The sequence below is a fragment of the Schistocerca piceifrons genome, chromosome 1 (genome assembly GCF_021461385.2).
Source record: "Schistocerca piceifrons isolate TAMUIC-IGC-003096 chromosome 1, iqSchPice1.1, whole genome shotgun sequence".
In the NCBI taxonomy this organism is placed as follows: Eukaryota; Metazoa; Arthropoda; class Insecta; order Orthoptera; family Acrididae; genus Schistocerca; species Schistocerca piceifrons.
The window spans coordinates 1,124,265,842-1,124,337,930 of record NC_060138.1 but is presented as its reverse complement, the minus strand read 5'-3'; the positions used below and the strand labels follow the sequence as shown (position 1 = coordinate 1,124,337,930).

At 38.7% G+C, this 72,089-nt stretch overlaps 1 protein-coding gene across 1 annotated transcript; it reads left to right on the top strand.

Annotated features, from left to right (window-relative positions):
- Positions 1-26,360: 26,360 nt before the first annotated feature.
- Positions 26,361-62,490, top strand: LOC124778951 (lambda-crystallin). The gene is made up of 6 exons (XM_047253677.1): positions 26,361-26,528; positions 33,380-33,567; positions 39,452-39,660; positions 45,391-45,548; positions 55,743-55,885; positions 62,209-62,490. The coding sequence occupies exons 1-6, from the start codon at positions 26,482-26,484 to the stop codon at positions 62,424-62,426; spliced, it is 963 nt and encodes a 320-aa protein (XP_047109633.1). The 5' UTR covers positions 26,361-26,481; the 3' UTR covers positions 62,427-62,490.
- Positions 62,491-72,089: the final 9,599 nt, after the last annotated feature.

The following is a 72,089-nucleotide window of genomic DNA, read 5'->3' as shown; positions in this document are numbered from 1 at the left end:
TGCTGTACCCGTTGTAATATCCATGGTGTCGTTTTGAAGAGAATTCTTGCCAGGAGATCTCGACAGATTTCTCGTACACAAGACTTTTCACTTGGCCCCGCAAGAAGAAATCAAGTGGAGTGAGATCAGATGAACGTGCTAGCCACGAAACAGGACCCGCCGTTCCTGTCCAATTTTCAGGTGTCCACAAATTCAAGTGAGATAGGTTCGAAGTGTTTACGAAACCCTCCCACTTGAAATAGCTAGGTAAAGGCGTCTCTTTTGCTGTCTAAATATTTACTTTCGTATATTATTTTCTGCTTAAGAATATTAAATTTGTTTTCTTCCCTTCTCTTCCCAATTTGTACTTTATGTATCTTACGTTTTTTGTTTCGTTTTTCTTTTTTATTAACAATTTAATTACAAAAAAAGAAAAGAACTGAAATCCTAAAAATTGTCTAGTTGAAACATCCCCTTAGAAAAATTCATAAACGACTGCGCTGGTAAACTTTTACGTTATTTGATACAGAGCCATAATATTTTTTTAGCGCAACGCAATCTGACTTTCAATAATCCCTACAAAAGAGTGGCCCTGACTAACAATAACCTATACCTTTCATGAAGCACTTACCTCACAAAAATCTTCGTTACTCACACTACTGCAATACAGCGTGCACCAATACTGCCAGCTAAATAAAAGATTCTAACTACTGAAGGCACTAACTACTGATAGGCATAGTTAGCAAATGAAAGATTTTGATGGAGAACAAACAATGTATTTACCTTAACAGTGTTCAAAAGTCATATATATCAGTTCATAATATCCAATCTCACAAATATCCTTTTTCTGACGGACACACGTCCAGATCGTCCGCTCTCAAAACTCTACCATGTCTCTCCCCACATCCACCACTGCTGGCGGCTCACCTCCACCTGCGCAACGCTACGCGCTGTTCACATCCAACTGCCCAACACTACAATATCGAATATTCCAACAATGTCAACCAGCCACAGGCTGCACACAGCACAGACAGTTATTTTCATACAGAGCGCTACGTGGCGTTACCAACATAAAAACCTAAACAGCCTACTTACATAGTTTGTAGTTGCAAAGTTATCAAGCTGTTGGATCAATCTGTAATGTTACTAAAAAAATAAATAAAAGAAATAATTGTCCACGAACCCTCAGTCCAAAATGAGATGGAGCTCCACAACATTCGTTGACGAATAACAAATGAAATATGGTAGATGCATTCCACTGCCAGAGGTATCAGAACGATTTTCACGTATACCTTTCGACTTGGTCGTTTCCGGACTGACTGATGCATTTGCCTTTCCCCATCATACCTGAAAGTTTCTAATATCAGTACAGAACCACCCTGTGTCCAGTTTCCAAATGTCTTAGTGTGTTAAACCTTTTAAGGAAATTGGAAATTTGTCGTAAGGGCTTATGGGACCAAACTGCTAGGTCATCGGTCCCTAAGCTTGCGCACTACTTAATCTAACTTAAACTAACTTACACTAAGGACAACACACACACCCACGCCCCAGGGAGGACTCGAACCTCAGACGGAGGAAGACGTGTGGATCGTGACAAGGCGCTGTAGGCCGCGCGGTTACCCCGCGCGCCAAAATGTAAGATTACTCCTTTTAATAAGTAGATTACGATGGGAATTTAAATTTTTAAATTAGGTCAATAATCATATGAAATACTGGGAATGAAATTTTTGTTGCTCATTAGTACGAGCTGAAGATGATCCTTTCGAGTCCTGCTAGTGAATAAAATTTGCTTCACCAATATTTGGTTACAGAGAGAAAAAGAGTTGGTGGCGTAGAGTTCCTCACACACAGACATAGCGCCAATGTCCTCCGTTAAATTCTGAACCATTCTATGGTCTGTCGTGGACTGAGGACATGAGACGCTGTGTACAGGATGGATTTTAAGCCTGGAGTGCGTGTTAATTTCGAAACTTCCCTGGCAGTTAAAAGCTGTATGCCGGACCGGGACTCGAGGGCGGGACCTTTGCCTTTCGTAGGCAAGTACTCTATCGACTGACAAGGATACCACACGGCAATCGCTTTTTGTAATTTTTTGTATTTATGGTGTGTGAAAAGTTCGGAGTAGGTATTAAAATCCATGGAGAAGAAATAAAAACTTTGAGGTTCACCGATGACATTGTAATTCTGTCAGAGACAGCACAGGACTTGGAAGAGCAGTTGAACGGAATGGACAGTGTCTTGAAAGGAGGGTATAAGATGAACATCAACAAAAGCAAAACGAGGATAATGGAATGTAGTCGAATTAAATCGGGTGATGCTGAGGGAATTAGATTAGGAAATGAGACACTTCAAGTAGTAAAGGAGTTTTGCTATTTGGGGAGCAAAATAACTGATGATGGTGGAAGTAGAGAGGATATAAAATGTAGGCTGTCAATGCAAGGAAAGCGTTTCTGAAGAAGAAATATTTGTTAACATCGAGTATAAATTTAAATGTAAGGAAGTCGTTTCTGAAAGTATTTGTATGGAGTGTAGCCATGTATGGAAGTGAAACGTGGACGATAAATAGTTTAGACAAGAAGAGAATAGAAGCTTTCGAAATGTGGTGCTACAGAAGAATGCTGAAGATTAGATGGGTAGATCACATAACTAATGAGGAGGTATTGAATAGGTTTGGGGAGAAGAGGAGTTTGTGGCACAACTTGACTAGAAGAAGGGATCGGTTGGTAGGACATGTTCCGAGGCATCAAGGGATCATCAATTTAGTGTTGGAGGGCAACGTGGAGGGTAAAAATCGTAGAGGGAGACCAAGAGATGAATACATTAAGCAGATTCAGAAGGATGTAGGCTGCAGTAGGTGCTGGGAGATGAAGAGGCTTGCACAGGATAGAGTAGCATGGAGAGCTGCATCAAACCAGTCGCAGGACTGAAGACCACAACACCAACAACATGGTGTGTGAAGTCCAGAACTCAAACTGTGCCGTGCGTCGAAACCTTCTGCAAAGTTTTGGTATTTTTCGACTTCGTGCCCCTCTAGTGGAATCGCTCGTTGTGTTGAAGCTCTTTGCCAGAGAGGTTTATGGTGCGAATGTGGTCCTCGAGGTGGCGTGAGACGGATAGCGAAGGGAGTCTTTCGAGTTATCAGCGGCACGAGCAAGACGGCGGGCCCCCTGTGCTGTGGACAGTCCATGTATGTGCCGGAAAACGACTTGGCCGCACCTGGAGTGATAGCGCAGCCAATTGTAGTCGAGAGCCGTGGTCTGTAAAGCTGCAATTTGCAAAGGAGCTCCTCTTTTGTATGCGAGAGCTCTTCGGTTGAGCAATACTGGTGTTGCACGAAGGAAATCGGCGGTTAAAGCAACGGTTGGAGGTCTGTACAGCCGTCACTATACTGTCGCTGCGCCCTGGTTGAACTGACACACGACTACTGGATAACTCCACGTGGAGCTCAGTAACTTTATTATTGAGTACTTGCCCATCTGTGTGTTATATTTGTTCATCTTGCAAAATTGTAATTGAGTCTGCCCTTGTGGGGCGCCGTTAATTCCAATATTTCGTGACTGGTCATTTGTTTGTTTTAACTGTGCATGCAGAAGGTTATAATTGAGCTTGCCCTGATCGGAGGCCATTATTTGTACGCATGTGTGGGACCAGTGGTAACTGATTTATGTTTCAGGTCTTATCACATCAATTTAAGGATGTGTGGAATGTATTGCCAGGATCTGTCCCAAGACTGACGTGTGAAATGAAATAAGATTACAAGATCACGGCTCTGCAAACCCGATGAGCAACGGATGCAGATTTGTTCTTGAGTTAAGTAATTACCTTCTGTAACATGTTCGGTACTCCTGTACAGTAATTGAGCAAATTTTAAATTGTAATGCGAGAGACTGGTGTGTACAAAACTTGTCTTAAACGGGTTCCGCTGTAATTTATTGTGTATTTCAATTACTTTAGTTCAGTTGGATTTACCTGAATATCGTTTTTAGTTTTGATTTGCTGTCAGTTTATTATTACGAATTTGTTTAAAGATTACTGCATGCATTTTGAAATAGCCTTAGGCATTTTTAAACTTTTTATCACAAACAGTTACCGAGTTTGGGTTGCAACTTTTAATTGATGTTATAATTGCTTTGGGCTCAAAGAGAATGTTTTCTAATAACTGTTGCGTAAGAATTGTTGTTAATAAATTTGTTTTAAAGGATGTCTGACTTCATGTTAGCCCAGCACTTTGACACTCCTTCACATCTCCTTCCATACCACAAATGTCAATCGTGAAAAGCACTTCAATGCAGCTCTCAAAATTTCTTGAGAAAATCAACTTTGAAGTTTTCCGAACGTCTTTACAACCCTAGAGGAAGGTTGATTTTGTTCGAGAGGCATCGAGGATCTGTGCAAGAGAACCCGTACGATAGTTTGTTGGGGGGAGAGTGGGGTACGAACTGGTTTTATGGAGCTCTTTTAATATTTTGGAAGACGAATAGTGACGTCCAAGAAGCCATAAAAAAAGTTCCAGGTCCAACTTTCAAATCATTTGTTTGACAGAAACACACATGATTACATTTTTCCCCTTTCTCTGAGAGCTAGGAGGGGGGAGGGGGGCGAGGGCGGTGCCCCCCTCCCCCTTTCCACGGGAATGTCGTGCCCTTGTGTTTGTGGTAGAATGCTCTCGAGTTGGTAAGGCTCATTTCAGTCATTATTTTTCCGTTTTTTTTTTAGTTCAAATACCTACATCATTTATATATAAAAGCTAACGACTATAAGCTAATTAAAAGATACGTAATTGTCATTTTTATGAAAAATACACGTCCACTTGTTTGTAATTGCGTATGACACATAAAAATTCAGTTTTCATTGCAAATACACCGAAGCACCAAAGAAACTGGTATAGGCATGCGTACTCAAGTACAGAGATATGTAAACAGGCAGAATACGGCGCTGCGGTCGGCAACGCCTATATAAGACAAGAAGTGTCTGACGCAGTTGTTAGATTGGTTACTGCTGCTACAACGGCAGGTTATCATGATTTATGGGAGTTTGAACGTGGTGTCACAGTAGGCGCACGAGCGGTGTGACACAGCATTTCCGAGGTAGAGATGAAGTGCGGAGTTTCCCGTACGAACATTAACCTGTACCGTGAATATCAGGAATCCAGTAAAACATCAATTCTCCGACATCGCTGCGGGCCGCAAAACGATCCTGCAAGAACGGGAGCAGCGACGACTGAAGTGAATCGTTCAGCGTGATAGAAGTGCAACCCTTCCGCAAGTTATTGCAGATTCCAATGCTGGGCCATCAACAAGTGTCAGCGTGTGGATCATTCAACGGAATATCATCGATGTGGGCTTTCGGATCCGAAGACCCACTCGTGTACCCTTCATGACTGCACGATACAAAGTTTTATGCCTAGCCTGGGCCCGTCAACACCGACATTGGACTGTTGATGACTGGAAACATGTTGCCTGATCGGACGAGTCTCGTTTCAGATTGTATCGAGCGGATGGACGTGTACGGGTATGGAGACAACCTCATCAATCCACGTACCCTGCATATCAGCAGGGGATTGTTCAAGCTGGTGGAGGCTTTGTAATGGTGTGTGTGGGGGGAGAGGGGGGGGGCAGTTGGAGTGATATGGGACCCCTGATACACCTAGATACGGCTCTGACAGGTGACACGTACGAAAGCATCCTGTCTGATCACCTGCATCCATTCATGTCCATTGTGCATTCCGACGAATTTGGGCAATTCCAACAGGACAATGCGACATTCTACACATCCAGAATTGGTACAGAGGGGCTCCCGGAACACTCTTCCGAGTTTAAACGATTCCGCTCGCCACTACACTCCCCAGACATGAAAGTTATTGAGCATAACTGGGATGTGTTTGCATGTGTTGTTCAGAAGAGATCTCCACCCCCTTGTAATCCTACGGATTTATGGATAGCCCTGCAGGATTCATGGTGTAAATTTCCTCCAGCACTACTTCAGACATCAGTCGAGTCCATGCCACGTCGTGTTGCGGCATTTCTGTGTGCTCATGGGGGCCCTACACGATATTAGGCAGGTGTACCAGTTTCTTTGGCTCTTCAGTGTATAACTTCTTAATTACCGATCTTCTAGAAAAGATTGTTAATGAAGATTTTTTAATTTTAATAAATCATCACAATTTAAATGTTTCCATTCTTATGTATATTATTCTTCAGGGAAAAGCTCATGGAATATGCACCTTTGTTTAAAATTTCATCACCACCTAGAATCTAACCCAACACTTCTTCATGGGAGGTGAACATTCTACCACAGAACCACACTGTCTACCAAAGAAGTTGACCATTCTTTAGATTAGAATATAAAACTTCAGAATCGATTTTCTCGAGAAATTTTGAGAGTTGCATCTAACTGCTTTTGCCAGCTGACAATTGAGTTCTGAACTTAACATACCATAAATATGAAAATATGCAAAAGTCCGACTGGTGAGTGATCTTCTTGTGAGACATACAAAAATGTCTCATACCCACCCATAGCTCGGCAAAGGTCCCAGGTTCAAGTTCCTGTCCAGCACACAGTTTTAATTCGTCAGAAAGTTTCACTGTGACACTGTTGTGATGGTGATACATCCGTAACATGTGGACATTTAGTTCTGCTGCCCCTTCGGTACTGATCAAGAGGAGATAACTATGTGCCTGCGCCAGGCTTCACCCTCCCCTTTCTCCCTCGACATCATCAGCAACAAAAACACAACACTAAAACTTCACATGCACTCATCAGTTACCTCGACTTAATAGAAGTACTGAGTACACAACTTTCACAGTTGGAGAAGGGAGGGTGCCAATGTGTGTGAAGAGAGAATCTATATTCTTGAATTTTAAGAGGAAACAACGCTGTGATGCACAACTAATGTAAGCAGCTGAGATTCTTTCAAATAGGTAGAAAATCATTTCTGGGGTTCAAAAGGCTCAGTCTTAAGACCAGTATTGTTTCTCATACATTAAACGACCTTTTGTCTAATATACAACAAACAGAATTAGTTCTTTTTGCAGATGATCCTAACATCGTAATCAACCATACATACATACAGCAACAGAAGAAGTGACCAATAATGTTCTTCAAAGAATTATTGAGTGTTTTTTTCGAATAGCACTACTCTCAGTTTCATAAATACACGACATATTCAGTTATGAACCTCTAGAGCTGCTACACCAATAGTAAGTGTAACACATGGTGAGGAAATAATAGCTAGTGTTGAAACTCAACATTTTAAGTGTCTATATTGATGAGAATTGAAAGTGGAAAAAAATAAATTTTGGAACTGCTAAGAAAACTTAGCTCAACCACATTTCCACTTCGAATCATTGCAAATCTTGGAGAGAGACGAAATATTTGCATATTTTCATTGAAAAATGTCATATTGAATAATGTCCTAGGCTAATTCATCTTTAAGGAAGAAAGTCTTCATTGCTCAAAAATCTGCTGTAAGAATAATATGTGGTGAAACTTCCTGGCAGATAAAAACTGTGTGCCGGACCAAGACTCGAACTCGGGACCTCTGCCTTTCGCAGGCAAGTGCTCTACTATCTGAGTTATCCAAGTACAACTCACGCCCCGTCCTCACAGCTTTACTTTTGCCAGTATCTCGTCTCCTACCTTCCAAACTCCGCTGCAGAGTGAAAATCTCATTCTGGAAACATACCCCAGGCTGTGGCTAAGCCATGTCTCCGCAATACACTTTCTTTCAGGAGTGCTAGTTCTGCATGGTTCGCAGGAGAGCTTCTGTAAAGTTTGGAAGGTAGGAGACGAGATACTGGCTGAGGTAAAGCTGTGAGGACGGGGCGTGTGTCGTGCTTGGGTAGCTCAGATGGTAGAGTACTTGCCTGCGAAAGGCAAAGTTCTCGAGTTCGAGTCTCGGTCCAGCACACAGTTTTAATCTGCCAGGAAGTTTCATATCAGTGCACACTCCGCTGCAGAATGAAAATCTCATTCTGACTGACAGATGATGTAGTAGATATAGCAGCTTTACTGCAGCCTCAGAGTTATTTGTCAGTATTTGACTTGCTTTTGGCAGAAGGCATCTTCAGTGACTGCTTACAATAAATGTTTAATGATTGTGTTTGTATTTATAGCTTATTGATAGAGAATAGCCAATCAAAATCGGTATAGCCATTAAACAATTCAATAAGCATTGACTTAGCTGAACTTTTTATTTATTGGAGTTATCAGGTACGTAAACCATGTGTAGACTGAGACATAAGCTGCAGGACAGCACGTATCTGGGTACAATAGTTGGCTTCGTATAAAATTCAGCTTTGTATTAGAACTGTTGATATTTTTAAAATATCTAGAACCCGATACATCGATATTTGAAAGGTATTATTTACGGTTCCCGAAAAATCGAAAAAAGTATCGATATATCGTCGGAAAGAATAACGACTTTCCTGCCCATAAAATAGCGGCCTCACATTGTAAATTTACTGCAGGTTTTAGAGCTGTATATTTAAGTGTTGATTTATTATTAGATATTCTATATCTCAACAAACCAGCAGACTGCCTATCCCCCTTAGAGCATGAATTGAGAGGAAAACGATGCATGTTCGCATTTGGCTATAGCAACTTTGCTAACAATGCTAACAGCTTGTAAGTGGCACGATAAAAGGCGTCCGAGGGATCCGTCGCATATCGGATTCGTCCAGAACACTTCATGTTGAGTTAAATGTTCTTCTTTCTTTTCTGCCAACGCCACCGATCTAGCAGTTGTAGTCTCAAAATTGCGTGGTGAAGCTAAACGTTGAAGTTTCCATTGGTAGCGCCAAGCGCATATTACGTCAGCATTTCCCCTCATACGTCTCCACCCACTTCACAGACCTGTCTCTTCTTTAGAAAAACATCAGAACCTCTGGCACTTCTCATAAATGTGGAGTAGGAACTGAATATTTCGTGGGATTAGATTTCACTTTCATCTCTTTAAAGTCAGTACTGCCACTAGACTGTTTTTATTTGAGTGTTACCATTAGACTGTTTTTTGTTTGCAGTGCATATATTATTACTGTGGCCCCACATTATGAAAAAATTATTAGAAACTTTTATCTGAACCTCAAGCCAGAAAATGTGCTACATGAAAATGATAATATTGAGGACCATGAAGTTTTCGGATAGATTATAATTGAGAGAGTTGTGCATTTAGTATCTGTTCTTTATGTTCCGATTCTAGAGTCATTTTAATTAAAACTGCAGAACAGTCCCAAAGACACTATTGCCACTAGCCTGTAAATGAAAATTCTGTGGATTAACATGAATAATAACAACCCTAAAATTCAATTAAAATTTCATAATATAAAATGGTCACATGATTTTTTTTGTAGAAGATACAGGATGTTGATACCTGGTTAAAAAAGAAGTCAAACCTGGTAGTTTTCATAAAAATTTGATTTTCACAAGCATCTGTTTTGGTCAAAACTTTGTTTCTGTGCTTTGTGCCCTAATGGTTCTCAATGACTCATCTATTCGTTGATGAAGTTTGTACTAAATAATCACAGCATTTCAAAAGGAACTGTGATGTACATAATTACAATATTGGAAGAAAAAATGGCTTTCATTAGTGCACATTAAGGTTGTCATTGGCGCAAACAGTGGTGTACAATGCTGCTGTCAAAATTTTCGATAACTTACCTAATGGTATAAAATTTCTGACAGACAGAAAAATTAAGTTTGAAAACAAACTCAATAGTTTTCTCCTCGACATCTTATATTCAACACACACAAAATTTTACTTTTGTAATCTACAATAAAAACTTTATGACTGAAGACACAAAATGCTAGTTTTTCACGCATCTCAGTCTTTGTGACTTAGTATCTCCTGAACTAAATGTCGTACAACGATGTAATTTAGCTGGTATATTCAGTGAGATTTTATTCCAATTGACTCTGTCGAAGGCTTCTGCCAGTCTATAAAACAAGCGCAAACTTCTTCGTTGACTGCCAAAACTCTCTCTGACAATATCCTCATCATGCCAATGGCGTCTCTGGTCCCTTTTCCTTTCCTGGAACCAAACTGGTCTTCTCCCATCACTTTTTCAATTTTGTTTTCCAACCGCCTATTTAGTATTCTTGCAATGATCTTTGCCACATTCGATGTAGACTAATTGTTCTAGTAGGAGGACGTCTCATCAACACCATCAAGTATGCAGACGACCTGGTAGTGCTCGCCAAAAATCAGAGAAAGTTGCAACACATGATGAACAATTTGATGGAAATAGGAAGAAAATACGGCATGGAAATCAACGTCGAAAAATCAAAAGTGATGCGCATATCAAAACGTGAGAAACACTTGAAGATAACTGTTGACAATCGGGAACTGGAAAATGTGAGTCAGTTCAAGTACCTGGGAAGTTTTAACACAAAGGATGCCACTGCACCAACGAAATCCGTGCAAGAATCACCATGGCCAAAGCTGCTTTCAACAAGAAGAGGACTCTGTTGACCAGCAAGTTGAGTTTGGCATTGAGGAAAAAACTGATAAAGTGCTACATTTGAAGCATTGCACTGTATGGAGCAGAGACATGGACCATAATGAAGAAGGAGAAAAAATACTTAGAGAGATTTGAAATGTGGTTCTTGAGGAGAATGGAAAAGATCAAGTGAACAGACCACATAAAAATTGACGATGTACTGCAAAGAGTAGGAGAGAAGAGAAGTATTCTGCGTACAATTCTTCAGAGAAAGGCCAACTGGATTGGACATGTGCTTAGACACGAGGGACTCATACATGATGTCATCGAAGGGAAACTCAGAGGAAATGCAGAATGAGGAAGAAGAATTCAAAAAATGGTTCAAATGGCTCTGAGCACTATGGGACTTAACATCTGTGGTCATCAGTCCCCTAGAACTTAGAACTACTTAAACCTAACTAACCTAATAACATCACACACGTCTATGCCCGAGGCAGGATTCGAACCTGCGACCGTAGCAGTCACGCGGTTCCGGACTGAGCGCCTAGAACCGAAGAAGAATTCAACATCTGGACAACATGAAAGATGGAAGGAGATACAACTGACTGAAGGAAGAAGCTGAAGACAGGGAACAGTGGAATCAGAAATTCTCCATACGACGACATGGACCTGCCACTAGGCAGAATACTACATAATAATAATAATAATAATATACATTTACATATGTAAACCACCGCCACTACGATACAGGTACGTAAGCACCGACGTGTAGGGAAGGGGTTAGTGTGGCCTTCGAACGAAAACTTTGTGATCGTCCCTTATATATAATGTCTGCAAAAAAGTTGCGAATAGAGTTAGTAGGAAAGACGTAGTGAATTAAAACATCATGCCTAATGCAGACGTTTTACTGCGCGATAAGTGAAAATATAGTAAGCGACAAACTTTTTGTCACATTGTGTATAAAGTTTCTTGGAAGTCGCTAAGTGTTCTCATTTTCACATAGCGCATGAATATAGCATGGATAATTTGCGCATCGTGAGTTACACTGCCTGAAGACATATACACATAGGCTGATATTAATACTTGACTTAATGTGTTACACCTTTAATGTAAGATCAGACCTCTTAATAAATAGATGATGACACTATTTTAAGTTTTTAAATTCCAGCAGTAATTATATGAAATAGCGAAAATCAAATTTTTGTTAACCTTGGAAACCATTAGATAGGTTACCAGCAACAGAAGCTGCGTAACCGGTTTATTTGTTTAGTAATATAGATAATGAACAGCTGCGAATTTTGTTTTTCAGCTCATAGTCAACTAGACTTCACTGACTGCTCGAGAAATTTCCCAATCACTGTCGAATCCTGACGTTATAGAAGTACTGCTATTTATCCCACAGGATCTTCATCTCAGTGACAGATGATGTAGCACATATAGCAGCTTTACTGCAGCCTCAGAGTTATTTGTCAATAATTGACATGCTTTTGACAGAAGGCATCTTCAGTGACTGCTTACATTAAATGTTTAATGATTGTGTTTTTATTTATAGCTTATTGTTAGGGAATAGTCAGTCAAAATCGGTATAGCCATTAAACAATTCATGAAGCATTGACTCAGCTGAACTTTTTATTTATTGGAGTTATCAGGTACGTAAACCATGTGTAGACTGAGACATAAGCTGCAGGGCAGCACGTATCTGGGTACAATAGTTGGCTTCGTATAAAATTCAGCTTTGTATTAGAACTGTTGATATTTTTTAAAATATCGAGAACCCGATACACCGATATTTGGAAGATATTGTTTCCGGTTCCCGAAAAATCGAAAAAAGGTTCGATATATCGTCGGAAAGAATAACGACTTTCCTGCCCATAAAATAGCGGCCTCACATTGTAAATATACTGCAGGTTTTAGAGCTGTATATTTAAGTATTGATTAATTATTAGATATTCTATACCTCAATAAACTAGCAGACTGCCTATCCCCCTTAGAGCTTGAATTGAGAGGAAAACGATGCATGTTCGCATTTGGCTATAGCAACTTTGCTAACAATGCTAACAGCTTGTAAGTGGCACAATAAAAGGTGTCCGAGGGATCCGTCGCATATCGGATTCGTCCAGAACACTTCATGTTGAGTTAAATGTTCCTTTTTCTTTTCTGCCAACGCCACCGATCTAGCAGTTGTAGTCTCAAAATTGCGTGGTGAAGCTAAACGTTGAAGTTTCCATTGGTAGCGCCAAGCGCATATTACGTCAGCATTTCCCCTCATACGTCTCCACCCACTTCACAGACCAGTCTCGTCTTTAGAAAAACATCAGAACCTCTGGCACTTCTCATAAATGTGGAGTAGGAACTGAGTATTTCGTGGGATTAGATTTCACTTAGTACAAGATAGTACTACGCTGCACAGCAGAATTAAACGACCACTTTGTTGAAACCTCGTAGTTGCTCTCATTACGATGCATAACTTTGGAGCTCGGAATTGCTTCCAAACTTCCTCTGTAATGGTCCACAAAGCGTGGCCTCCTGCGACATCACCCTTGGGCTCGCGACGCTTCAGACAACAGAGTGTCGGTACATGTGGAAAAAGGCCACAGCTCTGAAGTTCATATGAACTGTGAGGTGTGTTAATGATGTCACACTGGCACCAAATTTCACCACAGTTCTGCCACCATGGACGTGTCACATGATGGGAAACTCGCCAGTCCCCCTCTTACCCACATTCCACTCCTTCTTTCGACACCTCTGCTGTGGAGGTCATAACTGCGACACCCAGCATTGAAACCTATCGTTATTGTTGTAGGTGACCGAGGAAAACATTTCAGACACATCGACAATCAGAATCGACTCGAAAAGGCCTGAAGAGGTGGCATAAACGGCGTAAATGAAACCGCCCCTTCCCTTGCAGCGTTGATTCCCTCACATTTAGCTGTAAAAAACGTCAGTTCGCAGTGCGATGAGCAGCAGAACAATTTTTTTGTAACGTTCGACATTGTTGCCACCCTGTGGGCGTTTCAAACTTACTCTAAGGACATCATGGGGCTGCAACTCAACTGAACGTGATGATTCCCATTTGGAATATAGTGCGATGGCATTTTTTGCTCTTGTATACAGAACAGAACAACTAGAGACCGTTCAAAACCATTCGACGAAATTTGAACGTAATTTGAGTTTATGTTTATCTTTTTTCAGCCATCCTGTCTCGCGCTTTCCTGTGGCATGATCATAAGGGGGTGTAACATTAACACGTGCGCGAATAAAACGACAAAGTGTCCCTCTAAAACCCCGACAGTTTGGCAACTGCTCTCGGTGCCACTAACGCACTTTCTTTGAGCAAGATAAAAATATGTCCGTCAGAAACTTCGACACCAATTCGACCACACAGCTGCTTTAGCAACTGGGGGTTAGGCAACCCCTGTGACAACCGTTAAGTGAGGTTTGCCTCCCTTCAGGCGCTACAGCAGCTGCAAGGCAGAATGTGTGTAGCCTTTGTGGGCAGGCCAACATGTTGCCAAGGTTGTTTTGAATATACTGCAGAACTTTCGCTGGAAAGCCCTTACACATCCTCCATACAGTCCCTGTCTCTCCCCATGCTATTTCCATAATTTTTGAAGTCCTGAAAAATCACACACTAACGTCGATTTGCTTCGGATGAAGCCTGGGTACAATCATGGTTATGTTGCCAACTGCAAGCATTTTTCTATGAAGGCACTGACCGTCTTGTCTGACATTAGAATGTATGTATTACCAGTTATGGCGATTACTTCTGAAATAATAAACAGTTTAACTAACCTTTTCTATGTGTCTCGTTTTTATTTGGCTGCCCCATCTATTTAAACTACAGATACCATGACAGTTTGATTTTTGGGAAATCACACGAAAATGTAGGAGGGCTTTACAAATACTAATCCAAAACCAATTTAGAAATTTATCAGGAAACAAAAACATAGAACAAAGTCGGTGAGTAAAATGGGATAAAAAGTGTGTAAAGCTTGGAGAATAGGTAGTAGTATTAGATTAGGTTTACGTGTGGAGGGTTGCTGAATGTGTTTGAACATTTAATGCCAAGTGAGAAGTGTTGACCATGTGTTTATTATGGTAGTTTTGTGGGTTTCTGCTGGGATCAGCTTTCTCCTTTTTCCATACCGGTAGTATGGTACTGTATTTGGTGGTTGTGACCTTCATTAACTTTCGTACAGAGCAAATGCGGAGTGAAGCTATTGCAAGTTTATCCCAACATAAAAAGTGACAGACAAGAGGTGGAAGAAATAGAGGTAGCTTAAATCTTCTGTTTGCTCATTTGAACATCAGCGCATTTTAATATAGTGTTCGAGCATTATCGGAAGAAAATAAATTTCCACTTTCTCGCAGAAGATAATCTCATACAACATGAATACTACCTTCTTATCTCATTTAACTTATTTACTTTATAATGATTTAGATAATTTTCTCAATGTATGTCATCTGTATATTACCATGGCCTTCACAAAATGCCATACATTGTTATCCATTACGTATTTTTGTACTAGTTGTCTATGCAGTTCACTGAGGATCTCAGCTGCACCTAATAGCTTATCACACCATGTTCATTTATCTCGCCTCTTTTGCCTCACCAAGCACTGCTATAAAACTTTTTCCATTGGAAGACTACAGCAGTTGTCAATTTCACTGTTGTGCACAGCTTAAGGACGAAAGTATTTTCGCACAATGTGTCACCGTCAAATAACATAGCTTGATGAAACATCTACTATACATAGAATAAAGTGCTACAGTATAGTATGGAATGTGACTGAAAGAAATACTCAATGAGACGAACAGGAACGACACTTTTGTTCAAAGACAACAATGACACTGAAGTCATTGAGATTTATAATGGTCCCCTGGATGTAACAAAAGGCGCGACATTGTACTTATTAGGATTTGTGACCACCATTGACGGTAATGCATGCTCTGCTACATGTTCTGCTGCTGGACATTGAAATGCTTTCGACGATTGACATTTGTGGTGTTGGTAGGAGCTGTGAAGGAGTGGCGGGGTGCGGGGCTAACATGAATTCAGACATCTTTTAAAACAAATTTATTAACAGCAATTCCTATTGGAAAACATTGTCTTTGAGCCCAAAGAAACTATAACATCAATTAAAAGTTGCAACTCAAGCTTGATAACTGTTTGTCTTACAAAGTTTAAAAGGCCTGAGGCTACTTCAAAATGCATGCAGTAATCTTTAAACAAATTCGTAATAAAAAACTTACATCAATTCAAACCTAAAAACAGTATTCAGGTAAATACAATTGAACCAAAGCAATTGAAATACACAAAAAATTACAGCAGAACCAGTTTAAGATAAATTTTGTACACGCTAGTTTCCCGTGCTACAATTTAAAATTTGGCCAGTTACTGTACAGGAGTACCGAACAAATTAGAAAAGGTAATTACTTAACTCAAGAACAAATCTGCATCCGTTGATACCTCATTGGGTTTGCAGAGACGTAATCTTGTAGTCTTATTTTATTTCACACGTCAGTCTTGCGCACACATCCTGGCAATACATTACACACATCATTAAATTGACGTGATAAGGCCTGAAACATGAATCAGTTACCACTGGTCCCACACATGCGTACAGATAATGGCCTCCCACCAGGGCAAACTCAATGAGAACCTTCTACATGAACAGTTAAAACAAACAAATGACGAAATATTGGAACTAACGGCTGGTTACCGGTTGGTAACGAGTTCTTGCGGTAGGGTTTCCATTCCTCCACCAGTGCTATTGACAACTACTGGATGGTTGTTGGTGCATGCAGATGTGCCTCAATACGTCTCCATAATGCATCACACATATGCTCAGTGGGGTTTAAGAAGGGGAAGACCAGTTCATTTGCTGAATATCCTCCGATTCTAGGAGCTTCTCCACCTGCGCTGTCCTATATGTTCAGTCATTGTCATCCATAAAAATGAAGTCAGAGCTGAATAGCAACCCTGAAAATATGGAAACGTTGAAGGAGTGCATTGTCATAATAACGTTGAAGGAGTGCATTGTCATAATAACGTTGAAGGGTGAGTGCACCATGTTCAAAGGTTTAGAGATCACTAAGTCCATGCAACATTATGTCCATCCATACAATAATACCCAGACCATCAAAACAATCAAGTTCGACAATGTGCCTAGGTTCATTACGTATTCCCACCTCTCACCATATAACCTCACTCCTCACTTGTCCAATCTCCATGCCTTGGCACCAGTGAGAACGATGGCACTGACGTATCAACAGAACACAACATACTAACACACAACGTACTGGCAGAAGTAAAGCTGTGAGTACCGGGCGTGAGTCGTGCTTCGGTAGCTCAGATGGTAGAGCACTTGCCTGCGAAAGGCAAAGGTCCCGAGTTCGAGTCTCCGTCGGGCACACAGTTTTAATCTGCCAGGAAGTTTCATATCAGCGCACACTCCGCTGCAGAGTGAAAATCTCATTCTGGACACAACATACTGGTCGTCAGGCAAAGACTTCATCTCATGCAGTAGCCTTTACATTGTGCGCCCTGCAGTCCTGTGAAATGTGTGCACAATTGCACCCACTGCTTGACGTGGGTCCCTTCTTGCTTGTTGCATAATGTGGTGGTCACCCGCTGCTGTAGTTGACAGTGGTCGACCACGTACTCTCCATTGGGCGACAGTGCCTGTGCTTCAGATTGCTCCCCATGCACGTGAAACAGTGCTGTGGGCAATACTAAACTTCTGGGCCACACTCGTCGCATTTCGTTCTTCTTCCAGTTACCTGATAATTCTTCCACATGTGAACTATCCCAAATGTTGTCTCTGGGCCATGTTATAATGAAGAACACCATTACAGATTGAAATTCCCCCCCCCCCCCCCATTCTTTTGTCGTCCCTCAACTGCCTCGTGGCGCTACAGTCACCCTGACCTCACGCCATGTGTAGTTGGAAGAAAATAAGATGTTTCCACATTCTCAAAGAAGATAATCTTGTACGCCATGAATACACTTTCTTATCTCATTTAACTAATTTACTTTCTCGTGATTTAGATAGTTTTCTCAACTGCACTTTCTGTGCACAACTAGGAGAACTCTGGCAACATGCTCCCACATTTTTACAATTTACACCAAGTAGTTAATATGTTATGTTACTTTATATAGCTCATCGTTAAGTTTTACAGAACAGTGTATTTTCCATTTATGTCAAAGTCGTGGAAAATTGTGAATGACTGTGACGCCTAATCGAGAGTAACTGAATTTGGGGAAAACGAACATTTCATTGTACTATGTCACAAGTGATAAATTTTGCCTATGTTACAAAGATGTTTCTCAAGGGTACATCCTTAGATCTATACGAGCAGCACAATACATAGAAAAAATTTCCTGGTAGATTCAAACTGTATGCCAGTTCATGACTTGAACCTGGGACCTGTGCCTTTCATGGACGAGTACCCCACCAACTGACGTGCCCAAGCACGACTTAGAGCCTGTCCTCGCAGCTTTACTTCCCCAGTACCTCGCCTCCTACCTCCCAAACTTCACAGAAGTTCCCCTGCAATACTTATGGGACTGCGTGATGACAGGTTCTAAGTCATGCTTGGTTAGCTCAGGTGGTAGAGCACTTGCCCGCGAAAAACAACGGCCCTGAGTTCGAGTCCCGATTTGACACACAGTATTAATGTGTCACGAGGTTTCATATTAGAGTACACTCAACTGCAGAGTAAAAATTTACGCTGGACCTCAATATACAGGGTGACAATTATTGAACTACATAAAAAAACGTAAATTAGTTACAAACTACGGCATGCACACACTTTATTCAACATGTAAACGTCACAACAGATATTCGTATTTAGCTTATGACGTGTTCGATATGGCTGCCGTCATTGGCGATGATGTCGCGCAGACGAACAGCGAAATTCTGCACAACCCGCTGAAGTGTCGGAACATCGATGATGTCGACGACCACCTGAATGGCTATTTTCAGGTCTGGAATGATTTTGGGGTTATTGCTGTACACCTTGTCGTTAATATAACCCCACAAAAAGGAGTCGCATGTGTTCAGATCCGGAGAATATGGCGGCCAATCGATGTCCATGCCAGTGGCCTCTGGGTACCCTAGAACCAGAATGCGGTCCCCAAAGTGCTCCTCCAGGACATCAAACACTCTCTTGCTTCGGTGGGGTCGAGCTCTGTCTTGCATGAACCACATAGTATTGAAATCAGGGTCACTTTGGATAATGGGGATGAAATCATCTTCCAAAACCTTCACATACCGTTCTGTAGTCACTGTGCGATCAAGGAATACCACACGATTATTCCATGACTGGATTTTTCACACCACTCAGTCACCCATTCAGGGTGAAGGGACTTCTTGATCGCGAAATGCGGATTCTCAGTCCCCTAAACGCGTCAATTTTGTTTATTGACGAACCCATAGAAATGAAAATTGGCTTCGTCACTAAACCAAACCTTATTAGCATCAACGTCCTGTTCGCCATTTCTGTGGACAATAATGTTGGTGAAACACAACCACTGTTCCATGGCCCTGGGGCTTAATGGCTGATGATTTGAATTTTGTATGGGAAGAGATGCAGGTCTTCAACAACAATTTGTCGCAGTGTCCCCTGGTTGATTCCCACCTGTTGTGCAGCTCATCTGATCGACTTCCTGGGGCTGGTGTGAAACACAGAGTGTGTCTTCTCTATGTTTTTAGGCGTTTTCACCCTCTTTGGATGACCAACATTGCCAACACTGTCATCACGAACCCTACATATTCTCTCAAACATGCGAATCAAATTCTTGGTTGTTAGTACACTTGGACTGGTTGTCTTCTACTTGAACTCGATCGCAAGCTTCCTTTGAGCCACAGTTGGGCTGTTATTGCTCACGTAGTAGGACTTCACAAACACTATACCCCCAGGTACGCTATACCATGACATTTTCACGTGCAAATGGCCGACAACAACATGGCATGTCCCCGCAGCCAACTGCGCAGTTTGAACATCCTAATGGAAACCGTTCAAAAGTTTTATTTCATATAGTTCAATAACTGTCACTCTGTAAGCACAATGAAGGTCAACATTATAAAGATGATACTGTCCTGTTGTGACTGGACATTATTTTTTAGTCAAACAATTAAGGCAAAGTGATCATTGAAGCCGCCAGTGCCCCATCATTTTCACTACAGTGCACTAACTTGATCAGTCGATGGCAAATGGCTACTGAAGATATTTGAAGACTTTTTATCAGCACCAGAGTTAGTCTTACACCTGCCAGAGATAGATACTTACATACAGAGACAGAGTTTAAACTAGAACGTTGAATATCTTGTAAATGGATACGTATGTTAAAGACTTCTTGGTTAAACATCCAGTTGCTTTTTATGTGATTGAGACAACAATATTATTTGTAACTACAGTTCTAATTCATTACAGATAAGATGACAGCAGAACTGAGATCATTAATTATGTTTCATCTGACAATGTACAACATAAGATGTAGTTTCTTTATCAAATAGATCTTCACTGGTAACGTAACTAAGTGTGATTTTTTAGGTGAAGTAGTGAATTAGTTAACAATAACAGATGAAAAATAGGAGTCAGGCAAAGACCTCTTGCTAGACAAAGTACAAAAAAGTATGAGTACGAATCACTTCTTATGTTAAAGAAACCTGCTGAGTGAGCCTGTAAAAGATGTGCCTCAAAATTACCTACTTTTTCTTTGCACGGTTAATTTTGGTCATAGCATACTCAACCACATAGAGTATAAGGGCCTAACACTATAATCAAATGCAGCATACATCGACAATTTGAAGAAATGCCCTTGAAACTGAATGATACCGATGTGTATTACTGGCCAGGAACGATCTACAGGAAGAAGATGTCTAATGTTTATTCAAGTCAGTGAGATGTATAGATCTCTTTAGTTACATAATGCTTCACAGTCCCCAAGCACTGACAGAAATCTGGGAAATCAAGAAAGTAGATAGATGTGTTTCTCATAACTTCACCAAACGAAACATAATTCATCACAAATGTAACAGTACTGTCCAAGACAGGAGCCCAATGCCATTTTCAGGGTATGAGCTGCAACCAGCAACGCAGCATTTCGCCATACTGACAGTTTCCTCAACAGCGGCCTAGTGTCTTGGACAATGACAGGCCTTCAGGAAGTTTTGATGGCAGTGAACTATGCAGTAGTACATGCCTTTCGCATTTACAGACCTGCTGTATATATATACCCATGGGCCAACTGAGCAGACCATCAGCATGGCCCGGCTGTAGATTGGTGCCTGCCATGTTGTCACTCTCTGTCATGGGATCGTTGAAACTCTCCTGAAGCAGCTATCATCAATGCAATAGGGTAATGAACTAAGACTGCTACTTGGTGGCCTTCACCGTCTGGCCAACAGCCCATCGCCATTGTCACCATTTGACCACCTGCAGGATCCGAGGTGTGACTGGTGAGCCTTCCTGAGACATTGCCAGCTGGTGTGACCATGCAGTTCTAGACGCTTCAGTCTGGAACTGCGTGACCGCTACAGTCGCGACCTGACATCTACTTCACGGTCCATCATGGCTCACCTGTAAATAAAAGAAAATACTTTTGTACACCAACTTATAGCTAAATGTTCCAAGTATGGTCGCAGGTTCGAATCCTGCGTCGGGCATGGATCTGTGTGATGTCCTTAGCTTAGTTAGGTTTAAGTAGTTCTGAGTTCTAGGGGACTGATGACCACAGATGTTAAGTCTGATAGTGCTCAGAGCCATTTGAACCATTTTGAACCTGAGACTTTGGAACTTGTTGATGCAAATCTCCAGACTCCAGTAACCAATTCAGGATCTGATGCTGGGCAACATCGCGTTTGCACCTCATAAGTTGAACTGCACAAGAATTCTGAGTCAGGAGATGAATGCAGATGTATTTCCATCCTATACAAATTACAAGTATTGTGCAAAAATCCGTTAAAGGCTAACATTTGATCCATTACAGATCCACTTTCAGATACATGCTCCCCAGAATCTCAGACATCCATTACATTAGAGGGAGACCTTCTTTGTGATATTATACAGGGTGTATCAAAAAGGATGGCGCAAACTTACACAGCTGAAAGTACACGTTAACAGAAGCATAAATGTCAAATAAACGTGGGCTCTGAAACGCATACCTTAAGACCTATGAGATATTCTTGATTTTCAATATTGTGAAACAAATCTCTTCTACTGCAAACTCTTTGCTTTCCATATTTTGAGAAGTGGTAGTATGGATCAAAACAAGAAAAAATGTCCAGTAAACATGTGCTCTAAAATGCATACCTTTAAAGTTATGAGAACTTGTTCATTAGAAGAGTTGTATTCCGAAGCACCAAAGATGAAAAGGTGCTCATAGATGTTAAGGTATGCATTTTAGAGCCCATGTTTACTTGACATGTGTGCTTCTATTATCGTGTAATTTCAGCTGTGTAAGTTTGAGCCATCCTTTTTGATACACCCTGTATACACTAAAGATCCAAGATGACGATGTTCCAGTTATGTAATTATGGCATCACTCCCGGTCACATATTGGACATTTGCTTGTAGGACGCAATCCATGGTAAACAGGTAGCCCAATTGCATATCTGGCGACAGTGCATGCTGACCATTGTTAGTGCCACTGGGCCGCAGCCTTAGCCTTCGTAACTCAATGCCTCTACCCCCTAAATCACTGTGAACATCTGCAACATTTGACCGTATACTTCATCTTCTACCTCCTGGTGGCTTTAGCCACCGATATTTCACTATCATAAATTTAATTATAACAAATCATATCAATACTGACGCGTTTTTGAGACATCCTCGATGTGCTGGTGTTCTGAAACAGCTTTTATTCATAGAGCATAAGTTATAATACAAAACCCACCAAATATGAACTTCAACAACGCAATCCAATTTGGTATCGCCAAAATTCTTCAGCCAGTGTACATCTCTGAAAGGAGTAGATTCATAGTACTTCTTGTAACACATACGTAAATGAAAACATGCGATTTTGCGACATCAGTGAAATATCGGTTTCTGATCGTCTTTTGTTCTGCACAAACGGACTCCAGGAATCAGCTGTTTGGGTTTCTGATATATAGTCAATTCACACTAGATGTGAATGAAATGGAACAGACTGTCAGGTGATGTCTCTGTCACTGAGTGTTCAAGCTAGACAGAATATTAAGACCATGTCAGTTCCCTTAGTCTAGTACTGAACAATGAAAGTGAGGTTAAAATATATAATATCTTCTACCATTTTTATTCATTTCGAATTTATCATTAGTGAATAATTTAAGCAAAGCTACAGCTTTTGCAGTTTATAAAAATTCAATGTAGTTCATTTTAAAAAATTAAGACATATGTTACTTAAAATTTCTAAATATGCCACGTCTATAAGACAATGAATATTTGGCTTTTGCGATTATCTGATTGTATTTACACTGATCAGCCAGATCATTATGACCATCTACCTAATAAGCAGTATGTCCAACTTTGGCATGGATAACAGTGGCAATGCGTCATGGCATGGAGGCAATGAGTCCTTGGTAGGTTGCTGGAGGGAGTTGGCACCACAGCTGCCTACATGTCACCTAATTCCCATAAATTCTGGGGAGGGAGCGATGAGATCTGATGCCACATTGAATCACATCCCAGATGTATTTGATTTGGTTCAGATCTGGTGAGTTGGAGGGCCAGCACATTGATTGGAACCCACCACTATGTTCCTCTAATTACTCCATTACACTCCTAGCCTTGTGACATGGCGCATTATCTTGTTGAAAAATGCCACTGCCTTCGAGAAACATTACCATCATCAAGGGGTGTATATGGTCTACAACAATTATATGATACTTCTTGAACATCATGAGCTCCACTGGACAAGTGGATGCCCACGTCAATGTTCCACAGGGCATAATGGAGCCGCCACCAGCTTGTCTCCATCCTGCAGTACAGGTCTCCTGGAAGACAACATATTCACACCCTCCCACAGGCATGATGAAGAAGGTATTGGGATTCATTAGACCATGCAATGCTCTGCCACTGCGCCAACATCCAATGCGGCCAGTCAGGTGCCCATTTTCCGTTTGTACAATAACTAAGTCCCATGAAAAATTACATAAATGATCTGTAGGCTACTATCTCAAATATATGGCCTTTTTGGTAACTCATGTAAACTGGAATATGCAGTTGCGGATGTCCTGGTGTTAACATTAGCAGGTGCATGGGTTGTCACCTGCAGAAGCCCATCATTAGGCGTGTACCGCACACTGTGTATTCAGATACACTTGTTCTGTCACAGTTAGCCATCTGTCCTGTTTTGCCAGTCTGCCCAACCTATGACATCTGTAATGAGAGGTGGCTGCTGAGCCCCGCAGTGTCTGGACATGGTTTCGCCACATGTTGAAGACACTCACCACAGCATCACTCCAACGCCTGACAATTTATGCAGTTTCGAAAATGCATGTGCTGAGCCTCAGGGCCTTCACAATCTCCACTCAGTCCAGTTTGCACACTTTTCCCATCCTACAACAGACAGCACGCTCACTAATACTACATGTACCGTGCATATGTCAGACTAGCAGTCATTCCTCGCCAGGTGACACTGCTATCGCTTGGACGAGTTTATATCGATAGTAGGTCCGTGGTCATAATGTTCTGGCTGATCAGTGTATGAAGGAGTGGACCTATTATTGATACACTACAATTTTCCATTTACTGAATAAATAAGTTCCATGAAAAATTACATACTTGAACTGCTGCCTATTATCTGAAATACATGGCCTTTTTGGTAACTCATATAAAGCGAAATCTTACCTCAAGATTGATTCACAGAAATATGCACAACTACTATTATGTTGCACTCAAATTTAGGAAGATAGGAAGTTTTAGCGAATGCACCACTGTCTAAGGCAAATATTTGGAAAATGTGAATCACATCATTTGTAGCTGAAAATTCGGTAAAACCTTACTGAAAAGGAAGTGGGACTGCAAATTTTGGTAGTCTCAAGAAGTTGTTGTAAATCTTGGTTCGCTATAAAGATAACAATTGTGACACTAGAAGTCACCGTACAAAATCAGACTTAAGTACTAGCAAAGATAAAGTTAGTTAATAGTCAAAGAAAACTTCATAAGGGATATTCTTGATTAGTTTTATAGCTGCTGAGAAGTGAAGCAACATTTGAAAACGTTGGTATTTACTTGATAGCGAAAATCAATACATGCAGACACCTGAAACAATGAGATCACTCAGGTTTTCTCGACTCGATTAATTATTAGTGTACTTCCAGGAACTCTACAAAATTTTTGTTTCTATTTTATGCATAAAATGTATTTTTCTCCACCAACAGAGTTGACTTTTTCGCTTAAAAACGCTTTTTCAATAAAAATAGCCTCAGCAATTTACATTATTTTTGTACAGGATGTAGGCATCAGACCCATTCAGTTACTGTAAAATCATATTGCGCCTTCAGATATCTGGCCCCTCTTGTGGAAGAACACTCAATGTAAAAAATATCCATGTCGTCATGGAACATATGCAATGTTTCACGAAAACAAAGCAAAATAGTAAAATAAAGACTAAATAGACGCTCCGACCATGAGTGAATGTGGCAAAAAAAATAGATGACGTTTTTCGTTAGCAGAAGACGACCGTTCCCCTAACGACGTCAAGTCAAAGTTTTCTTCCTGAGACACCTTGACCCTGACGTCGTGTTGTGCTGTGATCAGTTCCGCTTACAGCTTGTGTGAAAACCGCTATTTGAATGCTATGCTGAATGTTTGGCAAACCTTCCCGGGCTGTTATTTTCAGTCAAGTGTTAATGGACCATAAATCAGTACAATGGCATTTTTACTCAAATAAATATTGGAGGTAGCCGATTTCATGTTCGCTCTAATATTTCTACTTCTCCTTTACGGCACTGCACAGAATGTTACTCCTTTAACCTGTGAACATAAGCGCGTTTCGAAAATGGCTGTGCGTCTAAAAGGGAGTGAAAATCGATTGTGGAAGAAAACATCCAGGGGCCAGAACTGCGTTTTTCAAAATCGATATTGAAGTGTTTACATGGCATCCAGAAGAGGTATTGGAAAATCTATGTACGAAACCCAATTTTGGAAGCCTCATGTAAATGTATTGCTGGAGAAAACATTATTACGTTGAGTGTTTTGGTGTTAATCGATGATCTGGAAAGATTAAGAACGTAGCCAAGTTAAAACAATATTTAAACATTATATAAAATCTCACTTTTCAGGCCTCGTCAAATCGAAGTTGAAACTCGAGCTTTCGAAGATTACTACCATTTTTTTCAGAAGGTTTTAAGGTTTTTCACGAAGAAGCCGCCGCGGAAAAACTTCGATATCGTAACATTTAGTGTTTACGGACAGGGCAAATGGTTGTCACTCGAGTGACACCAGGTTTTAGGTGCTTACACATGCAACCAATTTAAATTTGTAGTTTTTGTAACTAATAACAGTAATACATGCTAACTACAAATATTGTCCTGTTTTTTGGAAGTGCTTTCATAGATATTTTCAGAAACTATCACCTTTCCGCAAAGTTTACACGCAATAAAGCAACTACCCGCTGAAGATGGCGCAATGGGTGTAGGAAAAAGAAATGAATGCGTGAAGGCGGGATTGCTATAACAACTTTCCTTTGCGACTCCAAAAATCTAAAGAGGTTAGGTATAATGTGCTAGAAAATGATTGCTACGACTATTCTGAAACTCTGTTTTTCCTCTACAGTAATTAAATTCAAGCACTGTAACACGCTGAGGTGTAATGTCAGCCTATACCTAGGCGAAGACTATACGTGTATCGTACAGACATAGAATTAGAGAGGCGATAGTGACACAAGATGTGACGCTATGGAAGATTCGAACGCATCGTACGAGATGCCGATTCAAGGCAGTCGCCTGTTATTTTGTCGTCTGCTCGCTACGGAGATGGGGAGGGGCGGCTCTGCAGATAAAGGTCAGGCACAATCCAGCGAGAGCTCACTGTGTCGCAGAACTTCTGGAGTGCGTGAGTAGGTCTGTCAAACGAAATGGCATCACCAAAAGTCAAGAATGAGAAAATTGGGATCGTGGGAAGGTAGGTACAATATTTGTACGTAGAATTATACATTATCAACGCCTTCAAAGACGTTGCAGAAAACACAATTCTAATATCTAAGAAGTGTCAAGTCCGCACTGTGGCATAACGTGTAGTCACACACAGTGTGTTAAAAATTACTTTCAGCTCTGAGTTTTAACCTCACCGAAGTTCCCACCAAAGAAAATTGAATGTATATATTAACATAACCCCATGGACATCGGCATTTCTTAATTTACATCTTTCAAAGTAATTTACATTTCAGTTTTTTTTATTTTATGTATATAGCTGTAAATGAAATTAAGCGTATCTGTTTAAGATTTGATAGTGTTTACTGTTTCTGGGCAGTTGTCATTGTGTGCACAAAGCCCTGCTATCAGACGTTTCTTATTTCCTCAAAATTTCTCAACACTGTCACTGAAATATCGTCAGTAATTTTCCCATATTTCGTACTGTGCCATTGCCCATTTGCATTTACTGTGTGTTTATGCTATGTGGAACAAATGATACTTGTGTAGCAAAAGGAAACACTTGAGTTAGTTGCAAATCATATTGTTGTTTTAAAATCCCCCCTCACACTCCTCCCACTTTCCTATGATACGAAACTGAAAGTTCCTTTATGCTTGAGAATACATGCTATCAAGTAAGGTCTTCTTTTAGTCAAGTTGAAATTTTTCTTCCAAGTGTGGTACAGTGCCTTCTCATTAGTTACGCAGTCCATCATCAAATCTGCAGCATTGCATTGTAGCACCACATTTCAAAGGCACCCATACGATAGGCCTAGTTTGTAGGCAGAAAGTGGAGGGTTTATGGAGCATTTTCAATATTTTTGGAGACAAATGGCGACTTGTAAGATAGCCAAAAGTTCCAGTTCCAACCCGGTGAAAACCTGCATAATTCTGACTTTTGAAACTTTTCCTGAAAGAAATGCACCAGACTACACTATTTTTTTTTTTTTTTTTTCTGTGTGCTAATTTGGGGGGGGGGGGGGGGGAGGTGTGTGTGAAGAGCTTCTACTTACTTTTCTGAACTGCTTATCATCTACATGTCCCCTCCATACAAGTCTACATTCCAGACAAGTACCTTCAGAAAAAGGCTTGCATTTTATAGTCTCTCTACTTCAACCATCAGTAGGCCTATTTGCTACTGCAGTAGCAAAGCTCATCTACTGCTGTTAGTATCTTGTTTCCACATCACATTGTCAGTGTCACCTGATTTAGTTCAACTATACTCCATTTCCCTCGTTTTGCTTATGTTGATATTCATCTTACATTCTTCTCTCAAGACACTGCCCATTCTGTTCAGTTGCTTTTCCAAGTCCTTTTTTTGTCTCCGACCGAATTAGAATGTCATCAGCAAACTTCTCAGTTCTACTTCCTGAACTTTAATTCACATTCCAAATTTCTGTTTTTGTTTCTTTCACAGCTTGTTCAATGTACAAATTGAATAACATCAGGGATAGACTACAGACAAGGCTTGTGTCTGTATGTGTGGATGGATATGTGCGTGTGTGCGAGTGTATACCTGTCCTTTTTTCCCCCTAAGGTAAGTCTTTCCGCTCCCGGGATTGGAATGACTCCTTACCCTCTCCTTTAAAACCCACTTCCTTTCGTCTTCCCCTCTCCTTCCCTCTTTCCTGATGAGGCAACAGTTTGTTGCGAAAGCTTAAATTTTGTGTGTATGTTTGTGTTTGTTTGTGTTTGTTTGTGTGTCTATCGACCTGCCAGCGCTTTTGTTCGGTAAGTCACCTCATCTTTGTTTTTATATATGATAGTACAATAATATTCACATCTTTCAGCATCTGATTTCTTTGGAACTGGAATTATTACACTCTTTGTTGTTGTGTGTATAACAAAACTTGAATAACAATATCTGTTTCATGGACCTGCACTTTAATAAATGGTTGATGTTGCTCTTACGTTTGTAGTGTACTAGTGAAATTCTTTGACTCTTCTTTTACCCTCCATTTACGTAACCCTTATTTGACACAGTTCTGCGGAGTGATGTGCTTGATACACTGGAGTGGATTGCACCCCAGCAACAACAATTGTTATAACAAATAATCTATTGAATAGGCCCTATATGTTGTTGTTGTTGTGGTCTTAAGTCCAGAGACTGGTTTGATGCAGCTCTCCATGCTACTCTATCCTGTGAAAGCCTCTCCACCTCCCAGTAACTAGTGCAACTTGCATCCTTCTGAACCTGCTTAATTTATTCATCTCTTGGTCTCCCTCTACGATTTTTACCCTCTGTGCTTCCCTCCAAAACTAAATTCATGATGCCTTGATGCCTCAAAACATGTCCTACCAACTGATACCTTCTTCTAGTCAAGTTGTGCCACAAATTCCTCTTCTCCCCAATTCTGTTCAGTACTTCCTCATTAGTTATGCCCCATCTAATATTCAGCATTCTTCTGTAGCACCACATTTCAGAAGCTTCTATTCTATCCTTGTCTACACTGTTTATCATCCATGTTTCACTTCCATACATGGCTACACTCCATACAAGAGTTTCTGACACTTAAATCTATACTCGACGTTAACATATTTTTCTTCTTCAGAAATGCTGTTTTTGCCATAGCCACTGTACATTTTATATCCTCTCTACTTCTACCGTCGTCATCAGTTATTTTACTCCCCAAATAGCAAAAATCATTTACTACTTTAAGTGTCTCATTTCCTAATCTAAACCCTCAGCATCCCCTGATTTAATTCAACTACATTCCATTATCCTTAGTTAGCTTTTGTTGATGTTCATCTTACATCCTCCTTTCAAGACATTGTTCATTCCATTCAACTGTTCATACAAGTCCTTTGCTGTCTCTAACAGAATTGCAGTATCCTCGGCAAACGTCAAAGGTTTTATTTATTCTCCATGGATTTTAATTCCTACTTCAAGTTTTCTTTTGTTTACATTACTGCTTGCTTAATATGCAGATTGAATAACATTGGGGATAGGCTACAACTCTGTCTCACTCCCTTCCCAACCATTGCTTCCCTTTAATGCTCCTTGACTCTTATAACTGCCATCTGGTTTCTGTAGAAATTGTAAATAGCCTTTTGCTCCCTGTATTTTACACATGCCACCTTCAGAATTTGAAAGAGTGTGTTCCAGTCAACATTGTCAAAAGCTTTTTCTAAGTTTAGTAATGTAGATTTGCCTTTCCTTAACCTGTCTTCAGAGATAAGTTATAGGGTTAGTATTACCTTGTGTGTTCAACATTTCTAGGGAATCCAAACTGATCTTCCCCGAGGCTGGCTTCTACCAGTTTTTCCATTGAATAAATATAGTTCAAAAATTTTTTGTAACTTCTCAAAATCTCACCCTTTGAAGTTATGTAGGTCATGTAACCAAAAAATAACATTAAAAAATGCAGGCATTGGAGAAACTGAAAAACGTTACTGTTTCTATCTTTTTTAAAATTATATCTTTGTTTTCAAATAAGTAGCCAGAAATTTAACTCTTGTTTCCTCAATATATAGTACTACAAGAAAGATAGTAATGACTCTTCCTGAACTATCTAAAAAAGATATTCATTCTGGAAAATTGGAGGGAGGAACATTATGAAAAAGTGAAAATTCTGTTATCAAAATAAGCAAGTATTTTCAGTATCATTATCTGAACCCTCTTTTTCTCCTGTAATGCATGCAGAACCTTGTTCTTCACTTGGAAAATTCTCATCATCAATTCATTTAACAAATTCATCACGATTTTTGTCCACTTCAAGAAACTCCCCCTGTGTGTTGAGTTAGCAGATTATATGTCCTGCTATTATTTGAATAAAATGTTATCTAGATTACAAAAAATAGACATTATAAAACATAGCATACACACTTTATTTTTTATTCTGATGTTAAAATATACTTCAAAAAGAATGCTAGAGGGAAAAATTGTATCGCATACCATTATGGGTAAATTTGGAGAGGATATGGAGGCCAACAGGAACGGGAAACAACTCTTGGATTTCTGTACCAGTATGGGCTTAGTAATCACAAACTCCTTTTTTAAACATAAGAACATTCACCGGTATACTTGGGAAGGCAGGGGAACCAGATCTGTCATTGACTATATAATAACAGATCAGGAATTCAGGAAGGCTGTGAGGGACACATGTGTATTCAGGGGATTCTTTGATGACACTGATCATTATTTAATCTGCAGTGAAATAGGGATTGTGAGGCCGAAAGTGCAGGAGGTCAGGCCCATATGTAGGAGGATAAGAGTGGAGAAACTTCAGGATAAGGAAATCAGGCACAAGTACATAACAATGATCTCAGAAAGGTACCAGTTAGTTGAATGTAGTCAATTACAGTCATTGGAATAGGAATGGACAAGGTACAGGGACACGGTACTAGAAGTGGCTAAAGAATGTCTTGGAACAGTAGTGTGTAAAGGTAGGATGAAGCAAACAGCTTGGTGGAATGACACAGTCAAGGCAGCCTGTAAAAGGAAAAAGAAGGCGTATCAAAAATGGCTACATAATAGAACTCAGGTAGACAGAGAAAGTTATGTTGAAGAAAGAAACAAAGCCAAACAGATAATTGCAGCATCCAAGAAGAAATCTTGGGAAGACTTTGGAAACAGGTTGGAGACTTTGGGTCAAGCTGCTGGAAAACCATTCTGGAGTGTAATTAGCAGTCTTCGAAAGGGAGGTAAGAAGGAAATGGCAAGTATTTTGGACAGGTCAGGAAAACTGCTGGTGAATCCTGTGGTTTGCTTGGCCAGATGGAGGGAATCTTTTGAAGAGTTGCTCAATATAGGTGACAATACGATCAGTAAAGTTTCAGATTTCGAGGTACAATGGGATAGGAATGATGATGGAAATAGGATCACATTTGAGGAAGTGGAGAAAATGGTCAATAGATTGCAGTGCAATAAAGCAGCTGGGGTGGATGAAATTAAGTCGGAACTCATCAAGTACAGTGGAATGTCGGGTCTTAAATGGTTACACAGGATAATTGAAGTGGCCTGGGAGTCGGGACAGGTTCCATCAGACTGGACAAAAGCAGTAATCACACCAATCTTTAAACATGGAAACAGAAAAGATTGTAACAACTACAGAGGTATCTCTTTAATCAGCGTTGTGGGTAAAATCTTTTCAGGTATTGTTGAAAGGAAAGTGCAAGTATTAGTTGAGGACCAATTGGATGAAAATCAGTGTGGGTTTAGGCCTCTTGGAGGTTGTCAGGACCAGATCTTTATCCTACGGCAAATAATGGAGAAGTTCTATGAGTGGAACAGGGAACTGTATCTATGCTTTATAGATCTAGAAAAGGCATATGACCGGGTTCCTAGGAGGAAGTTATTGTCTGTTCTACGAGATTATGGAGTAGGAGGCAAACTTTTGCAAGCAATTAAAGGTCTTTACATGGATAGTCAGGCAGCAGTTAGAGTTGATGGTAAATTGAGTTCATGGTTCAGAGTAGTTTCAGGGGTAAGACAAGGCTGCAACCTATCTCCACTGTTGTTCATATTATTTATGGATCATATGTTGAAAACAAGGGGTGGGTGAGATTAAGATATGTGAACACAAAATAAGTAGTCTTGCATATGCCGATGACTTAGTTGTGAAGGCAGATTCGATTGAAAGTTTGCAAAGTAATATTTCAGAGCTAGATCAGAAATGTAAGGACTATGGTATGAAGATTAGCGTCTCCAAAATGAAAGTAATGTCAGTGGGAAAGAGATATAAATGGATTGAGTGCAAAATAGGAGGAACAAAGCTAGAACATGTGGATGGTTTCAAGTACTTAGGATGCATATTCTCACAGGATGGCAACATAGTGAAAGAACTGGAAGCGAGGTGTAGCAAAGCTAATGCAGTGAGCGCTCAGCTACGATCTACTCTCTTCTGCATGAAGGAAGTCAGTACCGAGACTAAGTTATCTGTGCGCCGTTCAATCTTTCGACCAACTTTGTTGTATGGGAGCGAAAGCTGGGTGGATTCAGGTTACCTTATCAACAAGGTTGAGGTTACGGATATGAAAGTAGCTATGATGATTGCAGGTACTAGTGGATGGGAACAATGGCAGGAGGGTGTCCACAATGAGGAAATCAAAGAAAAACTGGGAATGAACTCTATAGATGCAGCAGTCAGGGCGAACAGGCTTAGATGATGGGGTCATGTTACACGCATGGGAGAAGCAAGGTTACCCAAGAGGCTCATGGGTTCAGCAGTAGATGGTAGGAGGAGTCGGGGCAGACCAAGGAGAAGGTACCTGGATTCGGTTAAGAATGATTTTAAGTAATAGGCTTAACATCAGAAGAGGCACCAATGTTAGCACTGAATAGAGGATCATGGAGGAATTTTATAAAGGGACTATGCTCCAGACTGAACACTGAAAGGCATAATCAGTCTTAAATGATGATGATGATGATGATTAATGAGAGCAAAAGAGTCACAGAGATGCTCAGCTGCCTCCAGCAGCAGGCTCTGCAAGAGAGGTGTTCTGCATTATGGAATACTCTGCTGTTAAAATTCCAAGAGCATACATTCCTAAAAGAGTCAACCAGTGTATTGCTTCCTTTTGTGTGTACCTCATGAAGATAAAATTGGAGAGATTTGAGCCTACACAGAGGCTTACAAGCAATCTTTCCTCCTAGAACCAGTTGGAACTGGAACAGGAAAAGCGCGAAGTGACACAAAATACTCTCCAGCACACACCATAAGGTGGTTTGTGAAGTTTATATGTTGAAAATATTTTGTCCAACTCTCAATTTATGACTACGTTTAAGTGCTGTATTTGTTGCTCCTTATGAAATGCCTGACATGTAATGTTGACTGATAAACAAAACCAGTTTTGTTAATTTGCCAGTTTAATCACCTTGTGGTTTTTCTTCCTTCCCCTCAGTGGTTTGATTGGCCGTAGCTGGGCAATGCTGTTCGCTGCTGCTGGGTATGAGGTTCATCTTTATGACATCTTGCCAGAGCAGGTCAGCTCAGCCCTGGACGATATTAAAAAACAACTGAAAACATTGGAAAAGGAAAAACTTCTACGTGGAAAACTGTCTGCAGACCAACAGATGTCTCTTATAAAGGGTGAGTTACTTTTCTTGAAACCCTTTAAGGATACAGGGTACTTTCTCGGCTCAATATTATGTAAAAGTGAGCACCTGTTTCTTTCAGGCACTGTTTATAATGTATATGTGTTAAAAATTTTGTGTTGGTATCAGGTAATGCAGCACACTTTCTAAATAAATTAGAAGTATTTTTAATATTTCTGAACCTGCTTAGGGTTATTAAAAAAAGTTACAAAGAAATAGATGCAATTTTTTTCCAAACTATTTAATTCAATTTTATACATTTGAAGGAGACCAAATTTTTACCAGATATGCATGACATGATGGCTGAGGAACTAGACCTATTTAATTCCACCTATTATGTGTATTACAAGCATATAAAATATCACATCTTACATTTCAATTTTTATAAATTTTTTCTTAATAAAAATGTTACTTTTTCTACAATTTAGTTGATTCTGCAATAAAGCTTAGGTCTACTACAAAAGTATGGACTGTTGCAAGTTACAGAAAAAATAGAGCAATGCTTTATAAACTTTAGGAAATATTTGTACCTGGATTCTGAAAAATACAACTTGGAAATGAATGCGTGAAGGCGGGATTGCTATAACAACTTTCCTTTGCGACTCCAGAAATCTAAAGAGGTTGGATATAATGTGCTAGAAAATGATTGCTACGACTATACTGAAACTCTGTTTTTCCTCTACAATCATTAAATTCAAATACAACTTGTGGGAAATTGGGAATGAAGATATGAGCCCAATTAAACTGTGTCTCAGAACATTCCTGAAGCATAGTCTTCACCCTGCAGCAATTCATCATCTTCAGGCTTCCTCTTGGCATTCCTTTTAGCACTTCTTGCTTCTTTGGCAACTCAAAGAGCGAATCTTTCAGCTTCATGCACCCGTTGTCTGTCACGTGCAAGCAATTGATCTTCCATATTAGAGCCACATTTTATGCCTAAATTTCTCAGGACTTCCAACCTTCCTATCAAACCATGATTGAAACATATCACTGCACCCAGTACACCAACTTTTAATGTATTTAGTCCTGCATAAAAATTCTTGGGTGTTCTTTCCCATATGCAGAGGTAAAACACAGGGAGCGAAAGGCTATTTACAATTTGTGCAGAAACCAGATGGCAGTTATAAGAGTCGAGGGACATGAAAGGTAAGCAGTGGTTGGGAAGGGAGTAAGACAAGGTTATAGCCTCTCCCCGATGTTGTTCAATCTGTATATTGAGCAAGCAGTAAAGGAAACAAAAGAAAAATTCGGAGTAGGTATTAAAATTCATGGAGAAGAAATAAAAACTTTGAGGTTCGCCGATGACATTGTAATTCTGTCAGAGACAGCAAAGGACTTGGAAGAGCAGTTGAATGGAATGGACAGTGTCTTGAAAGGAGGATATGAGATGAACATCAACAAAAGCAAAACAAGGATAATGGAATGTAGTCGAATTAAGTCGGGTGATGCTGAGGGAATTAGATTGGGAAATGAGACACTTAAAGTAGTAAAGGAGTTTTGCTATTTGGAAAGCAAAATAACTGATGATGGTCGAAGTAGAGAGGATATAAAATTTAGACTGGCAATGGCAAGGAAAGCGTTTCTGAAGAAGAGAAATTTATTAACATTGAGTATAGATTTAAGTGTCAGGAAGTCATTTCTGAAAGTATTTGTATGGAGTGTAGCCATGTATGGAAGTGAAACATGGACGATAAATAGTTTGGACAAGAAGAGAATAGAAGCTTTTGAAATGTGGTGCTACAGAAGAATGCTGAAGATTAGATGGGTAGATCACATAACTAATGAGGAGGTATTGAATAGGATTGGGGAGAAGAGAAGTTTGTGGCACAACTTGACCAGAAGAAGGGATCGGTTGGTAGGACATGTTCTGAGGCATCAAGGGATCACCAATTTAGTATTAGAGGGCAGCGTGGAGTGTAAAAATCGTGGAGGGAGACCAAGAGATGAATGCACTAAGCAGATTCAGAAGGATGTAGGTTGCAGTAGGTACTGGGAGATGAAAAAGCTTGCGCAGGATAGAGTTGCATGGAGAGCTGCATCAAACCAGTCTCAGGACTGAAGACCACAACAACAACAACATGCAGTGGTTGAAACTTTCATTTGTATTCTGAGTGCCCCCAAGAAGACATTTGCTAAGCAAAACAGGGTCACTCAGGTCCCTAAAAAATGGTTTTATTTCATCCATAACAGTCTCAGGAAGAGAATGCTTTTGATGGTGTATTTGACCACTTTCATTTGCCTGTTGGTAACCACACCAAGGATCTGCTCCTTTAGGGTAAAGTCCGTAAACAGGGTGGTCATCTGTGGACAACTTACGAAAGTAGGTGGCCCATACAGCTTTTCTAATTGCTGTAACATCATTCAGTAGTGTGGTTCATCTAATGTCCAGTCCATAATAACTCTGAAGGAGGTCTATTTCAGTTTCTGTCAATCTGCCTCGATCAGACAGAGATTTTCCATCAGATAGCAAGTTTCATTTCTCTTTGTAGCTTCCTCAATCTAGCACCCATCCTCTTTTGCACATGTCCACAACACTCCAGTTTTGTTACTAAGGTATGACCATAAACATTGAACTCATTAATTTCATTGAAAGCTTTAGAGCCCCAATCACCTAGGTACTTTATATATCTAATGTTATAAACAGGCACCGACATCTGAAATATTTTTAGAGCTCCATCACACTCCATACCTCCACTGTAACCATCATAATTCTTAGAAAACTGATGTTCAATATGTCCTTCATTGTTACCATGGCAGGTGTGGCAGTACTTAGATAAGCACTCAACATCAACAACTTTACCATTCTCCAGAGAAGTAGCACTTACAACACCAATCAAGGAACGATGTCGATGCCGTTGCCATATCCCGTCAAGTGCAACAGCAATATCCCTGGTTTCACTAATATTTACAGTTTCTTCTACTGCATGTTTCATAGATGCTTTAGACACAACCGTCAAGGCACCTAAAAGTATTTTTATGTACTTGCTGAACGTACTGGGAGGAGGAGGAGGTAGGTCGATCAAACCACAAAACATTTGAGCAGCCTTTTTTCCTTTCCTTTTTGCATGCATTGCATATAATAACTTCAAATTAACATCATATGAATTATGCACAATGTTTGAAGCCCTTTTCGAGGTCGATTTATTGCAGAATCTACACAGAACAACTAATTTTGATGCTAAACCCTTCCTGCTACTTTGTTGTTCAGTTATTTCTAGAAAGCCATACACCATCACATTGTTTGCATTTTGCCACTTCCTTTATCAAAGAAGATAAGATGCCCACATCAACAATAAATCCACTACAAACAGCATAATTGTTAACACAAAAATTTGAATCTCCTAGAGTTTCTTCCCAGAAAAACTGATACATAGGCTACTTTCAACAGTGTGGCATGCTTTGTTTGTGAACTGGTTACCACGGAATTTCCTTTTATTGAATTTCTTGATGCGTGGCATAGTTTGTATTTATTGCACACTAAAGGATATGTACTTCCACAAATATATATATCACTTGGTTACAAACATTCAGTAACAAGTGAACAAACTGCTTCAGTGAAACAAAAGTAAGTACTAGCAAAGATAATCATTTACAGACACTAGGAACCTGCACAATTACCAACATATACAATATATCATATGTGTTATCACTGGAAACAGGAAGTTCACAGTTCTTTCCGAAATAATACTAGTTTGTGAAACGAGGGTGTGGCAGCATACATGACTGTACCTTTAAAATTTGGTATATATAGGTCATCGTTCATTTGAAACCCTATAATGTATATATCAATGTAATCAGAAAAGCCAATAGAATTTAATAAAGTCATAAAAATTTGGATTTTTTTTTTCCCACCATTTATAAGTACCCTGTATCCTTAATTATCACATTTGTTATTGTTAATATTTGATCTGCCACGTAAGTTTGTTAATTAGAAGAGCTCTATCACGTACATTTCTCGTATGTAGCATTACAGTAAACAAGAATGTTCCGAGTTTTTTTTTGCTTTCTTTTTGCCAATATGATTTGGAGAAAAAATTCCCTAATGTAGAGAGTGAATGTCTATCTGCTGGCTCTGTCACTGATGGCCTTCTTCATCACCACCACTTATTAGAAAGAACTGTGGCTTCTTTTCTGCAGTGTGCAGACATCCACTTTGGTAATGCTTTAGAGCCTCAGAGACACAGGAGGGAGCAGTTTAATTTTGACAGCATAGAAGAATAGGAAATGAGCAAAAGTGACTTGTGTGGTGCTCCCTAGGAAGAGAAGGAAAAATAATAGGAGAACATGACCTAAGGGAGGAACGAATTAGAAGATGAATTTTGCATGTGGCACAGATTAATAATTGCAATCTCTTGGTTAAAGAGCCAAGAAAGAAGGCTGGTTGTATACATCAAAGATACCTGGAGACACTGGAATGTTTCAGATAGCTTATATAATGGCAAGACAGATCTTTAGAAACCATATTTTAAACTACGAAACACTTCCAGCAGCAAATGTGTATAGTGCTCCCAATTTACTGATTATGATTAAATATTAAGGAGATGGGCTCTAAATAACTTGAGTGAACCAAAGCTTGTTAGATTGACTGAATCAGGCGAAAGGAATGTAGTAGAAGTGGGCAAGCGAGAGATGGAGTAGTGAAGGTTGCAGAGGAACAATTAGGCAAAAAAAAAAAAAAAGGCAAGGTCCAGTACACATCCTTGAATAACACTAGAGGTAGTCAGTTTAACTGGCCAAATATAAACGAAATCAAGCCGACAATAGGGAGCACAGATGTCAAAAAAATCAGATTGACAGGAGGTGAAAAATGGTGAGGTGGGGGTTGCTAGAGAAGTGTCAAGAATATGAAAATAATGTAGATGCTGAATCGCAGGTAGCCACAACAAAAAGACTGTCACAAATAGTTTTTGGCCAGTAAGGCCTTTGTCAAAGATAGATGATTTTATATATATATATGGTTATAATAGAGGGAAACATTCCACGTAGGAAAAATATATCTAAAAACAAAGATGATGTGACTTACCAAATGAAAGTGCTGGCAGGTCGACAGACACACAAACATACACACAAAATTCAAGCTTTCGCAACAAACTGTTGCCTCATCAGGAAATACAGACGGACCTGCTTGTGTCTGTATATGTGTGGATGGATGTGTGCGTGTGTGCGTGTGGGCGTGTGCGCGCGAGTGTATACCTGTCCTTTTTTCCCCCTAAGGTAAATCTTTCCGCTCCCGGGATTGGAATGACTCCTTACCCTCACCCTTAAAACCCACATCCTTTCGTCTTTCCCTCTCCTTCCCTCTTTCCTGATGAGGCAACAGTTTGTTGCGAAAGCTTGAATTTTGTGTGTATGTTTGTGTTTGTTTGTGTGTCTATCGACCTGCCAGCGCTTTCGTTTGGTAAATCACATCATCTTTGTTTTTAGATATATGGATGATATATACGCGCGCGCGCGCGCACACACACACACACACACACACACACACACACACACACACACACACACAAAAAAATGCAACTCACACACGCGACTGAATGTGCGTGCATGCGTGTCTGTGTGCATGTTGTCGTCTATGTTTGACAAAGGCCTTACTGGCCGAAAACTTTGTTTGTGACGGTCCTTTTGTTGGGCCTATCTGTGACTCAGCGTCTCCGCTGTATGGTGAGTAGCAGCTTTCCTTCTCATAATATTGTTACATTTCATCCTGGATTTTCCATTGTTTAATACATATATAAGGGAAATATAAGTTCCATGTAAAGGAAAATTAAAGAAACCTTATAAGAAAAGACTTATTATTTTCGGACCGGTACAGTAATTTTAGTTGGTGTATTTAACTGTTTCTTTGTATAATACTACTGGGCTTTTTTTTATTTTTGTAGGCACATCAAACTTGTCAGAAGCCGTCAAGGGAGCAAAATTGGTACAGGAAAATGTACCAGAAAGACTGGATTTGAAATGTAAGGTGTATCAGGAGTTAGACAAAGTGGTGGATTCTAATACAATCCTCTCAAGTTCTACAAGTACATTCCTGCCTTCACTGTTCAGTAAGGACCTAAAACACAGGAGTCAAATTATTGTCTCACATCCAGTAAGTACAAAAATATTTGTATTTTTTTATATAGTTTTATGGTAGAAATACAAGAGGTGGTCAAGCACAGATAAGGAGAGAGTAACTAATCTTAATGCAGACATGTAAAGTGATACAGGCACTCTGCTGTTCCTAATCTATGAAAACAACTTAGGTGACAATCTGAACAGCCCTTTTATGGATGACACTGTTGTTTACCATGTAGTAAAGGCATTGGAAGATCTAAACAAATTGCAAAATGTTGCCGATGGTGTATCTTCATGGTGCAAAAAGTGGCAATTTACCCTAAACAATAAAAGGTGGCAGGTCCTCCAGATGAGTACTAAAAAAACGTGTGAAATTTCAGTTACACAATAAATCATATAAATTTAAAGGTTGCCAATTCAGTTCAGTACTTAGTGGTTGCAACTATGAATAACTTAAATTGGAAGCATCACATAGAAAATGTGGAGACTGTGCTTTACTGCAGAACACTTGAACCATACAACAGATGTAATAAAGCAAATGTTTACACTATGCTTGCCTGGGGATCCTTACTGGATGAGATTAACAGAGGACATCAGAAAAGTTCAAAGATGGGCAGTTTGTTTTGTATTACTGTGAAATAGGGGAAAGTGTCTCTTGGATTAGAGGGGCAAGTCGGGGTGGCAATCATTAGAACAAAGGTATTTATTGTTGCTGTGAGCTCTCTTTACAAAATTTCAATCACCAACTTTCTGCACTGAGTGTGGAAATATTTTATTGATTCCCAGCTACATAGGAAGAAATGACTCTTGTAATAAAATAAGAGAAATCAGCTCTCGCATGGAAAGATTTAGATATTCATTTCTCCCAGGTGCTATTTGAGAGAGGAATGGTTGAGAAGTAGTCCAAAAGTTGTTCTCTGAACCATCTGCCCAAGAATTTGAGTGTGAATTTCTGAATAGTCTTGTAGATGTATATAGAAATTGGAAATTTGTGGTAAGGTCTTACGGGACCAAACTGCTGAGGTCATCGTTCCCTAAGCCTACACACTACTTAATCTAACTTAAATTAAACTTATGCTATGGACAAAAAACGTGCAAAACACACACACACACTCACACTCACACTCACACTCACACTCACACTCTCTCTCTCTCTCTCTCTCTCTCTCTCTCCAGGGAGGACTCGAACCTCCAACGGGAGCAGCCACACGGACCGTGACAAGGCGCCTCAGACTGTGTGGTTAGATGTATATAGAAAATAAGTAGAAATTTGTTCCTCAAAGTGATGTTCCAAGTCTACAAATGTATCGTGCTTATTTTCCTATCAGAACATGTTCAAACATGCATTGCTGCTGAGAGTTGCTGTCGGTGGATGTGACAGTGTTGGCTAGAAGAATAGTAACCAGTTCTGGGGAACAATTGTCCTTGTGGACTGCCACTCGTTTAGTGATTTGAGGAAATGTCTCCACTGCTTAGAGAAGGCTGTTCAGTGCTCTACCATGTGAAGGTACTTCAGAGTTTCTGTATAAAACAGAAAATTTGAGGACACTTCCGTTCAGAGTTGACTTCCTTAACCAACTGTTGGAGAGAATGTAGTCGAAATACATAAAGATTTCTGTGAATCACACTACTACATAACATCAGTCCCACAGCCTTTGTGTGTCTGCGTATTACATCATTCTTAAATATCATATTAAAGACAGAATGGTTTTTATTTCCTGTGTTGTATCACAAGTTTTGTCTGAGAAGCTAACAGTACATAGCTTGTTACAGTGCAAGAAATAGTGCAACAGATTTTGGTTATTGTTTGGATACTGTTATGTGTGATGAAATCTGAGATGTGGTTACAAAATGTGGGAAATTTAAAACAAGAAGTGAGGATGTAAGTTGAGGACATTAGTGTTGCCAAGGGGTTTGGAAGGAAAACTATAAGAACATGCTGTACAATAGGAAAGAAATTATTAAATTTGCTAGGAACAGAGTTAAAGAAAAACTCAGAAGTGCGAGTACTAGAAAGTTCAATGAAGACAGTGGACTGTAAGAGATGAGTCTTAAAAAATGTTAGCAGGGTCTTACGAACTTTTATATTGTATTCCCATGGTTATGGTATTCAGGCATTGGACCAATAAGGAGGAAGCAACAGTCCACATATGTTTCACACAACAATACTTAAAATTCTGAGAGTGATTTTCTGAGTGTATGAAAGTGAAATGAACTTACTGGGTAGCAACATTTCTTATTAATTAGTAGTAAGAAAGCAGAGTTATAAATTTCATAGTTGTAAAATAAGAATTATTGAACATGAAATTAAAAACTGAGCGGGTTTTACAAATGTATAGCACACGAAAAACTACAGTGTGTTCCATGATTAATGTTTAATTAGTTTAAAATCTTATAGTGTCCCTTGTTCATGAAAATTGTCGTAAGATGAGGTGTGCAGTATGTTGGCAACAGTTTCTTTACAAACAGAGGCATTGCTAAGTGTTTTGCCATGCTAGGACAGAACTGAAAAATAACACCCCTTCTTTTTTTACTATGATTGGTCTCCCCGATATCCATCCCCATTTCCACCACCAGCAACATCCAACGGCACAACAATGCAAAACTGTTGTTGTACTTTTAACCATTAAACTAAAGTGACCAGACATCTTAATTTCCTGGGGACAGTCCTCAGTTTTTATGCTCAGTTCATAGTTTCTTTAAAACAGTTTCAGCAATTATGTCCAACTGATAAAAAGTCATGAGTCTCTTCTTTTAATTATTTGCGCACATGTCAAAATTTAAGGAAATGACAGCTAATATGTTTAAGAAAAGACAATGTAGTTCATTTCTCATGCTGCAAGTCTCTGAGACAGACTTAACTGACACCAACTCATTTTTATGTATGATTATGATGAACTGCATTTACCTTTTACTCGTTTTAGATATGTTGAAAGAGAAGTACAAAACCTAGTTTGTGAATATGTGATCAATTATCCACAGAAAATAGTAGAACTAAAAACATCAACAGAACCAATGAATAGAACTGATACTTGACAAATGATCTGCAGAGACAAAAACAAAAAGGACTGAGGGAGTTGTGGTATCAGGTTGCAACTTGATTGCAAGCCAGCGCATGGACCTTGCTGCAATGCTCGACAGAGATGAATTGAGATTATCTTTGTTTCCATTTTGTACTCGGTAGCAGTTGCTTTAGTTTTGGGCTAGGTAGAGGCAATGTGTTTACTTTTGTCAAAGTTAGTAAAGACTTGTTATGTAATTGTTGTGAATGCTTTTGAAAACAGTTTGATGTTTTAGCTTTTCCTCTTTTTCATTTCTTCTCATGGTTTGCTCAATTTTTTCGCTGGCTGATTTGAAATTAATTTTTCCTTACCATGGGCCACCCTTAAAATTTTACCGCCCTATTTGTACCTGATGATAGCAACAGCCCTGTTTATGAAATTGTTGCATATGACCACCATTTATAGAGACTATCACAGGTGGCAGTTAATGGAAATTTTAAAATTGTGACATCTTGTTAAGACACAAAAAGTAATTTAGAAAAAGACACCATAAAAACCAACTACACTAGCGTTCCGAAATGACTAGAGATAGGACATTCATATTCAGAGGCTATATACATTAGTATGTTCTGCAGAAATGAGTAGCATTTGAAGCATGTTGCCCCATGGGTTCAGGGTCAACATGGATATCACAGTGGAATGTCAAGTACTGGGAAAGTGTGCCTGCGGCTCTCGTTGTCACTATAAACCAAACATAATGGATCAATGTGACTTAAGCAGACATACAGGATGCCTCGCAGACTTGCTTGGATGCTACTGTCAAATCAGAGAATTCAAAAGAGGGTGCATTATTGGCATGAGAGAATGTGGTGCATCCATCCAGGAAATTGCTGCTCATGTGGGCCGAAGTGTTTTGGCAGTGCAACGGGTGTCTACAGAATGATTCACAGAAGGCTGTAGAACATGACAACATGGGTCAGACCGCACTGCCCACCTAGAAGATCGACATCTCATCCGAATGGAATTGCAAGACAGATCTGCATCCTCAGCTCTAGCACAACAGCAGAACAGTATAACACATCGTACACTATCAGGGGTGCCAGTTCTTTTCCTTTTATTACGGCATTTGTTACGTTCGTGTCATCCACTTCTCGTACCTTTGGCGAATGTGCAGAAACGTGCTAGATGGCAGTAGTGTATGGAACAATGTCACTGGGGACAGGAGTGGCATCGGATAGTGTTTTCGGACAAATCCAGGATCTTTTTGTTTGAAAATTATGGCTGCACTTTGGTTCACCATACACAGTGTGAGTAGCATCACACTGACTGCATTCGCACAACTCGTGGCATTATGGTGTGGGCTGCTATTGGCTACAACCACAAATCGCAGTTGGTGTGTGACCAGTGTGACCTAAGTGAATGACATACTGCGACCCGTAACCATATCCTTTCTACACAACATCCCAGACGCCGTTTTTCAGCAACACAATGCATGACTACGTGTTGCTGTATGAACACGTGCCTTCTTGGTGTCACAGGATGTCACCCTTTGGCCCTAGCCCGCTAGATCACCAGACCCAGACATGTCACCAATCGAAAATGTGTGGGCTATAGTGAAACAACGGGTGCAGTTCTGTGACCCGATGCCAACCAGCACAAGTGAAATTTGAAATCAGCTGAATGCAGCATGGATGGCCATACTGCAGGACACCATTAGCACCCTATAAGCATCGATGGCATTGTGCACGGAACAAGTTATCATGGCCCATAGCGGATCCTGTGCCTACTAGGCAACAGGGCACCTGGTGAACCAAGATGACTGATATATAATAATTTCTGCAGAACATAATAACGCACAAGACCTGTGAAGATAAACATCCTATCTCTAGTTGTTAAAACTCCTATGTTTTTTCTCAAGATGAATGTATATTTGATTATGGAAATTCAATTAGCAAACAAAATATTACATAGTTAGCTTTATACAGATTAAAAAGAGCCATCATATTTATTGAAGGCAACTATTAATTGTCACAAGAATGTGTTTTATTAATGTTTTCTTTTAACTTTTCATGCAGTGCAAGAAACACAGATAATATTTGCACTTCCAGAAAAAACTATAATGTGATGTAGAAGTGTGATATTTGTTTAGTAGAATTTATTACTTTTTGGAAGCATGCAGAAATTGGTAGATCTTCACTAATTTCTCGGATCCTTTCTCTCTTAAATTATTTCATAATTATGATCAACCAAGTCCATAGATGGAGAAGATCCCCCAATGGATGCAGTACAGACAGGTCAAGGAATGAGGCACTAGTAAAGTAGTTGTAGTGTCTTGAATAAATTAAACATAGGAATTTAAATTGAACTATTTGTCAGTACAAGCAAAATCCTAAAAAACAATAAAAATCCATAAAAAACCATTTTACTCACTTGTTTATTTTTTTTAATACCAGGGCTTTTCTCAACTGTGGTATTTATGCCATAAGTGTTCCTGTTGGTTAGCGTTTCTGAACTGCATTCATGGAGTGTTCAACAAAATATGATGGACTCGTATTAAGATTTCTGATTTTTTATTTATATTTTACCTTAGTGTTAAACCCAGATTTCTGTTGTCAACTGCTTGCCTGTTTTCATACCTTAGTGTTAATGATGATAAAACATTTTTGCAGTTCAAAAAATTTTCCCTTGAACATTGTTCTCAATCTTTTCTCTGTCTCACAGCTATATGGTATTTCATTTTTTAAATTTTGTTCTTCTTACAGGTGAACCCCCCATATTATGTTCCTTTGGTTGAAATAGTACCAGCTCCCTGGACTGATCCAGCAATTATTCCTCGTACAAGGGCTATCATGGAAGAAATTGGCCAAGCTCCAGTTTGCCTTACAAAGGAAATTCCAGGCTTTGCACTGAATAGAATCCAGTAAGTACCCTCCTGCGCGCGCCCACACACACACACACACACACACACACACACACACACACACACACACACACACACACAGAGAGAGAGAGAGAGAGAGAGAGAGAGAGAGAGAGAGAGAGAGAGAGAGAGAGAGAGAGCAATTATCAAGACACGTGAAGATTTGGATTAAAGAACCCTACGTACTGTAAACATCTTGTTTCATGTTTAAAGTTTGTTTCCTACCTTTTCCTTCTAATATAAAATTGTTACCGTTGTTGTAAAACCAATTACTTAAAACAAACCTCTCTTACTTCTGTTCTTCTAAGGCTTTTGTCATCAGTTGTACTTGTAAGAAAATTTTAAATTCTTTGATGGATACCTTGTTTTTGTAATGTGACACAACTGTGGAATGTAACTGCTAGGAATGTCTTTAGAAGTAGACAGCCCTTGAGACAAATGTTTTCATATGTCACTTTGTTATGAAGGCATGTGTGTGGTAAATATGAAACAATTAACAGGAAATAAGTCGTAGACAAATAGTAGCTTGCCATTATTCAGGTATTTGGTTTACATTAAGGATCAGTTATCTTTCCCAAAGCCTAAATTAAACCTGTGAACCCTAGACGGTTGGTTGGTTGATTTGGGGAAGGGGACCAAACAGAGAAGTCGTTGGTCTCATCGGATTAGGGAAGGATGGGGAAGGAAGTCAGCTGTACCCTTTCAAAGGAACCATTCTGGCATTTGCCTGAAGCAGTTTAGGAAATCATAGCAAAAACCTAAATCAGGATGGCCAGAAATAGGTTTGAAACAGTCATTCTCCTGAAGGTGAATCCAGTGTGCTAGCCACTGCACAACCTTGCTCAGTGTGAACCGTGAAGCTAGAGCTTTCCCTCTTAAATACAGGGTGATTCACGAAGGTATGCAAATTTTGTAATATGTTATTCTACTAGTAAAACTAAAGAAAAAAGTTCATATAAACATAGGTCTTAGTTACGGAGTTATGGCTAATAAGATTTTTTGCCTGAAATTTAGAAACTTCGCCAATATGAAGCCATTGCATAACTGTAAGAGGTTAAAGTAAAGCACAATTTCCATTTATTTTGTTATTGATCTGGTGAATCTAATAAAACATGTCCCAGACTTTTATCTGCCATAGTTTCCCAGAACATCCAGAGAAGCAAAGAAGTAATTTTATAAAATTTTTATATTATTAAATACTTTGCCCAATTTGTTTTTTAAATTCCATACCAATGCACAAAGTTTTCAACAGAAATGGTAGATGATTGAATTTTGGAAAAATGATGGTAACAACATTATCTGAAACTGTATGAATGTGTCAGATAATCCGCTTTTATTAATACCATTACACATGTTAATTCATGTTAAACCAGAAAAAACAAAGTTCAGTGTTACAGAAGTTTTGTAGTGTACATACAATTTCACAATATATTTACAATAAATGTTCGAAAATGTCTTCACAGAGTTCAATGAATTTAGCTGCACATGTAGGAACAGATGTTTTTGCTTGTTTCGGTTAGGTAGATAACCTGTCTCCCAGAATATTCAGAATCCTCAGAGTTGGATAATGTACACGATATTTGTTAACTGCAGCCATAGCATTACCATCACATTTGGCACAAATAAACACCATATCGACGTATTCCTCTGTTGTAAATTTGAAAGGCATCTCTATTTCATAAATAATCTACATACCACAACAGTTACTATCTGGTTTCACTTAAATTCACTGTTGTTATTATGTTCTTTCACTGAACAATACAGAAAACTAACTCGTTTCAAGGTTAGAAAACGAGTGACAGAACTCGCTAACAATTGCCAACAATTACATAAATGTTTCTACATTCTTAATGGAAAGTAAACAAATTTTCTTGTATAATAATCTTTGCTTCTTGGGATGTTCTGGAAAGCTACTGAGATACATGTCTGGGACATCTTATATTAGATTCACCAGACCAATAACAACAAAATAAATGGAAATCGTGCTTTATTTTAACCTCGTACAGATTTGTGATGGCTTCATATTAGCAAAGTTACTAAATTCCAGGTAAAATCTTTTGTTAGCCGTATCTCCATAACTAAACGTTTGTGGACCTTATTTTATATGAACTTTTTTCTTTAGTTTTACTTGTGGAATAACATATTAAAATACTTGCATATCTTTGTGAGTCACCTTGTATGTAAGAGGTCAGTCAAAAAAGATTGAAATGCAGGCAGTTGATTGGTATATTAATAAAATACACATCTCGACTGTTTCTGTCTGCCACAGGAATCCAAAATGGTTTTCTTAATCTAGATCAGTTATCTGCAAACCACTTGGCAGTGTACTTTCCATTGTACCAGCTATTAGGGCATCTTCCCATTTCACTGTATGGAGTGACCATTTAAAGCTGATTCTAGAAACTTTCTAATTACACTTTCCTGGGATAATTAGCATCTATCTTCAAGCGACTGCCAGTTCAGGTCTTTTAGCAACTCTGAGACACACTTCCATCGATGAAACAAATCTGTGACCATTTGTGCTGCACTTCTCTGCATATTTTCAGGGTGCCCTGGTAGTTCTGTTTGGTACTGGTCCCACGCACTTGAGTAATATTCTAGGGTAGTATTGGTCATGTGAGCATTTTCTAAGCTATCTCATTTGTAGACCGATTGGATATCCATAATACTCTAGCAATAAGGTGCAGCCTGCAACCTGCTTTTCTATGATTGAGCTTATATGAATGTTACATTTTGTATCCCTACAAATTGTTACATACAGGTATCTTCATGACTCGACTGATTACAACTCTCTCTCTCTCTCTCTCTCTCTCTCTCTCTCTCTCTCTCTCATTGATATTGCAGTCGTTTTTTTTTTTTAAGTATACAACTTCACATTTCTTAACATTTAATGTACATTGCCAGTCTTTACACCATTTTGAAACCTTATCAAGATCTGATTGAATATTTGTGCAGTTTTTTTCAGCCTGTATACTTTATTATAAGCAGAGCTGCATTATCTGTGTAAGGTCTGGGGTTAATATAAACATTGTCTGCAAGGTCAATGTACAACACAAGCAGCCATGGTCCCAGCACACTTCCCTGGTACACCCAAAGTTACTTCATCTTTAGATGACTCTCCATCCAAGATAACACACTGTGTCCTGTCTACTATGAAATTGCCAGTTGATTCCCAAATTTTGCTTGATACCTCATACAATCATACTTTTGATAATAAGTGTAAGTGTGTTACTGATAAGTGATAGGCCTCAGACACAGCCAAATGATTTGGCTCATATTTGGCAGGTCACTTGTTTACAACCTAAAATGAAAGACTCCTGGATATTTTTACTCGACACCCCTCTGGCTTTGAGAAACCAATCCTAAACTTCATGAAATGAAATGCTATCAAATCAGAACTGATTGTATCAATAGATAATTGAAAATTGAGCATTTTAATCGTCATATGTGGAGTCCACAGATGCTTATTTTCCTAGGAATTGAGAGAAGAAACTGTTAAGACTGCCACTTATATATGTATGACTTAAACCACTCGTATGCTGTTCCATTTATACCATAGAATTGTAATTTCTGGAACATAATGTTATGGTTCAAACAATCAAATGCTTTGGATAAGTCATAGAAAATTCGTATAGGTGACATTTTACTTTTTAATGTGGGCAGTGAAATTTTATATTGCTGTCTCAGTGGAAAAGCAATTTTGAAATCCGAACTGTGATTTACTAAGTATCCCATTACTGCTGAGATGTCTAACCACACTTGAGTACATTACTTTTTTGACAATTTTTGAAAATGCTGTAAGCAAGGATACTGGTCGATAATTATTGACATCTGTGGTTTCCTGTTCTTTGTAGAGAGCCTTGACAACAGCATGTTTTAACCTGTCCCGGAAAATACCTTGAGTTAATGATGGATTACATATGTGACTCAGAATATCAGCTGTAACTGCTCCACATTGTTTTAATATCTTGTTAGAGATGTCATCTCCTCCAACAAACCATTTATTTTTCAAAGATTTAATGATTTTCCTCATTTCACAAGAGGTTCTAAGGTGAAAATTAATCTGACTAGGATTTCTCAAAACTGACTTTTGCATGTACTGCTTGGCTTTTTCTTTTGAACTATTCTTACCAATTTTTTCACCTACACTAATAATTTAATAGTAATACTACCAACCCTAGTGTTACTATTCCTGTCTCCCTTCTTACAACATTCTGTATTGATTTGATTTTGTTGCCGAGTTGTTAATTTCAACTCTGATGTATGTATTTCTTGATTTTCTGACAACTTCTCCCTGTATGTTACAATAATTTTTAAAGTGTAAAATTACTTCCGAGTCTTTACTAATTACTGCTGTCTCGTAGTTTTCTTTTTCTTTCTGAAGAAACTTGTAATACCTGTAGAAACCAAGGTTTCTTTGAAATGTGTTTGGTGTTACTTTTAGTAATTCTTTTGGGCAACAATGTTCACAAGGGATATAAATTTATCAAGAAATATTTTGCATTTATCATTATATACATCTCCACAAGTAACATTTTTTAAACTTTCTCTGAAGTATTCTGTAGATACCGGGTTGAGCAACCTTACACTTTCACTTAATGATTTCTGAACAGTACACCCTGCTAGGTTTAGTAAGTTAATAAATTGTGCATCATGATCTGATTATCCATTTATCACAGGGAAAGCTTACATCCTCTTGCCATGCAAATACATAATCTATTAGTGCTACTGTCTTGAGCTATAAGTTATGTCATTAATAACATTTCTAATTCACTTTTCCTATCAGAATTGCTTAGAAGATTTGCATTGAAATCACCACAGATTAACAACTTCTTCTTTTTGTCTGACAGACAGCATAATAAGGAAAGTGAAAGTAAAGAAATGTAAAACGCAAATTTGCACCTGTCGGCTACATCATGTAAAGTAGTCAGTGTTGTACTTCCACAACCCACTTTTCAGCCAGTGTAGCAACGCAGTACATCGACAAACGAAGAAATAAAGAAAGCAGGGAATGTCGCTATAAGTGTCACTTTACAAATTTTGACATTAGGAAAAGCAGTTGTAACTTTTGTATTTTTATTTATTTATTTATCCTGTGGATCACATATTGTACAAAGTACACATGATATAGGACAAGTCATTTTTCTTAACAAATATGTAGTTTGGAGAAGAAAAAAATAGGCAATGGACTGCCATTTAAAAAAATGTACACAAAATTGTTCATTGATGAATATAGTAACTTCACATACAGAGAATACAAACAATTTACATGGGGAACTAAGAAACATGTAGGCAATGTAGTGCTACTTTAAATTTACACAAATAATCACTGAGATTACAGAATAGTGAAAATGTCAACTGGAAACACAACAGAAGGACAATGCCATTTAAAAACTACATTAAACATGAAATTAACATTGAGATTTCACAGACAATTAAGTTTTAATACTAATAGAATGTGTACTTGTACATTCAAAAAGCGAGTTAAAAAATTTTGGGAAGTGAAACTGAAACATAGTTGTGTATAGTAGAAATTAGGTTATTATTTTGCCTACAGAATGTTTTACTCTAATCACAGTATTTTACAAAGGAACTTTATAATTTTTCATTTCCAGGAATTCTTGTACTGAATGGAGCAGTTTTTATTTGTTCTGGAATTTTATTGTGTAATACGACACCCAGATGAGTTATATATTTTTGGTATGATGATGTCCTTGAAAAAGTTTGATGGATATTAGATTGCCCTCTGGTATAATGAGCGTGTATATCATTGTTTTGGATTAATTTGCCTGTTCTTGAGAGGTATTCCCTGGTGAATAGGATTGTTTCTTGAATGAATAGGGATGGGATGCTTAGAACATTAAGTTTTATAAATTGACATTTACAGGATTCCAGCTTTTTGAGGCCACAGATTATCCTCAGTGCTCTTTTTTTGCAGTTTAAATATATTTGTGCTGTGAGTTGAATTTCCCCAAAAGATGATTCCTTAGCGTAGCAATGAGTGGAACTACGCATGGTATGCTTGCATTAGTGTGGATTTACTTGTAGTAGATTTTAGTATTCTTAGTCCATAGCACAATGATGAGAGTTTCTTTGATAAGTTGTTTATATGTGTGTCCCATTTTAAATTTTGTTGGACCCATAGACCCGAAAATTTTGTTGCATTTACATTTTCAGTTTTATCATTATTTAACTTTACTTGGATAGTGTTTTGATTGGATGTAGGAATTAGATGGAAGTTGATACATACAGTTTTCCCACTATTAACAATTAGGCCATTTTTGTTAAACCACTCAGAAAGTTTTTTCATAGAGTTATCAGATATTGTCTGAAGGGATTCAGGGCTAGATCCAGTCGACACTATGCTTGTATCATCAGCAAACAGGATAGTTTTTTGTGGGCTCATACGTTCAACAAGATCATCTATGTAAATGACGAAAAGTAATGGCCCTAGAACAGAACCCTGGGGAACACCATATCTTATTGTTCTTTCCTCCGAGAGGAAAACTGTGTTATTTATTTTATTCTGTACATTAATATCGTATTGAAGTGATACCTTCTGTCTGCGGTTTTGTAGGTAAGAGCATAACCAGTTGTGAGCCACACCTCTTATTCCTCTTCTTTCCAATTTAGCAAGCAGTATTTTATGATCTAGGACGTCAAAGGCTTTAGAGAGATCTAAGAAGATACCTGCAGCTATATTATGTTGGTCAATTGATTTCAGTATGTGGTCCAACAGTTCAAAAATTGCTGTCTGGGTGGATAAAGATTTACTAAAACCATGTTGTTGAATGCTGATTGGTGCGTGGTTTTTTTATGAAATTAGTAAGCCTGTCATAAAAAAGTTTTTCCAGGATTTTTGAAAAGATGCTTAATATGGATAATGGTCTATAATTGGATACTAAATCAGGGGAACCTTCCTTTAGTAATGGTGAGACTTTAGCTATTTTGAGAGCATCTGGAAAAATGCCAGTTTTTAATGATTGGTTGTAGATGGTTGATAATGGCTTTACTATATGGGGAGCACACACCTTTAATGTGAGGTCAGGTACTTCATCATAGCCACTAGAGATTTTATTGGGTAACAATTTTATTATGTTCCTAATTTCATCAGGGTTTGTTTCATAAACAAACATTAGTGCTGTTTGACGTATTGGTGGAATTGAAGAACGATACCTTGCAGTTTGCCTGAATGAGATCTTCTGCTAGTGAGGTGAAATATTAATTGAACTTGTTTACAACTGTTATGGATCTGTGACCTTAGTCATTAAGTGTTAGAGAAATGTTTCCCTTTTTAGGTGTTGAACTACAAGTTTCTTTTTTAATAACTTTACACATAGCTTTCATTTTGTTTGAAGAGTTTCTTATGAAATTGTCATTCCATAAAAGTTTTGCCTGTCTAATCACTCTAAGATAAGTTTTCTTGTAGGCTTTACAATAGTCAGAAAATTCTTCAGTGACTATGTATTTTTTGGAGCAATATTGGAGAAATCTGTTTCTCACTAGAAATTTTGATTCCTTTTGTTACCCACGACTTTCTATTTTGATTGCTTGAAGTTTTTGTTTCAAAAGGAAATGCTGTATTAAAGTAATAAAGGAAGGTCTTATGGAAGCTTAAGAACATATTATCAACAGTTGTTCGCATGTAAACACTGTCCCAATTTTTCTTAGCTAATAGGAAGTTAAAAATCCTAATATTGCCATCTGAAAAGTTTCTTCTTTGAAATACTTTTTTGGGGCTGATTGTACTATTTTCCATGTCAACGCTCAGTAGCTGAGCATCATGGTCACTGTATGCGATGCTCAGTACTTCTCCAGTGAATTTGTAACCAGTATCAGTTATGAAGATTTGATCAATTATTGAATCAGTATGCTCTGTTGATCTTGTTGGAGAGTGTATTGTGGGGATCATATTAAAGGATTTGGTCATGTTTAACAAATCAAGTTTAGCATTACTGTTTTTTGATAAATCAATGTTAAAATCGCCACAAAGTATTATTCTCATATTTAATGAGCTGACACTATTCAGCAGAACTTCTAATTTGGTCATAAAATTTGGAATATTACTACTTGGTGCTCTGTATACATTTATAATTATATAGTTTAGTTCAGGCAGCTTAACCATAGAAAGCTCAAATTCCTTATCTTCAGATAATGCAATCTGTTCATTTAGGCCTACCTCACTGAATTTTATCTGGTCCTTTACAAATATAGCAGTACCGCCATGTGTGGAGAAATTCCTACAATTAAAGCTTGTTAATGAGTACCTTGGAATAGAGGTTGACTGAATTTCTTCTTTAGACAGCCAGTGTTCGGTAATACATATTACATCTGGATTTATTTGAGACTGAAGTAACACTTCCAGCATTTGAATCTTATTTCTGAATGACTGGACATTATGGTGTAATACAAGAAATGATGGACTTTGTGACTTTTCAGTTAAGGGTTTAATTAATTTCTTTTCTAAAGGTATTTCTGACACAGCACTTGCCCTAAAAAATTGGCCGAGATTTTATTTTTGTGTGTGGCTTCTTGCACGCAATTTTCAGTAGCAGAGATGGTTTTGAGCGGTTGACACAGTTCTGCTTCCATCAAAGCTTCTGTTTTTGGCCTAAACCATTTTGTAATTTGTGGTTGTTTGGCGATCTTGATACTTGGGGCCGATTTCTTCAGGATATGATTTCGGAGTTTTTCTACTATTTGGTCTTTTCCTAACATATTTAAATGTAGTCCATGAGCTGTATGAAATCTTCTTCCTAAATTGTATGTATCAAATATCTCTACGTTATGAAATGTAGAACATATTTCTGATATCAGTTTGTTTGCAATGTAAATTTCTTGGTTGACACGGGACCAGGAAGGCAAATCGTAACGATGAGGAATGTTAACAACAAGTACATTTGTATGTAATAGGTTGTTTAAGCATTCCTTCATTTCTTTTGCAAACCCTTTTGTTTCATTCCTATATATATCGTTTGAACCACCTAGAAGCACGACAAAATCACAATTACTTAAGTGAGCTACATCAGTAGAGTTTGTTAGTTTATTTACCTCACAAAACTGCACTCCTGGCTTCACAAAACCTGTTACCATTAAATTACATTTATCTTTAAATAGTGCTGAAATTCCACGTCCATGACTGTCACCAAGCACACAAATTTTTTTGTTTATCACAGTTTTGGGGCTAGAAGGTTTTGAAACGTGTTTTTGCTGTGTAGATATATTCTGTTTTTGCACATTCGGTAACCTTTTTTGATAACTATGAACCTGTGTTAACTTTGCGGTCTTGGGAGCAAATTTATTGTAAGCAGCAGAAGTTTGTTTTTCACAATTACCATCATTTTGTAGTAGGATATCGAATTTGTTTTTTTGAGCGATTACTGAAGAAGAAACACTATTTACGATATCTGCACACTTTATTTTACACGGACTCTGTTGTGTAGGTTCCACATTTTGCTTAATAACAAGCTTTTCTTTCAGATGGTGCACGATTTGATCTTTTGTAGATAGGCCTACCGTTTTTTGGAGCACGGCAGGAGAATTTATTACTAAAGACGACGAAATGATTGCGCTATGGTTTGCGTTACCGGTACACCCAGAATGTGTTGGAAAACTTGAAATGGCGACGGAATCATCGGTTAATGTGCACACTTTATTTCTGTCAAATTCACTTACGCCCTGCTCGGCGGTTTTTAGTTTTCCATGATCATTTTCAAGACATTTGAGTCTATCAGCTAACACTCTGTTTTCTGCTGAGGATCTGCGCACAATTTCTTGCAACGAATTAATAGTTTCAACTAGTTTTGCTTTGTCAGGATGGACTTCACATGTTACACACTTACATTTTGATTTGGATGATTTTTCACTGCAGGTTTTTTGCGTGGCACTAGACTTGAAACTTTGCGGAGCACTTTTGTTGATCATCTTCTTGCTATTGATGCCGGATAACATTTGAAAATTCGAAATAACTGGAGGCACAAATTCTCTAAACTTCTCAATCGCCGCCATCTTGTTCCATGTCCTGAGAAATAATTGCTCGACGTGAAAAGTTAGATAACACTGAATTCTGTACTGAATAAAATTCAAAACTTGCAGTTTAATGTCGAATCTATCTGTTATGTGGATGTCTTCTTCTTCTCCTTTTTTCCATAAAACTGTATGATACATGTTTAAAATTGTATTACTTTTCTGCAGGTACTGCATATTGAATGAAGTGCTCCGCTTGGTTGCTGATGGAGTTTTAAATGTTAGTGACATTGATAAGGTGATGTCAGAGGGTCTAGGAATGCGTTATGCTTTCTTGGGTCCTCTTGAAACTGCTCATTTAAATGCCGAAGGTATGTATTCAGTTTGTCATTATACGCTTACAACATGCCAGTTAGCAATACACCAGTACACCGCTGATTATTTAAAGATTTGAACTGTTTTGTATAAAATGGCTTCAAATGTCTAATTTCTTTGCAAATGACTTAATATGTTAAGTATTTGCCTTTAAGCATGTAACTGAGAAAAGGTTTAGGAAAGATTTGAAATTATGCTTAATATCTGTTGGAAGCTGCTGAATTATCTCATTAGGAAAGACTGGATGAATACAGTGTGGGTAATTTCCACTCCATTTTAAGGAAGAGCTAGTTTTTCACACATCTAAATGTATGACGTATCTCCTGAAATATGTGGCATCCAATGATATAATTATGCAGGTACCGTTTGCGAAGTGTGTTATGAAGAGAGTTAGTAGTAAAGAAATAACAAAAGGTTATTAAAGAAGTAGAAAATTAAAAGGTCATGCCTGATGCTAAAGTCTGACTGCATGAACAGTGAAAATATAATAAGTATTAAACTTTTTCCTTTAATAATTTTGTTGAAGGTGTCAGTGAGGGAAGTTGTGAAAGGTTGGAAATTATGTCTAAAGCTTACCTGAAGTCGCTAAGTTCTCTCATTCTCAAATACTGAATATATAAAATCCATGTATTTGGATGCCATAAGCTACATTGCCTCAAGACAAACACACAGTTTCTACCTGTAATACTTGTCTTATTTTGCTAAGCTTTTAATATAAGGTTATTCCTCTTAATGTGTAGATTATAACAGCATTTAAAATTTTTAAAGTCAGTCAATTATGGGAAATATGGAAAATTGAAGTTTTGTTGCCCCTACACTGCGACTGGTACCAGATTCTGGGATAACGTTTTAGTAATACAGGTGCTGAGAAAGGCAAGTTTGCTCGTTTGACTGTTAGTAGCCAAATTCTTTTCAGGTGATTCTTTTGTATGCCATCGTACAAATGTTGTTTGTGTCTGAAGTGTCGCTGATAATCTCCTCTCCAGTTATTATTTATTGTCATATTCATTTGAATGAAGATAAGACTCTTGCATCCTTAACAGTTAAGAATGATGTATTTTATCTTTATTTGGATGCTAAGCAATTTATTTGTAGATGAAATTTGCTTTTCATAACTGACTGAACTCAAGTTGATCAGTGATTTTTAAATATTACTGCTTGTTATCATTAGGACTGAAAATAATGAAGATATCATGTAGTTGTCAACAACAACAATAAAAATAATAGTAATAATAATAATAATAACAGTTTGCAAAATAAAGTAAACTGTCCAGGGAACAGCTAGTTCTCAAAATTTTTATAACAGTACCTAAAAGGACATTTATCATGTATAAAACTAAGTATCTGAGCAATAAATGTTTTGAACTTTACCTTTTTTTGTATTGCCTTCTATTCAAAAATGTCTAATGTTTTAATTGATGTAAATGGATATTTGTTTGATCAGATATTTTTGTCATTCAAGACTAAATAATAATTTTTATCTGTATTGTTTGAATAAATTCTGCCCAGCTATGTTTCTTAATATATTCTGAGAGTTATAAGTGAGTAGCAACTATCCTTTACATAGGATTGCTAAGGTAATAACTACATTGGAGATTCTATTTTTGGGCAGTGTTTTGACGAGTGATTCAGCCATCTTTAAGTGCTGTAAGTGAAGGTCTTACATACTGGTATGCTTACTGTTTGCACTCAATAGGCACTGTGAAGAATTGTTGCCAAAGTGTAACTACTTCAAAATAGTTTACTACCTGGCACTCTCTCTGTCCGTTGAGCATTTTGTTTTGCAGTGTTCATTACAGCATATGTTCTGTGTGTGATTTCATCCTTGCCGCTACAGTCTGGAACCGCCTGACCGCTACGGTCGCAGGTTCGAATCCTGCCTCGGGCATGGATGTGTGTGATGTCCTTAGGTTAGTTAGGTTTAAGTAGTTCTACGTTCTAGGGGACTGATGACCACAGTAGTTAGGTCCCGTAGTGCTCAGAGCCATTTCATTTCCATTTCATCCTTGCAAGATCAAATGGTTAGTGAAATAACAGAATGTTGGATCCCAAGCCTTGCCGAAATTGAAATTTCCATTCCTGTTTATTGGGTTTTCCTAACCCCTGTATAAACATTCAACTGAATTATTCAGTCCCAGAAGCTTGGGGACTGCCCCACAATACTAGTCTTGTCTTGTCCCTTCATAATGATATTCCACAAAAGTTAATTTGCTTATCTGCTTCAATAAGGTGTGTGTGGTTGAAGTGCCTGGTAGGTCATTAACTGTCCCCACGTGCAACATACCAAGTTTGCAAGGTTTTGAGTATGTACTAATTTTTTTGGAGACATTAAGTGCCTTTAACAGTACATGGTGACGAGAATGAAATGCAGGGTGTTTCAGAAATAATTTACATATTGCAAAGTATTGTTGTTGTTGTTGTTGTTGTTGTTGTTGTGGTCTTCAGTCCTGAAACTGGTTTGATGCAGCTCTCCATGCTAATCTATCCTGTGCAAGCTCCTTCATCTCCCAGTACCTAATGCAACCTACATCCTTCTGAATCTGCTTAGTGTATTCATTTCTTGGTCTCCCTCTACAATTTTTACCCTCCACTCTGCCCTCCAATACTAAATTGGTGATTCCTTAATGCCTCAGGACATGTCCTACCAACCGATCCCTTCTGCTAGTCAAGTTGTGCCACAAACTTCTCTTCTCCCCAATCCTATTCAATACCTCCTCATTAGTTACGTGATCTACCCACCTAATCTTCAACATTTTTCTGTAGCACCACATTTCGAAAGCTTCTATTCTCTTCTTGTCCAAACTATTTATTGTCCATGTTTAACTTCCATACATGGCTACACTCCCTACAAATACTTTCAGAAACGAATTCCTGACACTTAAATCTATACTCGATGTTAACAAATTTCTCTTCTTCAGAAACGATTTCCTTGCCATTGCCAGTCTACATTTTACATCCTCTCTACTTTGACCATCATCAGTTATTTTGCTCCCCAGATAGCAAAACTCCTTTACTACTTTAAGTGTCTCATTTCCTAATCTAATTCCCTCAGCATCACCCGACTTAATTCAACTACATTCCATTATCCTTGTTTTACTTTTGTTGATGTTCATCTTATATCCTCCTTTCAAGACACTTTCCATTCCATTCAACTGCTCTTCCAAGTCCTTTGCTCCCTCTGACGGAATTACAATGTCTTCGGCAAACCTCAAAGTTTTTATTTCTTCTCCATGGATTTTAATACCTGCTCCAAATTTTTCTTTTGTTTCCTGTACTGTTTGCTCAATATACAGATTGAATAACATCGGGGAGAGGGTACAACCCTGTCTCACTCCCTTCCCAACCACTGCTTCCCTTTCATGCTCCTTGACTCTTATAACTGCCATCTGGTTTCTGTACAAATTGTAAATAGCCTTTCGATCCCTGGATTTTACCCCTGCCACCTTTAGAATTTGAAAGAGAGTATTCCAGTCAACATTGTAAAAAGCTTTCTCTGAGTCTACAAATGCTAGAAACGTAGGTTTGCCTTTCCTTAATCTTTCTTCTAAGATAAGTTATAGGGTCAGTATTGCCTCACGTGTTCAAACATTTCTACAGAATCCAAACTGATCTTCCCTGAGGTCAGCTTCTACCAGTTTTTCCATTCGTCTGTAAATAATTCGCGTTAGTATTTTGCAGCTGTGACTTATTAAACTGATAGTTCCGTAATTTTCGCATCTGTCAACACCTGCTTTCTTTGGGATTGGAATTATTATATTCTTCTTGAAGTCTGAGGGTATTTCGCCTGCCTCATACAACTTGCTCACCAGATGGTGGAGTTTTGTCAGGACTGGCTCTCCCAAGGCCGTCAGTAGTTCTAATGGAATGTTGTCTACTCCCAGGGCCTTGTTTCGACTCAGGTCTTTCAGTGCTCTGTCAAACTCTTCACGCAGTATCGTATCTCCCATTTCATCTTCATCTACATCCTCTTCCATTTCCATAATATTGTCCTCAAGTACATTGCCCTTGTATAGACCCTCTATATACTCCTTCCACCTTTCTGCTTTCCCTTCTTTGCTTAGAACTGGGTTTCCATCTGAGCTCTTGATATTCATACAAGTGGCTCTCTTTTCTCCAAAGGTCTCTTTAATTTTCCTGTAGGCTGTATCTATCTTACCCCTAGTGAGATAAGCCTCTACATCCTTACATTTGTCCTCTAGCTATGCCTGCTTAGCCATTTTGCACTTCCTGTTGATCTCATTTTTGAGACGTTTGTATTCCTTTTTGCCTGCTTCAGTCACTGCGTTTTTATATGTTCTCCTTTCATCAGTTAAATTGAATATTTCTTCTGTTACCCAAGGATTTCTACTAGCCCTCGTCTTTTTACCTACTTGATCCTCTGCTGCCTTCACTACTTCATCCCTCAGAGCTACCCATTCGTCTTCTACTGTATTTCTTTCCCCCATTCCTGTCAATTGTTCCCTTATGCTGTCCCTGAAACTCTGTACAACCTCTGGTTTAGTCAGTTTATCCAGGTCCCATCTCCTTAAATTCCCACCTTTTCGCAATTTCTTCAGTTTTAATCAACAGTTCATAACCAATTGACTGTGGTCAGAGTCCACATCTGCCTCTGGAAATGTCTTACAATTTAAAACCTGGTTCCTAAATCTCTGTCTTACCATTATGTAATCTATCTGATACCTTTTAGCATCTCCAGGATTCTTCCAGGTATACAATCTTCTTTCATGATTCTTAAACCAAGTGTTAGCTATGATTAAGTTATGCTCTGTGCAAAATTCTACCAGACGGCTTCCTCTTTCATTTCTTAGCCCCAATCCATATTCACCTACTATGTTTTCTTCTCTCCCTTTTCCTACTGTCGAATTCCAGTCACCCATGAGTATTAAATTTTCGTCTCCCTTCACTACCTGAATAATTTCTTTTATCTCGTCATACATTTCATCAATTTCTTCATCATCTGCAGAGCTAGTTGGCATATAAACTTGTACTACTGTAGTAGGCATGGGCTTCGTGTCTATCTTAGCCACTATAATACGTTCACTATGCTGTTTGTAGTAGCTTACCTGCACTCCTATTTTTTTTATTCATTATTAAGCCTACTCCTGCATTACCCCTATTTGATTTTGTATTTATAACCCTGTATTCACCTGACCAGAAGTCTTGTTCCTCCTGCCACTGAAGTTCATTAATTCCCACTATATCTAACTTTAACCTATCCATTTCTCTTTTTAAATTTTCTAACCTACCTGCCCGATGAAGGGATCTGATATTCCATGCTCCGATCCGTAGAATGCCATTTTTCTTTCTCCTGATAACGACGTCCTCTTGAGTAGTCCCCGCCCGGAGATGCGAATGGGGGACTATTTTACCTCACCCAAGAGGACGCCATCATCATTTAACCATACAGTAAAGCTGCATGCCCTCGGGAAAAACTACGGCTGTAGTTTCCCCTTGCTTTCAGCCGTTCGCAGTACCACAACAGCAAGGCCGTTTTGGTTAGTGTTACAAGGCCAGATCAGTCAATCATCCAGACTGTTGCTCCTGCAACTACTGAAAAGGCTGCTGCCCCTCTTCAGGAACCACACGTTTGTCTGGCCTCTCAACAGATGGAGTGTAATTCCGTGATTACAGTGCAAAGATGTTTCAGATTGAGGTATCAAATTGACCCTCCAAATGCATGAAACATTTGCAGATGGTCTCAGTAGTTTGTATCTAAAGAAATGTCACACACACAAATTCAGACCGCTTTCCAACATAGCCCAACAAAATAAACTTATCATGCCAATCGGGGGTTACAGATATGTACAACAAGAATGTAGCCTGTTTTGAGACATTGATTGGTTATGAAGCTGTTACAAGCTATAGCTGTTACAGGCTCTAAGTCATGACGAGAAATGCAAATTTGTGGCACTTTCTGACTAGCTACAGAGTGCTGTTGGCAGTGACAGCACTTTCACACAGTGCATCGTGTTAAGTGATGAAGTGACTTTCCATGTAAAACACAGTGTTAGAATTTGTGTCCTACAGACCCCACATCCACCCAGTTCAGCCGAAGTCAATTATGTTTTGTGTGATATCCCACTGGTCTGTTTAACAATATCTTGCTTTGTTACGAAACTTTTTTTTTTTTTCTTTTAAGGCTGAATTACATTTTTCAGTAAGATGGGGAAACCATAGGCAACCTTACGGCTACATTCTTTATTTGAATCGGATGCAATGTCATTTATTCTAAGTATAATGTATATATACTTTGAAAGCAAGGAGCATAAATTCTTAAGCTAAATGAACAACAAAGTTTAAAATCTTGTTCCTGTTTCAGGTATGGAAAATTACTGTGATAGGTATGGTCAGACAATATATGATGTGTCCATGACAATGGGACCCACACCAAAATTTGAAGGTCCAGTGGTGAAAGAACTTCATAAACAACTGTGTGAGATGACTCCTCTAGAGAAACTTCCAGAACGAAGGGCATGGCGTGACTTGTGCCTCACACATCTCTCTACTCTGAAGAAGAAAATGTCTAATACTGAATGAAACAACAATGTGCAATAATATGTAAATAATTAACTATATGAACTATATTTTGCCAGTTCCAAAACATTTTTCCTTCTGTTCATTGTATGCCTCTGCCACCCCACCACACACACACACACACACACACACACACACACACACACACACGCACGCACACAGAGAGAGAGAGAGAGAGAGAGAGAGAGAGAGAGAGAGAGAGAGAACGAACCATTACAACACTAATGGTTGGTACATATGTCTTTCTCCAGTAGGAAAATGAGTAAAGACCAATGCAGAAATTGGGCAGGTCGTACACCTGCCCATTGGGAGTCTCTCTCTGAGTGTGTGTGTGTGTGTGTGTGTGTGTGTGTGTGTGTGTGTGTGTGTGTGTGTGTGTGTTTTATACAAGTGGAGCAGTCAGGAAGTGATTGCCTTGGAGCTGGCTCAGGGCCTATATCTCCTCCTTCCCCCCCCCCCCCCCCTTCCCCCCTCCCTTTGGCCCAGTACTCTGTATGCAGTCTCCGCCGAGGTGGTGGCAAGCATGCCTCATCTCCTCCCCTCCTCCTCCACTCCCCTCCTCCTCCTCCTCCTCCTCCTCCTCCTCCCACTGACACATTGCTCTGTCAGAGGTTCACACCCCTTCTGGTGGCATATCCACTGTTGCTGCTCCACCTGTCCCTGAAGCGAGTTCATTGTGGGATATCTCCTTCCTCTTCTTAATAAAACTAAGTGCAGGTTCCCAGGTGTTTGTAAGGAGGTAACCTCTGTCATATGGCCACTTGGAAGAATGAAGCAGAATGATTTCCTCGTACATCTCAGTTCGATACCCCAGAAATCAATATTGCCATGGAAGTCCATGTGAACATGGAGTGCACCCTTTTCTGCATGTCATGTTAAAATAAGAGAAGGCAGCACATTGGACCACAGTGTATACTGTAAGAACACACACACAGTTATACTTGCACATTGACTGCTATCACCACCTAGCACAGAGGAACAGGGAGCTCAAAACATTTTTACATAGGACTTGCACCTCCTGTCCAACAGTGAGGTCTCAACCAAGAAGATGAACACATGAGGATGGTTTTCAGAAGAATGGCTACACAGTGGCAAATTCAGAGGCCCCAATGTCCTCCACTGACTGTGCAACTGGCAGAAACAGACGAGGACCTCAGGAGGATGAAGCCATTGTGTTTATTCCATTTTGTCACATTATCTGGAAAGATGAGACAAATTCTTTGGAAACACCAAGGGAAGGCTGATGTTAAGTGTTTTCTTCACCCCCCCCCCCCCCCCCCCCGCCCTATCACTGCACCATTGTAGTGATTGGGTTCTGGTACATAGTTACCTAATTAATTAGTACAATTTACAAGCACTAAGTCCATTACCGATGTCGGAGCCATAGTGCAGAGTGTATACTCCCTGGGAATTTTTGTATCCGGGCGAAAACCGGGAATTTTTCGGGATCTGGGAATTTTGCCTGGTTTTAATTTTCAGTTAAATTTGACTGATAAAAACTGACACTCTAATAAAAAACATTGTATCTCTCAACTGCAAAACAATACTGCAGCAATAAAACATAAATGAGAGAAAAAAAACAATATAAAACTTTAATTGCAAAGGAAATGTGCCCTTTACAACAACAACAACAACAAAGCACCGTGCACACACAAGTGTCTGCCAATAGCAAAATACGTCAAAGGCCTTAGGGCAAAGACTATGCAATACTTCGTCACAACGAACTGCTTCCGATGGGCATGACGTCAATCTGTTAACATTAGGTTCGTTTGAGCAGATGCCAGCGGGCTCATGTGCATGCGCACTTCAGTCCCACGTGAGCGGTACCTTCTTCCGCTTCTGGCTACTTGAAGCCAGGTGCTAACTGGAAAAAATTTTCTGGAGCTAAAAAGTTAAGTAAAATACATTCACATAGTTACAGAAGGCTGAAATATATTGTCAGTTTGTTTCCTGATTTTATTTCCACATTTTTGGCAGTCAAGCAATAATGACCTTACAGAACAACAAAGTTATTTTTGTTGTTTACTAAAGAAATTTGGCTTTTGTTAGTATTTTCCACTGAGGCAATCAATTTATTTGAAAGGAAGTGTTTCATTCCACAATATAGGCTAGTTCCAGATGTTCGCTGAATTTCCGCGTTTTCATCTTCTAGCGTGTTCAGCATTTTGCCATAATAAAGAACCAAACATGAGATAGTACAGTTCTGGTGCTCCAAGAAATTTACATCCCAAAAAGCTTAATATGAGGTTGGGACCTACTCCATTCTGAATGTGGACACGCGAATGTGCACTTCAAGCCGAATTAACTATTTTAGTATGGTTTACGAAATTCCGAAGCTCTTGGAATATCCTCTGATGTTCTGTTTCTTTTATGACGTAATGTAATATCCTCTTAATGCTTTATATGTTTGAACATACGGGTTTCCTATGCTGTTGTAGCTGTGCACACGCAGTAATGCTTGTTCTCTGGCTCTTTCTGGCAACAACCTAAACAAACCTATTTCTGACAGGTGTTGGGAAAATATAGCAAATGGTGATTTGAATAGCGTTACTTTCAAAGTAAATTTCCTTATACGCAAGATGAATTATGTTAAGTGTACGAACGTGTAATGAATTTTTTAAATTACAGATTGTTTGTCTCTCGTTTGAAACTTAAGACTTTGAAGACCAGCCACTTCAAACAATATCAAGCCTAGAAGCCTTAGACATTTAAATTTTACTGGCACATTTGTGTGTAACATGTGCAAAAAAAGACCAATATCACATGTTAAATAGCTTCTGTTGTAGCTTATTAATCCTAGAGATCAATATTATATGTGAAAGCTTAGCTGTTCTTGTAGCCACAGTAAGTGAATTAATTTAAGCCATTCACTTTTCTCATTTGTGTGTCAGCTCTACTTAAGTCATGATCCTGTAGTGGCTGCGGTAGCTGACATCGTCATGAACTGTTCGCTATAGATTTCTGAGTCCAGACTGGCAGCTGCTTACTCTCTTCAGACATCTACTAGCACTTGCATGTTACCTTTCCATAAAATAAAATAATTATCCTTTTCAGATCGAGCTGCATATGAAAGTCTCATCTTTTCCTAGAGTGTGTTCCAGGTAGCTGTTAAATAAATAAATAAAAAAAAAAAAAAACAACCAAATCCCAATATGATGATCATTCATTGCTGTAATAATCGTGATGCATGTTTGAACTTCATCACTAATGGTGCAGGTTCAGCTGTACAATGAAAATGGAATTTTAAACAAGTTGGCAAATCGGGTGCCACATCAGTCCTCCGTGTCTTCTCGACAATTGATCTAAAAAGTATTCTGAAACTGACAATTTAATACTACAAAATTAGGGACAGAATGATTGGATCGGCACTGTAATGAGCAGTAAAAATTATCTTCAAATATTATTTTTAATCATGAAGTCACAACAGTACAAGAAAGAAATGCTTACAAGTGGTTGGTCTGATGCAGAAGAGGACGGATAACAAGCACGTCTTGCTGCCTCCCTAAGCATGTGAAGACGGCACCTTCTTGTATTTTTTAAGATACAAATTAAATCTTTGACATTCATTTTACAAATGTTTTAAATTATAAAAAAAAGTTTTTTTAAAGGAGGTCTCTCACACTGACTCCACACGAAACACTCAGATGCTGTATACGAATTGCCGCTAACTTGCTGCGTTAAGAGTTAAACTGCGACGCAGGTTAATACTGGGAATCTGCACCATTGGCTGTGGCTGCCAGATGATAACATGCGTCCTGTTTGTTGGCTTCCAAGGCAGTGAGATATCGTCCTATGCCTGGGTGGTGAATGTAATGAGGCTTGCAGAAGTAGTACAGTGTCTGTGAAGACCACTGAAGTGCTTGCTGCGCTGGCTTCCTGATACATACTGGGCCCAAATGCCATCTTGACAGAAGGGTGTACTACCCACAAGGGGTAGTGGCATGGGAAACAACAAAGATGGTCTGCCTGCCAGCTAAAACACTGGCACTGCTTGAAAGAGTCAAGGATGATCTCGGACTACAGAAGTCCGGGATCTATCAGATTCCCTGCCAGTGTGGCATGACGTGCATAGGTCAGTGCGTACTGTTGAAGATCGTTGTTGTCAAGAACACCAATGGCACGCCGTCTGGAGCAGCCTAACAAGACTTGAGTCATGGAGCATTGTCTATTGGAATTACATGGATTGGATTATGATCAAATGAAGGTTCTAACATAGATTCTTTAATGGCACAGTCTCAGAAGTTAGATGTCTATCAGGATTTAAGTAAAAGAACCACTGATCAATTGTGATAGGGGCTGTATACTTAGTAAAGTCTGATTACAAGGGGGAAGGAAACATCCCACAATGAACTGACTCGAGGGCAGGTGGACCACCGACAGCAGCAGAGACATGGCCAGTGCATGTCCATGGGTGTCAACCTTGGACAAAGCAACATTTTGGGGGAGGAGATTCTGTTTATGTACCCATGCCTAAGAGCAGACAGTGTGCGGAGTGCCAGGTTGAAAGGAAGGGGAGAGGAGATAAAACCGTTCATCAGTTCCTAGACAATCACTTCATCGGTGCACCTTCTGATGGCAATGTAGTCGCTTGCCAAAATATTATGCCTGTTGAATACTGACCTATTTTGTGATGTCAACTTCATTCAAGAGGCATCTGCATTGTTTACAACTTAAGATTTGACAAATTACATGTATTTAAATGTGCGGCTAATACAGTACCTAATTTAGTGATTTCTGCTGCATCTCATATTATTCTTTTGCTCGGCAGCTGAAAGCAGACTCAATTTTCTGATCAGCCTGTCACTGTCTATATCACATGACATTTTTGAAATTATGTAGTCGAATCATAATGCTTGTTTTTACTTATTTTTAAATAGTTCACCTTGTTCTCAATAAACCTGGAACACATGGTGTGATAGACTCCTTGGGGCACAGAATCAAAATTTTTCTTTTGCTTTCTAGTCAGTGGCACTTTGTGGCTGCTGTATTGTAGCTGGGCAAGACATGAAGTATGAAGATGTTTAACCCATACACAGTGACAGTTGGAGTTGTACATCCAGTCTAGAGATCACAGTTTGAAACTCTTTGAGTACAGAATAGCTTCTGTTGCATAATGAAGCACTGTGAAAGGAAAGATGTAATTACAATATTCTCCATTTACTTTCCTTGTCAGTTTTCTGATGTGATATTTGTGTAGGGATCCAAGATGTTGACTTGTATTGAGGGCTAAGGCAAAAATGATCTAGTCCTATATATCACTTGACATCTATGTTTTACAATTAATCACAGGTTATGGCATGATGGTGACAAAGTAAAAAATCTGACGATATGGACTGTGATACATAGGCTGTCATATTTCCACTTCTGGCACAGTTGTGCAAAGATAAGATTCAAAGAAAACAATTTGTTTAATGACTAAAATTAATATATGTAGGGTCTTGGCCATAGGAATAATCTATGCATTTACAGTAAGTCAACTAACAGGCCATACCTTTGTCACAGTCTCCATTCGAAGGTTTCTTTAGGGAGTCACTAGCGATACACCTTTGCCCCGACTTACTTGAAAGTTCTAAAGCAATATAAATACTTTGTCTTGATTACATCAGAGGAATGAAAAATTCAATGGACTTCCATCCATTCATAGCCTATCCCTTCAAAACAAGCTGGGTGCTTCCCTTGCTGGATATGCTTGTGGGTAACAACATTCAACCTTCAAACATGAAGCAAATTGTCAACTATTAATTAATATTTGAGTAAGACTCCTCTAGCTACTTTAAACTGTCAATCTTGTGCAATACAGAGCTTCCTTTGACCACCAATTTAAAAAGTCTGATCTGTGAAGATGGCAAGTGAAATTAAAATATCTAAAACAAGCATTCAAAAATCAAACAATGGAAATTTGTGACAGTCTTTTTGTTATGGCTACCTGTGACTCAGTATCTCTGCTATATTGCAACAAGTATTCAAAAATAATTTGGAAGTACTGGTAATACTAACAATACTGATATAAAAAAACCTGGATGGTTGATATGATTGACTGTGTTTTGTTGTTTACCACTTTCAACCATTCTTCCCACTCATGCATGGTCTTTATGTCCAAATGAGACGGTAGTGTGCAGGATGTAATATTACAAGATGTGGGAGGAAATTGACCATGCTGTTTCAATGGAACCATCCCAGCATTTACCTAGAGCAATTCAGTGAAATCACGGAAAATCGGAACATGAATGGCAGGACAAGGATTTGAACTGTTGACCTCCTGAATCCAAGTCCAATGCAGTAACAACTGCATCCTCTCACTCTGTACTAAATAGTCAAGAAGGGTAACAGAGTAATCTTTGATAGAAATGGAGCAAAAATAGTTAAACATGAAGAAATTATAGCTACAATGAGAAATGAAAGGGGAATTTTCAAGTTAGAGAACACAAAAGATGCAGATAAAAATGTAAACTATCCAAAAAGGTAACCTACGGCATAGAAGACTTGAATGCATAAACAGAAAATATATGTCAGTATTAAAGAATATGGTAACAGAAATGGAAAATTGCAGTAAATACAAGGAATCTTGTGAAATACTTATACAAAAGAAAATGGACTAGATTATTCTACAAACCTAGTAAAAGCAAAATCAGAGAGTCTTGCAGTTAAAACATATGGATGTCTATGAGCTGATGGAATAATTGTCTACAGAAGGAAGCTGTTAATTTCTTTCCTTTATAGACGAGTACACAAGATGTAACTGTTTATTTTTTTAAGTTCCAACAATCAAGTGAGTTATATTTTATGGAACTTTCACAATATTGTTGGGAGCAAAATGGGAAAGAAGATTAAAATTGTAAGATTTGATAATGGGACAAAGTAAAGCAATCAAAACCTCAGGAAATGTTTAAAGGAAGTAGGAATTAAACACCAAACCACATCTCAGAATGGAGTTACAGAGAGAGAGCACATACAACTATTGTTGAAAAAGCAAAAAGGATGTTACCTGACATGAATTTCCTAAATGTTACTGGGCAGAGGCATCGTTAACAGTTTGTGTACGAAGTGCGGACAGGGAAGAAGCCAAACCTAAGTAACTACAAAGTTTATGGATGCAAGGCAATGGTAGAGATCCTAAAACAATTGAGGGCAAAATAGGAGTCCAAGTCTAAGAAATATACCTTCGTAGGCTATTGCGAGGACTTAAAGGATTGCTGTCTCATCAATCCTACAAAAAGAAGGTAGTAACTAGTAGACATTTTGTATTCCTTGAAACTGATAAAAATGAAATAAGTCATCGAGAGAGTGCAGCCACTTAATTAACATTGCTAAGTTTAAGAAATACTAATTCCGGAAACAAAAGTAGAAGACAGGAGGAGGAGGAGGAAGAAGAAGAAGAAGAAGATGATGATAGGGAGTATTAAATTCTAAAACATGGAAGAAAATATTTTAAGACATTCTTCTCTTGTACATAAACCTAACGATTACCCTGGTTATGAAATGCATGTAGCCCAGTATTTTAAAGATGAACCTATAAAAGCTGAAGGGGCTACAAGTGATCGAAATTCTCAACAATGGAGAGTAACTGTGAAAAGAAATTATAGTCATTTTATCAAAATGAAACTTTCAGATGGATTGAAATACCAGAATGGTAAACACTGTTAAAGGATTGATGGGTGTTTAAACGTAAAAAATTCTGAGAGTGCAGTACCAAACTAAGAAAGCATGACCTGTAGTTAAGATATATTCACAAAAAGAAGGGACAAGCAGCAGCAGCACCAGGGATAGGCCCAGGTCCAACAGTTTTCTTGGCCCACCCAAATGAGACTGACAAAGTTCAGAATCAAACTTTATTTTATTAAATTGGCAAACTACTCTGTTAATTTGTTGAACTATTTTGTATTGTCCAATATTAAAGTCGAAAATGTAACAAATACATTTGAAGTGTATTTTATGAGGAAGTTAGCATCGACCTATCCATTGATCCACAAATGTTGAACAACAAGCAAATGAACTTGTCGAGTGATCGGTCTATCGAATGGACCCTTCATCCCCAGTTTCTGCTTTGTGTTTTTCTGTGTGTTTTACAGTTTGCATTTACAATAAAAGCATATTTGGTGTGATTGTGGTCTGTGTTTTGTTTTTTTGTGGTGAATTATGTGTGTCATTAGAAGTGAATGTACTAACATGGCAAAACGGCCTAAAGTCAGCAACAAAAAGTTGTTAACCCAAATGAAGACATTGAAATATCTCTGTATGTAACTACAGAGATTGGTTTTCACAATCCACAAAGCAAAAATAAAAAATTGTGTTTTATGATGAAACTGAAGTAGGAAAAGAATTGAAACAGCTGGAAAATGAAAAAGTCAGTGAAAATAACTGTAATTTTTTTTCTATTCCTAGCAGTAGCACCAGCAGCACTAATCTGTCTGCTTCAGTTTATGATATACCTACAAAATCTACTGATGAAACAAATCAGCCTCTATTCAGGAATTTTCCTTTTTGCTAGTTTGGAGACAATAAATAAATAAGTAAATAACTCTGCCACTGCCGGCCCAAGCTTGGGAGGATGGGGAAGATGAACACCAGTTTTTTTTTTTTTTTTTTTTTTTAAAAAAAAAAGGGGGGGGGGAGGAGGATCCATGTGGCTCCAGATGGTATCACCCCATGGGGGACCCTGCACAGGTGACACCCAGTCTCAGTGGCAGAAGAGGAATTCTAGCTCCCAACTGCAGGAAGAGCGAAAGAACCTAATGGAGCAAACTATGAAGAATAATCATTTCAGACTAACAGTCCGGTCTTATCTTGGAATTTATTTCCTACCATGTACAGTGTACAGTTTCCATTGTATAATGGATGCAGGTGGTAACTTGAAAGAAGAATTCACCATTACTTTATGAAATGAAATGCATTGGGATCTAGCATTCTAAGGAATTCCAACATTTGCAGTGAGGATGAGTAAGAAAACCCTTGGTATCCTTCCAAACTCAAGCTCAAAAGGAAATTCTTTGCAGAGTCCTTGAATGTAAACTCATTACTAAAAATTGGTAAACAGAAAGAACTTGAAATTCTCTTAGACAAGCATGCAATAAAAGTTTTAACAGTACAAGGGACAAGAGTTTTGACAAAAACGTAAAAACAGAATTTTTAAAGGTAAACCAGTAATAAAAATTATGGAAGGCAAGCAACTACTTGGTACCACCTTCTAAATCCATAAAAATTTAGTAGATAACATTACAGAATTCAAATCCAGTTCAGAAAGCCTCTCTCTTATCAAAGTGAAATGTAAAAATAGTGTACCATTGGTAATTGCTGTGTTACAGTTAATGATGATAAAAATCCGAGTAAAGTAGAAGCATTGTGGGAACATTCGGTAGATGAAATTTAAAAAAAATTTCGAAATCAAATGATGTGATATTACTGGAGGATTTTAAATACAAATAGATAGGGAAGAAACTTTTCGAAAAATAGTAGGAGAATATCAAATTCATAAAAGAATGAACAGAAATGACACAAGACTAAAATCTTAGTAAAATGTTTCAGTTGAAGGTAATGCCAACTTCCTTCAAAAAATTGCCAGAAAAGCAAAAACAAGGCTACCTCCAAATACAACACTAGGGGAGTTCCAGTTAGACCACGTGGCTATTTCTCTAAGCAATATTAAAGAAATCATGAATGAAAAATTTT

Coding starts and splice junctions, on each gene's coding strand:
- LOC124778951 (XM_047253677.1), top strand. CDS start 26,482: ATGGCATCACCAAAAGTCAAGAATGAGAAAATTGGGATCGTGGGAAG. Junction 26,529..33,379: donor AAAATTGGGATCGTGGGAAG/GTAGGTACAATA, acceptor CCTTCCCCTCAG/TGGTTTGATTGGCCGTAGCT. Junction 39,661..45,390: donor AAATTATTGTCTCACATCCA/GTAAGTACAAAA, acceptor TTCTTCTTACAG/GTGAACCCCCCATATTATGT.